A 60,948-nucleotide genomic window follows, 5' to 3' on the forward strand; every position below is an offset into this window, starting at 1 on the left:
AGTTAACTCAATTAATCTATTGACAGTAAGTTCATATGATAAGAAATCTATTTATTTATACACAACGCATGTTATTGCTCTGGTGAAAAAAAGAATACCTTTTCACTGCCTCCTCCCACGTCTTCCGTTCTGATCACTGAATATTTGGCAGTATATTCAGCCAAGTAATGGATGTCTGAGCTACCGGGGAAATTTGTAGCCGTCTCCTTTACAGGGGTTTCTCATTCCAATCAGCAAGTGTCAGCTCAGTTGGCCTTGTAATTAATGACTACTGACTGGCCACTAACGGTCCAATAAGTCTGTCCGATGGGCAGATTGAGGCAGCTGAAGCCTGCAGAAAAAAAAGGGGGGGAGGCTTAAAATGTTGTTCAGGCAAATGACTAAGTGCCAACAATCATTTTTGCATGTATTTAGTCTTTTAATTATTTAGATTTTCAGAAGGGAAAGCAGAGAAAGAAATGGCTCCCTCGATGCTGTACGTCCTCTCCTCCTGCACTCCCACGTCGTGGACATGTAATCCAATTAAATTTTTTGATTTCAAAACAAGCATAACTTATCAGCACATTTGGTAACTTTCCATTGCGAATCAGCGATTGGAACTAACCCAAGTCGAGGGGTTTGGGGGGAAAACAATGGAATAAAACTAGCAAAACAATTATTTCTAAATACCAACCGCGTGAAAGTTCACCTTTGCAAATGCAGTCGGTCTCGTGACTGTTCATGTAAACATACGAGTGGTGATGTAACATTGTGAAAGAGGCCGTAGTACAAGCTTTCTTCCCAGTCTGTGTGGCACGTAGTTCATTATGTCCGTCGGGGTTCTTTTGACTGATTGTTTTGAAGGCAGTGGAGATAACATACCTCTGAGCTTTGGAATAACCCTAGTGACAGTTTTTTTACTCTGTCGCTTCTTTTAGCTACTGTTTGAGTAACACGAGACGTACAACTCAAGTATTTATTTTGTTCTCATTTTCATTGCCCATCTTTTACCATTTCACAATAAATAGCTGCCTTAAAAAAAAAATTCCATTGTAGCCTCTTTGTTCTGCGTTTCCCTGAACTCACGATCTCTGAAGATATTCAGGTTGTTTGTCTGAGTGCGCCCACATTACTGCATGCCCTCAAAACATCAACATGGTTGCTCTTATCTATGAAGGGTGAGGGAAAGTGCAAACAAACATGTCTGTGCGGGTAGCGTGCCCTCTCAAGCATGCGAAAAGCAGCACAATGAGGGTCTGGCTGACTCCCACACCGGCCAACACGGTCTAGATGTAATGACCTGACAATACGAACAACCCCGGGGAGAAGCGAAAACAATTCAAATCAGATTGAAGGATCCTGCCGTCATTATAAAATGTCACAATGCATCTGTGTTCCATGCAACAACCTGCATTATTCAATAGGGACAGTGTGTGCCGTTTGCTGAAGCCCCGATCGTGTTATAATGGTGTTTGCAGCTGAAGTACGGCAACGCAACGAAAGTATTGTCCAACGGTTACACGCAAAACAAGTTAAAATTCTGCCTTGTTTCAATTAAAATGCAAATACACCTTTTTAACTAAATGTATGAAACCATCTCACAGAACACAAAATATACAACGATTGTTATAACCGACAAATAACACAACTAGATGAGACCGGCGGCAGCGACATGTACAGTCAATGGTGGTTTCAGAACAGAGCCTCTGCCTCTTGCTCACCATCAACATCAACGCAGCATATTCATGAGTGTGTGTCTGTTTACCTGTGGTGACAATCTTGTGTGTGTGTGGTCTGCTTCTTTCCTGGTCAAGTAATCAGCCATCTGATTAAAAAAAAAAAAAAAAAAAAAAAAGGTAGACACCATTGTTGTATCATGCGCCTCCAAGTGGCAACACAACCCTTGTTTAAATCATAGAAAACAAAATCATGAGTGGAAGGGAATGACTACTGATGATTATCAGTGTGCGCGAGACACGAACCCGAGGGCTACCAGTCATTTACATCTCCGCCCGGCATACGACAACAATAAGCCTTATTCCAGATGCCTTTGTGCCATTTGTGTTTAGTGCTGGGTTAGGGTGTGTGTGTGTGTGTGTGTGTGTGTGTGTGTGTGTGTGTGTAATAATGCCTACGTGTCGCAGTGCGTGTTCGTCAGAGGTGAGCGGCGTTCGTGGAGGGTGGGGCAGAGCGTCATCTGACTCAAAAGTGTGTCTGACCCTTTTGGAAAGCTAGTTGATTGGGCAGAGTAAAGAGTTGATGGATGCGTATAGTAATGAGGGGGGGGGGGGGGGGGGGGACATTTGTATTTTTTACAGGATACAACACCAGGTGGATTAGGGCCGTCTCAAATCCCATTTTTTGGGGCTTAAAAGCTTCAGCTTAATGTTACAGAAATTGCGTCACCAAAAAAGGTACGGGCCAGCTCACTGTATCCATCTCTCACACACATAATTCACACTTGTGGGTGGGTGGGTGCGCACACACACACACACACACACACACACACACACACACACACACACACACACACACACACTTAATGCTTCAAGTAATGCTTCTAAACTATGTTGTCCTATTTAAAATGTCAGCGTACTAAATTGTGCATCATGGGAGTATTTTTCACCCAATTTTGATGCGTTTATGCTCTATTTAGGCACCATATGATCATCAAGGATGCATGTTAATGCCAGGTGTACTGGAGTTTCAGAATACAAAAGATCTCATTAGTCATTACTCTAAGGAAAAAGGTTGGTGAATCACTTGAATGAATACCTTTTCAGCAAAAAAAAAATACATTGCTACATTGCAGATTAATATAGTGTCCAGTAATGTTTGTTTTGTCATGTTGATAATGAAAAGCAACTTAAAATACAGAAATTAACCTATTTTACTGATGAAATTCTTGGTTTGGCAGTTGCATAGTGTATATGACTTGTATTGACTTTGCAATGGATCAATAAAACTTGGGACTTTTATCTCACTGGTTCTCGATACCCAACCTTGTTAGCAAGTCTAGGCTTGTGTTTCTAAATGCCATTTAATGGGAGGTGAAAAGACAGGACGGGTGGGAAGAGTTTTCCAAAATGGGAGGTTACAGGATTGTAAATGATGTCTTAACGGCAGCTTAGTCACTTCAATTTAGAAAAACCTTATTAGCTATTTCTAAGTTGTGTAGCTTCAAGTTCTTTCCTGCCATCCCATCCCACTGTATTATCAATAGTCCTACCATAAACATATCTTACTACCACACTGGCATACTATTCAAACAATGCAACTATGAAGTGACGTATATGCAAAAACTCGGGATGTTCAAATTACTTTCTTTGCTGCTCTGCAAGGAATACTATATATTCACAATGTTGGGGAGTAAACTAAACGTAAAGGACGCACCAATACTAACGTAACGTGATGTAAACCTCTCATATACACATGCATATACAATATTGCATGTATTGTCGTGGACATATGCAGCAGCTTTAATCTTCAATGCATCAATTAGTTTAGCTGTGAGGTTGTCAGCTGGCAAGTGTGCGATAATGAGTACATCAGTAACGTCATAGCTGTGAATGTCGTAGTGCCGTGTGTAATAAAGTTTATTTGTTGGGTGAATAAAATGCTACTTAAGGCCTGTGAGGAGACCCAAGCCGAGATCCGGTTCTGAGTTCCAGCTGATGATTTCATTAAAAAAGGATGTTCGCACCGAAGTTAGCAGCAACTCTACTGCACTTAAAGTGGGATGACCTTCTCCTCGTGTGACAGTTAATTCCTACCGCGAAGACCGATACGCCGTTTGAATCAGAAAACCACCGCGGTGAATGTTAAAATGTCAGTAACAGCATAATGTTGTATGGATAACTTGTCAGAAAGCGAGGAACATCTGATGAAAGTAAAACATGATTTTAAATTCATTGCCCTAACTTTAATGGTATTATTAAGTACTCATATAGGTACTCGGTATTCACAAGTACTCAAATGTAACTACTAATGTTGTTCTTATGGTATCATATATATATGTATGTTTCTGTTGCACAGCAATAAGTGCCTGTGAAAAGCCTGTAGTTTGTTTCTCCTGGGCGTAGAAACAGAGGATCAAGAGGGCAGGAAGTGATGGGTTGTGACAGCAAGGAGAGGGAGCTTCCCTGCTTTGGGTAACCCGTGGTTACGGCGGTTCTGACATGACCGGACAGAACATTGGAGGTGGAGTAAATTACATAATTAGATCGGCAAGCGCCGGCACATTTCACCAGACTAACTACCTCTTTCGCTTACACCGGCAGGGAAATGTTATCTGCGAATAACGAGTGCTGCTGCCAGGTCAGTTTTTCCTCAAACAAGAATGGACGTGTATAGTTATGGAGATCTAACTTTTAGGCTTTTTTTTTGTTTCTCAAGGTGTCTGTGGTTGGAGTGGCTGAGTTCATGTGTTTGCTATTCGATGCCGAGCAAACAAAACGCCAATGACAGCGTTAATACAAACCAACCAGTGAAGTTACGAGCATGATAACCAAAACAACGAGCTGAAAGACGCTAAAACGCTCAGCTGAGCTCGGGGGAAAACTGTTGAAACTTAAACACAGAAGAACTACATCATTCACAAGACACACACAGTACATACATAATCTCAAATGTATTTTGTCTGACTCAATTCAGTATTCCTCCAGTGATGTTTATACACCATTAAATGAATGCTTAGATGCACGCCGGTCCACATATTAACCCAGTCTGCCCCCCCACTAGCAGCAATATGCACCGCTTCACCCGGGGAAGGGATAATTTTACAGTGAAAAATCAATTTCTTCCACTCAGTCAGCTCTCTCCTCCAAAAGGCACTGGTTTTATAAGAGGGATTTCCTATAATCCACAGATATCTGGATGCCCGCTATCATCCTATATTCCTCTCAGTCCTCCAAGCTCCCATGTCGCTGAATGGATAACAGAAGATACTTCCACTCTATCCTATTTGCCTGATGATAATGAGCTAAACTAATGAATACTAATGCATAGAAAACTCACTTGAATTCCCCTATGCGCGTTGTATTCCTATCTGAATGCGATTTAATTTACAGTTCCTCTATAGAGTAGGAAAATAGAAAGGAGGTATATATCCTGCAAAAAACACAGTACAAGCTCATAAAATATCATACATTGAAATATAATGAGACAAAAGTACAGCATATGGAGTAAATAGTCCTGCAATATTTCAGTCAATGCATCAATACTTAAGGGCCGAAAAAATGAACCAGTGGTCATAAAAGAGTGCTTTAATATTACTACTTCAACAATATCTATAAAATTCAAAGCTTTGAACATTTCTATTGTGCTATTTCTACTTAATGGGTTTGATATGTTCTCTCCTTGCTAAACAGCTAGCCAGCCATTGATGCCAAATGAATCAGAGGTTGAATCAGGACTGCTTGGAACCTCCTTCTTACCTGAGAATGGGCTTGTTTTGCAGCGATGCCCCCAGTAGCTCACAGTAAAGGGTTTTCAGAGAGTTATTGTAATGAAAAGGGTTCATCCTCGCCTTGAATAAAAAGAGCCCCGCTAACATAAGAATAAATGATTACAGTTCTTCAGGAAAAAATGAACAGGGGCTCAGATATTGAAGGAGAGAGCTGACCGTTTATCGTGCCATCTCGAGTGGCTCACCAGACGAGACGCGTCAGGAACTGTCTGAGTTCAGCCGGGGGACATTGATCAATACATCATACGTTCACTCGTATGTTGCAGGAGGAGGAAAGAAAACCTTCAAAAAGTTTACAAGTTGGAAGATGACAAGGCAAACGTCTCCATCAGTCAGAATCGGGTGATACATAGGTGAGAAGAAAGAAAACACACACACACACACACACACACACACACACACACACACACACACACACACACACACGCACACACACGCGCACACACACGCGCACACACACACACACATACACACACACACGCACGCACACACGCACACACACACGCACACACACAAGGCGGCCCTGAAAAGCATTCAGTATACGAGAGTGGCTGAAGAGTCACCACATGGAGCAAAGTAAGACATGAAAAGTAATTACATGTAGGCTTGGGCAGTATCTATTTTTTTGTTCATACTTTGATACCCTCCTAACATGTCACCGTATGTATGTGTGTTAAAAAAATTAACATTTTTTTTAAAAAAGCACCTTTTTATCTATAGATTCTTACTGGAAGCCTGAAAACACTCACGTCGTGATGAGTTTCTTTTTTAATATCCACTCAACCTGTTATGAGGACCGAGAGAGAGAGAGAGAGAAATAAAAAATGGTTTGTTTCTGACAGTTAACTTTGTCCATAATATTTAGGGAGATTGAGCCGTGGGAGGGTCGACCGGCGCGTCACCTCCACGGTGGATCCGAACACATTGGTGGGCTGAACGGAGATGATTTACTGGTGGTGGAGGTGTTGGTGGTGGTGGTGTTGGTGGTGATGTTGGTGGTGGAGGTGTTGGTGTTGGTGTTGGTGGTGGTGGTGCTAGTGGTGGTGTTGGTGGTGTTGGTGGTGGTGGTGCTAGTGGTGGTGTTGGTGTTGGTGGTGTTGGTGGTGTTGGTGTTGGTGGTGGTGCTAGTGGTGTTGTTGGTGGTGCTGGTGGTGCTGGTGGTGTTGCTGGTGGTGTTGGCCGACTGGCAGTTTGATAACTGAATTGCTTACGTAGCTGGAAGAAGTCACCTCAGGATAAAGCTACATGTGGAAATATATATATTCCTGATTCCATATGCCGTGCTCTACAATCCATCACCTCACTACAGCATCTCTCCATCAGTTTTATCAACAAAAAAAAGAAGCTTCTGTATTTTTTAACAGTAAAGAATATCATAAAAGAAGGATTTCTAAACATCATGGTGCACCATAATAACACGACTCCGCCCAAGACTATTGCATGCTTGTTAATCTTAGCCACAGAGTGTGCACATATTGTGACAAACACTGTATTGTGTGTATACGGCATATTTAGGATAGACAGCGCTGTGCACAGCTCGCATCAAGCTGCACTCTTGCCTGCAGCGGTGTGGTTTTGATGACTTTGGGGGTTCAAGGTGCGGAGCTGGAGCGGAGCAGTTAGGAGAACTGTCATCTCGGGGACAAAAGAACTATAAGACTCAAACCAATTCTCTCAGCATGGAGGACAAATCTTCGCCTGTCAGAGAGATGCAGGGAAGAAAACTTCATTCAGCTGACAGCCAGAGTGCTTCTTAATGGCGCTGCTCTGGCTGAAGAGGACCGAATAAAAACACAAGGGCTGCTCTATTGTTCAAGCTTCCCGGTCAGATTGACTTGGAGTGTCTGCTTTTAAAAGACACAGAGCCTCAAACCTGCACCGGTGCACCTAAATAACAATTATCTTCTTGGTTTCATAAGGTTTTAATGATCTGGAACTGTCGCATACCATTCATTGGGAAATATAAAAGATCTTTGATAGGCATGAAAATGCCAATTCAAATAGATTTTTTTAAGATTAATGGATTAATGGATCTGCTATTATCACGTTATTGTTCAAATTAAATATTAACAAACAGTGGCCAGTTAAACATTGTACAGCTTACTCATGTTAGTGTTTTCTTACCAACAATCTGGATTGATGGATTCTTGTCTGGGTTGTAATTTGTCGATCCACTAAACAGCCTGCTGTTCTCATTCATCCTCAACTGACAACATAGAAATGCATCGGAAAAAAAAAACGTACTGATGAAGGTTCTTGACAACCGTGATTGATTTAACCATCGCAGGTAACACTTTGCTACCTTTTGCAGTACACATGGTCCTCGGCATCAATGACACATTTTGTAGTTTCTTTCCTGTAAATCGAGTAATAAACTATTTTTAAAACAGCTACCGTTGGGCTTGGGCGATCATTTCGATCTCATCTCAACGCCTGTCAGGGTCCGTGACTGTGTCTTGCATCACGCTGACAGAATCTGTTCTCGGACAGACAGAAATATAAAAACCTGGCAAAGTTATCAGAGTTCCCACCACCCTCTGGCTCAGGGATGATTTTAATAACACCGATCTGCAAAAAGCATGACTATAAATACCATATATATATATATAGTGGGTAAGACATACACGGAATAGTTTAATAGACAGCGTTTCAATGGTTTGCTCAGCAAAACTAACAGAAAATGTAATTACGATAACATGGAAACAGTTAAAGAGATGTTTGGTTGAAAAGGCCAAGGGACTAAAAGCTTCTCGAACCTGAGGGAAGCTATATTCATAACTTCCGCTTCAAATTTGTGCCCGGTTGATAATCACATAGTCAAACAATAAGAGCTTTAACACCAATTCCTTCCCAGGTGCAAATGTCACATTTTGACAGTGTTTTTTAAACATCTAAAGATTACTTTCCACCACACCTTGTTTACATTGCCATTTGAGCAATAGTGAGGAAAGAGGTCAGGATTGGTTCAAATCATAGTGGGTGGACAACAAAATGTTTTTTTAAATGGCTGGGTTAAATAAAGTATGTGAAAACAAGAGTGTGTCAAGAATATGTCCAAACAGCTGTGAGGGAAAGCCACACACTTCATCAAGTGAAACCACTGACATTTTCATGACGTACCCTAATTTGCAAAGGAAATATGGTCCTATGTCATTTCACCTTAAAACGTCAGACTATCCATCCAAAGAAAACAAAAAGGATAAGACCGAGTCCCAGGGAGGGTGACACGGTGTATGCAAAACTCTATTCCAGGAAAGAATACGTTCATTGAAAGCCAGAACAAGGAAACACTGAAAATGTGAGAAGAAAAAATAATATATATATATATATATATATATATATATATATATATATATATATATATATATATATATATATATATATATATACACGGCCACACTAAATCACCCTCTTCCTGTTAAAACCGCTAATAGCATCTGAGAGACTCGCCCTGTGTGAAACACACACACAACTCTCCACGAAGGAGGAAGGAAACACTACACCCAAAGTGTGATTGGTTATCCATGTATGCAGCAAAGAGCAGCAATGGAATTTCCATTAGCGCACCTAAATTCTCATGAGAATGCACTTCTGATTTCAACAAGTGTAATCTTTCAATACTTTATGCACTGCAAAACAGAAGTTCATGAATTCTATCTAAAACAAGTAATATAGGACCCTGGGAAGACCGAGACACTAGGAATAATTCATCTCTAGGCTCAAGGAATTTCAAGACTAAATAGGAAAATGAATTGCCAACTGTGATATAACCCACATATTCTCATGTCTTCTAAAATACCTCAACTTGTGCAGATGCTTGTACGTTACATCTGTGCACCGCAATATTCTCTATATCCTTCTTGTTGGTACTAATTAGTTAAGTGAAGATATTTCTGTTTGCTTTATTCAAGCATGAAATTGACAATTCCCTAAATTACAATCCCTTTGCAACTGGTTATGCATGACCCAATGTACTGGATGGGTATTGGCAAGAATAACAACCTCCACAAATGGATCAGCCAGACATGCAACAAGAAATACTATTTCTTGGTCACCGTCACCGCTTTAGAGCGGGGTCATTATTTTTTAAAGGACCAGGAACGAGCCGACACGAGACACAAACAGTAAAAAGGATAACGAAATGAACCACGATTTGTAAAAAGCCTCATTTGTGCTTACTCCCTGTGAACCGTGTTGGGAGGGCCTCAATTCCCCCATGTGATCCCGTCCCCCCTGAAGAGTTCTGTTATTTATATCCGTTGTCAGTGCAGAGCGGGGAGCGCCTCGCCGGTTCATAAATCTGGCCGCGCTTAGCAAGCACAACCCCACACCTTACAGGAGGGACCTGGATTACACAGAAGTGTCACATTCATGCCAATCAACCAGGAGTAGGAGGACTCTGCTGGAGGATGTGACACCTAACACAAGTCTAATTTTAGTTGAATGTGTCATTTGAATACACAACTATTTCACAGCTGCCGATTCAATGATCTCAGGTTATCACGCGGAGGCAATGACAACTACTTTTGATTGGGTAAATCTGCAAAATGATTCAACAATGTCTTTTCTTCTTGTATTTGTCTATATGCATTTTTTTTAAATTTTTTTTAAAACACATTTAAAGATTGTGAAGAATTCACAGCACCGTTACGGCCATTTTGATTTATCGCACACCCCGTTTAGCTTTATCTTGCACCAGTGTTGCCCTGTGGGTGGATCTTTGAAGCCCAAACAAGAGCCACAGGGAGGTCTGGTATAAAATAGGCTCAATCCGTCTCCCCCTCTCCACCTCCCACACCGAGCCTTAGCCCTTCACTCAAGCTTCACTCTCTTCTCTCGGGGGAAACATGCATGTCAGAGACAGCAGGTGTGAAGTGAGATTAGAAAGCACAGGAAGGAGGAGGAGGGGAGGGAGGATGATAATGGGAAGGGAAGTGAAGAAAAACACAAGGACAGTGTTTACAGTGGATGTGCCCGTGTCTCACTTTGTATGCAAGCAAGTTGTGTTTAAGTTAATTCTGTATGCTTGTGCAGCAGCTGTGCACATACACTACTAATGGCTTTTGTTTCTCCTCAGAGAATCAGTCAGTCATCGGGCCCATATGATGGACAGCTTGGTGGCTGGCACCAGTAGATGAAGAAAGCTCCCAGGCCGTCCACTCCTCAGAGAAGCAATTATCTCGTAGCCTCAGCTCCACACCATGGGCCTGCATGAGAATGAACCCGAGGCCAGGCCTTGATATCTGGCACTCTCTTTGGAGATGCAGACCACATACACATACACGTGCACATGCACCACACACAGAGTGACGGATGAACACCCGGGCTTCACACATACAAAAAAGGCGTGGAGGTAGACAGACTAGAGGATACTGGTTCCGTTCTCCAAGTTTCTTCAAACTGACCTGCTGGAACTGCTAAATGTGTGAGCAATGCAGCGTGTCAGCACAGGTTTAAAATGGGAAGCCTGGGGCTAGAAGTGAAGCTACAGAAATTGACAGGTGAGGCCTCGTGGCCTGGAGCAAGACCAGGTAAGCATTCCTACAGCCCCCCTTCTCCGAGGGTGAAATAAATGTAAAATACCTGCACCAGGAGTGTCTTATCAGCATTGTCTGCTTGTAAAGCTCCTCAGGCTGTAGCAGCTCAACAAGCCGCTTACCCGATTCCTGGATATGAATAGCAGCATTATCTCCTAGAACCATGTTGTGGAGAACCATATTGCATACACTTTTATCAAATTAAATCAACAATAACATAATCAACTGATGGCATAATGTGGGCTTTGGTCAAATGTAAAAACTTTTTGATTAAAAACAATAACATACAAAAAGTGAGATGAAGCTTGTTTGGCATGAACAACAAGGCACATGTGGCAGACATAAACAAAACACATAACTACAGTCAATATTAGCCTGTTTGCTTATTTGCTTGCCGAGCCCGTCACTTACATTGGTGTTCTGTGTCCGTGCCCAGAACAAACAGGATTTCAAGAGAACGCATCCCAAACAGCTGAAGACGCTTGTACTTCCTGCCCATTTCTCCCCGAGAAACATTTTCACAGCTGCTCTCTCTCTATTTGTTCCAACTGAGAGTGAACAGCAAAGTTCTCCACAGCTGTGACTCTTCCTATCATCTGAATGGGAGCATAAGAGGTTTGGGGGTATCATGGTATCACGATACGGATACTGATATTTAAGCGTTTAATAAATGAGCAACCTAACATCTGCAATTTTGTTTCTCCATAAACACATTATATACTATTTTGTAGTAAGGATCTGTACATTTTTGTTTTGATATATACTGTAACTATCATTGGCATTTCTGTACTGGACTCCAATATGAAGCCAATATCGCCTGATACATATATTAACCTGCATGTATCCATATAGCTCTCGTCTTAGTTTTAGTTAATTAAATTGAAGCCTCTGTTCAACCGACCAAAATACCAAAATGTGAAGTTCTACGGACCAAAACATTGGAACTAAATAAAGTAAGTAAGTGACTAAAAGTTTGCAAAGTTTCGCGGGTTACTTTTTCGATGATAATTGCATTCTCAAATATAATCCAAAAGTACACTACAATAGGTAGTTAATAAACAAAAAGAGCCCCGTCACCAAATTTGCATTCCCTGATTTCCAACGTCGACCTCTTTATTCAGGGTCAACGACTGTGGACACATGACAGTCCTGATTCAAGGAAAACCTTTTTCCCTTAACGCCTGTTTGTCTTGCCACTGAACAAACTTCTCCCCCAGGAAAGCGGGGGGGGAGGAGGAGGAGGAGTAAACACAACCATTTCTATGTTTGTCATGGCGAATTACCAGAGGACACAGCCGTGATTACGCAGGAAAGAATCAGAGATCCGACGGTCCTTGACTTTGCTGATGAACTGACGGTCGGTGAACTTGTTGCACAAAAAAAATATATATACAGATGTGCGTACGCTGCAATTCTCTTGTTGACAGAGCAGCAGCCCGTGTCTTGTTTATGTAGGCTACTCTGTGACTTCCAGGAACCGACTGACAGAATGCACCCACTGTTTCTCAACATCTGTGTTCATCCGTCACAATAAGTGAACGGCTAAATGGAAATCGCAGAGGCAATACTAAGCATTTGGGACCAAAAACTGACCGCAGCAGAATCCCTAACTAATAACGACAACAACAGAATGGTAAGTCTTTCTTTGTCAAACACGGAGGCGCCTCTGGCCAGAATGAGCCCTGAATTCCTTTCTCTTTGTCTTCTTCTTCTTCCTTTTTGTCCAACAACTTTATTGTCGCTGCTGTGTACCGTGTGGACATAGCTGACGGAGAGACGACACTTAGCACACAGGGACACACATAGCAACTCCTGCTTCTCTGTGTGCTCTGCTAATATTTACACTGCCAGGTCGAACACTGACGCTATTGAGTTTGGCCATTCAAAATAATGTTTGACTAGCATTAGGACAACAGTGAGGGAACACTGTCTGGGCAGAAAGGGCCAGCGCCCCTCTGGTAGCAGCACACATAGAAAAGGGGGAAGACTGTGGGTGTGGACTGATGTCATCTTTTCACACTAGTGAGTCAGTGTTTTGTTTTTTTGTTTTGTTGGTTTTTCTTTGTTCCGGCCTTTTGTATATGTGGAGGTGTGTGGACTGACTAATTGTCGGTTAAGGAGCAAGAAACAAAAAAGTTGTGAATATGTAATTATCAGATTTACATCTTACTGCTCTGTATTCACAGTCTGTGAGGAAAGCAGTTCATCAATTTAAAATAAACTCCCAAACGTGTACAGTAGTTAAGCACATTTTCTGAATAGAAAAGTGAGGTTTTGTGGGGAAAAAATGGAATTGGTTAGATTTGGTTTAACATTAGCCTGAGTTTGTGTTAGTTCAGGTGTTTACGGTCTTTAAAAGCCAACAGGCGGAGTTTACCGTCATCCTCATCATTAGAGCCGGTCATAAAAGCTTACAAAACAGGTCAATCAGTGTCTACTGCTGAAGTGTAAAGCCAACTCAGTGTGTCCACATGCTGTATAATGGAAGCCGATATGGAAAAAAAACAACAGACGAGCATTTGAAATGCAGCCGACTTAACATACGGATCAAAGGGTTATATGGCCCTGTGTGTATTTAATATAGATGTGAGAGCTCAGGGGGTGGGGCCGGACAGGTACACAACATCCGTGAGCCTCTTTCATGGTTAGTACTGCCATCTCCTGGTGATGAATATTCAGTATGCATAAGAGTTTAGCAAATGATGTCAAGAATAACATAAATGGTATAATAAAATCAAGACATTGGGAGGGTTAACAAACGTCTTTAGGATTTTGCACAGATTAGGATGTGTGTTGTTGAATATAGTCACTACAAAATGATAAGTACTTCATAAACATTATGTCTGTGTAAGACTATAAACACGTTACTTGAACAAATTAGAGTTTAAAAAAAAAAAAAAGTAAATACTGTACTGGCTTGATAGTGTATCACTTATTTCACCCTTTTTGTCATTCAGAACTTTATAATACTGTAAATCCAAAGATAAGATTGATTTTACAATTTGGCAATAAAGACTATGAACAAACTAGAAAAGGCTGAATAATTAGAAGCATATATATTAAAGGCAAAGTGTTGCAGACACTTTAAACGAATGTAAAAATATTAGTTGCAATTGAAGTAGTGAACCATATTGAAAAGGTTTGAACCGTCTCTGGAATTTAAAAAAAAATAGCTATTGAAAACCTAGTTTAAATGTTGGGTAGTCACGTTGTAATTTGACACGCCAATGACAGTTAAGCTTCTTCACACTCCGCTCTCCTCACAGATGTTATTTAGATGTGGACATTAAAAGCAATTATTTCACTGTAACAATAACGGGCTCCTTTCTGAGGCCTTTTTTTCGGGGTCACCGTCCAGTTGATGGAACCTCAGATTTCCATTTCTTGTCATTGAGGGATTTCGGCTTGTTCAGGTGTGCTCTTTCTTCTCCCGACACTAAGGTTCTCCTGCACCTACTGTTCGGTGGTCCTCTTTCCCCAACAGAGACAGAGTCTGGGTCAAAACAGACTTACCCTGTTGCCTTAAGGTCAGCTTGAATCTGCTTTGGCAGGTGACTCAGGTGCTATCTCTGGTGTTTGAGCAACATTTGATCCCTGGCCACATTCTGAGAACTAAGCCGTGCCAGGGGCCATAAACGACGCAACAACATTCGGTTTTGTGGAAACTAGAACACCGCGTTCCTAGAAGGTTTAAAGGCTTGAACATGTCACAGATCTTTCCATGTTTAGTCCTTTAAACAGTCGCTAATTAGCTGTTTTCGGTATTCAAAAAGTGTTACAACAAAATGTTCCTTATATTGCGAGGTGTCAATAATACGTATGTGATTATTTTAAAGAAATAGGGCAATGTTTAAAATGTGCAAGAATGCACACATATATATATATATACCTCAGTGAACTGTTTCCCACTGCCGTACAGAGTGGTGCGAAATGTTTAATATACTAGGAGGTCTTTCATCAAATATACGTATACTTGCTCAAGCTATTAAATTCCCACCCTAAACTTCCAGGTGTTTGTGAAGGCCCCTGCCAAACACAACCAGCGCAGTAAAAACAATGGGACTGTTAAATATCACTCGTTTGTAATAGCGGAGGCAATTATTCCTCTAGTTTGGCACACAACTCGACAGTGAACATTTGTATTGCTGGTGGAGCCCTTTTTGTTTTTTAAGACTATGACACTGCACCACGTGACCGCCACTGCCAATAAAATGTTAGACAAATATTAGCTTTGGCAGGACATGACAGCCTATCAGAACAGTGAAAGTCCTTGGCCATATTAAATGGTTTATAGATTCAACAACTAAATATAAGGGGGGGGAAAAGACAAAGGGCACAGAAGAGAAAGGGAGGCGCTGGGGAGGGAGGAGTACCCTGTTGATTGTTATAATGTGTTTTAGCAAATAAAGGTGATGCAGAGCAAACATGGATACTGGAGGAGTTACGATGCCAAACCTTGCGTCTGTAAAACAGTCGGGATAGCAGGTTTTATTAACACCGATACGGAGGAGTCGGACCTGCGGAACAATTATTACGACTTGGGTTTCATTTTCATCGCCATCTGTCTGCAGCAAGTTAATTGTTGACGTCTCAAAACGTAGGCATTCTGTGTGTGTACTTAGGGGTTTTCCTGTGAAATGAAAAAAGGGGCATTGCATTCACTACAGGAGCGCTCACCTTCAACTGATAGCCACGCTGGTGGAGCTGATGGCTTGATTACCACATGTCTGATCTTCTGACCACTCGTGTTCATGCCCCTTAGAAAAGGCTTTTTAATGGCTTAATGAATAACAATGCAGCGGATGTGACCTTCTACAATCAAGAAAACAACATTAGTCCACTCACATAAAGCCTGTGATGTCTGACTAATGTAGAAAAAGGTGAAAATGGCTCCTTTCATGTTGCAGCTTATAGATGTATAATAAGAGCTTTGAAACAAAGCATATGATGAGATATATATATATACATATACACACACACACACACACACACACACACACACACACACACACACACACACACACACACACACACACACACACACACACACACACACACACACACACACACACACACACACACACACACACACACACACACACACACACACACACACACACACACACACACACACACACACACACACACACACAGTATATATACTAGGGTTGTCACGATACCAAAATTCTAACTTCGATACCTGCCATAAATATCACGATACCCGATACGATACCAGAATTCAATAGGATACCACAAATATGATACTGGTATATTTATCTATAATAGTAATAAAACATCGCCATGGTTCCCTTTTTACCAGCTTGTTCCTGCCCAGCTTGTTGAACACTTAACACATGGCATTAATATTAGTATTAGCCTACAGCAAGATATTAATGAAAACTACATGGTGGCATCACAGCATTGATTATACACGGCTATATAGGCCTTTCATCTGACCAGATGACGACATAGTTCCTTCCATATGTATGAGCAACCACAGAGATCCACCCTCAGGCTCCACCAGCATGTAGCCATTTTGCATCAATTGTGTTTCATTTAGTACACGTGTGTGCATTGTGACCTCATGATCACATAGGCTGGTCGTCAAAGGCTACAGTGTTAGGCTGTATGTGGGTGAGCTTAAGGTGTGCACCATGTTTATAATCACATGTGCTTACCTGTTCGGGGTGTCTGTCTGAAAGGTGCTTTGCCATGTTGCTCCCTAGTCTGAGTAGCTTTGAAACAATGTCGGCAATGTAGCCAAAGTACTTACAGATTTCACTTCTGGCATCTTTTTTTTTTTACAAAAAGCCGATGACGGTCGGCAAAAGCTCCGGCCGTGTTGTCTCCCCAGTGGAGCGCTGCCTGTTAGTGTGTGAGACACACACACACACACACACACACACACACACACACACACACACACACACACACACACACACACACACACACACACACACACACACACACACACACACACACACACACACACACACACACACACACACACACACACACACACACACACACACACACACACACACACACACACACACACACACACACACACACACACACACACACACACACACACACACACACACACACACACACACACACACACACACACACACACACACACACACACGGGAACAAAAGGTTACTAAAACAAGATTTTCAGACAAGCAGAACTATGAATCATCCACCTTATTTAAGTGTCACAGAGTTGACTGTGTGAGCGGCAGCTGATGTTACAAACACACTTTATTTTTGTTATATTCAAAATGTGCCTCGTATTAGAAGGCAGCACCTGCCATGAAAGCCATGTCAAGAGTTAATAGGGGTTCTTTTGTGATTTCTATAAATCACATTCAATGTGACGCTCTACAAAAAAAAAAAAAAAAAAGACGAAAACTCAGTATGCTATTCTCTTGTAACCGGTATGGGCTGAGTTAAAAAGGAAAGCAATTACGTCTCTTTTGAAAAGCCACTTGGACAGCTCTTGTCGCGGCCTGAGTAGCCCCACTCATACATGACTCATTTCTACTCATTTTCATCCAGCGACTGCAAATGCACCACATTTGACTGCTCCTGCCCGCTTCTGATGCAATTACACTTGGGCTCCTCCACACATGTATATTGTCAACTCAGGCCCTAATAACCACACGCGTCTTCGTGCATTTCAATACGAAGAAAATGACAACGCTCTAATTGGGGGGGGGTTACATTTTCAACATGTAAAACTAAGATCAATGCCTGATCAAAGGAAGTCTCGAGCTCAAAAAGATGCACGCCACGCTTGGCCCATTCGCTCCATGCAGAAGCACAAATGAACCAAAACTATGGTGAAATGAATAAGGGTGTGAACTAGATCGTAAAGATTAATGCAGTCGAAATGTAAGGTCCCAAAGAATAACACCACATCTGACAAAAGCAAGGTTTGAAGAACCTGTGAGGTCGTTAGCTCGTGGCCCCCTGCTCTGCCCTGTGCTCATAATGCCGTCCCGACTTTCAGTCTCGTCACGAAAGCTTAGCCCCCCAAGTATTTGCACAGTTCGGTGATCAAACGCTGAAATCTTTTTCCAGGAAATGCAATGTGCACATGTGCACATGTGCCCTCTTTTCTACCCGTCCTACAGCAAATGACACTGACAGTTAATAAGGGCAAAGGTGCAGACGGCCTTTATTTATGGTTTCCAAGAACAGAGTTAAACATTAATACCATATAGCCATATACACCTAGCTTATTTATTTGGTCAGCTATGGCAGTGCTATGGCAGTGTTATCTGGCCAAATGACTTATGATCCTGCCCACGCTGTAAGATAGGCCAGCCTCGAAGATGGATAAGGGGCTATAACCAACATGACGGTACTTAATAGGGGATGTTAAAACGGGAGACTGGAGAGGAAAGCAAACAGTACAGGAGTCTGCCGTCTGCTCCAACTGGTGTTTGCAGGCTTGAAAAAAAAAAATGAAAAAAAGGGGGATTTACCAACTTAACTGAAACCCTAATAAAAAAGAAAGGAAAAAAGGAAAAGCAAATAAAAGCTATTGATACTGTCCCAGCTGTGTGTGTGTGTGTGTGTGTGTGTGTGTGTGCAAAAGCTGGACTTGTTTCTTCTAAATGTTGGAAAGTCAAAGCTTTCCTGGTATTGTGACCTTGTACATATCAGCTTCACTTTTATTTGCTAAACAACAACAGAGAACACAATTTTCCTTTGTGAAGTTATAAATAAGTGACTTATTCTATGATTACACAGATGCTGGCACATTTTATTAGCCTTTATTACAGACATAAGCCACATCAAATGCTTTGAAATGCAAACACAGAGCACATTAAGTTAAGCTGCTGTTAGTGGCCACAGCTACCCCCTTCTCGAAGATAAGAAAACGGTTCAGATGCCAATGTGGTTTAATGAGGGTTTGCGTGATGTATTGTGATGCCTTAATGTCCGACTATGGGCCTTAAAGTTATGTTTCATTCAACTGTTTAACCTTTAACGAGACCTACCGGGGTTAATTTCAACTTCTGGCAAAGCTTTGGCTTTTACGGTTATAAATAAATAACAAATCCTGATGACTAAGGGAATGTCCAAAATGAGCCACATGAACACAAACATGTTGCACTCACTTTTGTGAGATATTTAGACAATATCTCACGCCATTAATATTTTAGTTTTTTCCTCATCTGAAGAATACTGAGGCTGAATCTGAAAATGGTGGTCATAAATGACAGGGAAAGCACAAAAAGTAGAATCATCAGGACGATTGTCACGTCCAACTCTTCAATGTCTGTCTACCCCACTGATTGGTCAGTAAGGGGTAACAACTTTGGTAGTTTTCATCCTGGACCCTATTTTCCCATATTTCTGTATCCAGAGTCACAAAATGTGCCTTTTTTTGCCACTGACAGACTCAGATTGTTATCGGCGTCTGACAACATTATGGAAAGAACCCTACAGAGAAACACAATAACAACAAACTTTTGAAATCTGAATATCAGACGGCAATAAGTCTCTCGACAGCATGAAACATAGTCGCACACTTAAAGATATTTAATAATTAACCAACGTTTTGATATTACAGTCTTCTTCGGGGGGTAGAGATGTCATCCGTCTCAACGGAGAAATGTCTTTCCCCGAGTCACAAAGTGGAAACGAGCCAAGCCGGGGCCCTCGTTGCCTTTGCTTATGGCGGAGCATTAGCCGTGGGGAGTTCGGGCCGAGAGGAAGCCTCCACATGATGCATTACACGTGGCTCGCAGCCAGTCGCTGCCAGGGAGAGGCGATGTGTAATGCTCGGAGACAGCGGCTTTAAAACAACATCGTGGGCCTGTAAAACATGACGAGGCGCGTCTACGCTCCACACACGGAGGGATGAGGAGAGGACGCGCCGAGCGCAGACAGCCGTGTGCATCGTCCACTCGAGGTGTGAAAACGGCACTCGTGGACACATCGTGACACAAGTGTGTGTGAGGAGCCTCTAAGTGTGGCGTTTTGCAGCTTGAATGCTTTAATGACATATGTCCACACTCTCTCTCCCCCCCCGACACAAAGCAGGAGACAAGCAGCGCCCCCATACATTTTGTTAATTCGGCTTAAGTGCTGTGAAAACATGCTTTATTTAAAATGGTAGAGAAAACTAGGATTTTCAAACAATGTAGTCCATATTTTGGCCAATTCCATGATATTCCGTGTTTTACAGCTGAGAGTTGTTGTTGTTGTTGTTGCCTTTGTGTTTATGTGTGTATTGTCTTGTATGTTAACCAACTCTTTGTAAACTTTTTCATGAAACGTGGTCACGCAGCCCCATTATCACTGCAATAAAAAAAAAAACTAAAATAAAAAAAAAAGGGGGCGTCGACCTTGCAACCAAAAGATGGTGGCCGGCTGCCGGCCCTGGCATCCATTTCTAAAAAAGCTACTTTCGGGCCCTGGAACATTGAGCACAAAAGCCTTTAGTTGTTGTTGCAAAATATCAGAAAAAAAACAAAACAGGAACACTGTAAACTCACCGGGTTGCTTCTTTCCCCCAGAGCATCGTTCCCTGTAGAGAAATACCAGAAGACGAGACATGATGAGAGGTACTACTTAGCACTATTCTGGTATGTTGATGGCTGAGAATGGTGAGGGACCTACAGTAGAAGCTAGTGCTGTGTGCATCGATGCAGATGGCTAATTTGCATTAATAATGCCAGTTAATGTAAAAACCTGGACATGACATGTCTAAATTATTTTGTAGTGTTGCAGCACAATAAAAAAAAAACTCACAACCTAAAAGTATAAAAAAAGGAGACTGGGAGTTTAAACAGGACGATAAAGAGAGAGAGAGCGATACCACGCATTGATTGAGGGCGGATGAATATCAGCCTCAACACACTGTCATCACGCAGATGACATAGACGGTAAAAAGTCAGCCTTTGGAAAACCACACCACTGACAGCTGCAGACGCTGAAGGCTCTGCCAGGAACACGAGGAAAACATCCAACCCACTTTGGCTGAGAGTGTTTATCCCTCAACAATGCCTTCCAATATCTTTTTCTTTTTTTTTTTTTTTGTGGATGCGAAAAACCCGGAGCTTTCATTGTTCTTGGCAGGGACCTTCATGTCCTGGTTGGTGTTGACGAAAAAAAAACACACACAAAAAAAAAAAAAACTGGCTTAACGGCAATCGCTCACAAACGTATAACACGGCCAATGATTGCAACTGTTCGCCGTGTCAGCCGAGACCTTTATTTGGGATTCTAAAGAACAATTCATTTCACTTGCATCTTATCCATTTACACTTTGATATGGTTATAAAAAGGTGACGCAGTGCATTACAATGAGCTATTTTAACAGTTGGTGTGCTTTTGAGCCAGAGAGTCATTACCCAGAGCCAGAGCAGTGGGATGACAAATGAGGCCTCTAAGTGAAACAAAGCCAGATTAGCACATTTCTCTCCTCTGAATAAATACAGAGAGCATCTTTTTGTGTGGATAAAGGATAAGGCCCTGTGTAATCTATTTATAGTATTTGTTGGTTTGTGTTTGCGCTGTGGCAGATGGTGTCGCCCTGCTTGGCGGTAGCATTTCTGAATGGGATTATGTAGAGTGAAATTCAAAAGTTATGGATATGGTATTATGATTGTGCCACGAGCGGATGCATTTTGTTTTTTTGAAAGAATCTTCTATTTTATAATGTTACCAATATGGTAGTGTATCCAAAAAAAATATAAAATCACGGCACATTCTGTAATGTGGGGATTATGGCTACAGTAGAGTTATGCATAAATCCAAGGATGGAGAGTATTGTCTCAGTTTAGCTTCCCCATGTGTTGCTCTTCAGCTCTCGGTCTCCCTGCCAGGAGAAAATACTAAAGAATAATTCAAAAACTAATCTCAGTGACTGAATTAAAAAGTTGCGGAGAGAGTGTTGTGCTGTGTTGCAGTCTTTTTTTTGGGCCGCCTCTACCCGAGAATAGCCCATAATAACCCACTATTTTACAGTCTACAGCCATACTTGCTGCTCTGAGCTGAATGCTCAAGTCAGCATGCCGACATGCTGACGTTCAGCCGTCGATTAGCATCTTAGCATCTTAGCAGGATGTTTTGTTTTGCTTTGCAGGTATTGGTCATGAACCAAAGTGTGGGACTAAATACTAAATGCATTCCAATTCATTCTGAGTGGAAGAATTTCATGACAATCCATCTTATAGTTGCAGAGACATTTCACTCGAAACTAAGATGTAGACCTCATGATAGCGCCACAATTATAGTCAGGGGATCATTAAAGTCATTGATCCCCGTCTAATGTATACGATTATGTGCCAATATGTTGAGACCTTTTCCCGGATAAGTGAAGAAGTTCACCTGGTAATGCCCCTTAGAGGAAAGGTCAGGGGGAAAGTTAAGTCATTAGGACCCGTCCTCTGTACATAATGGATATCTGGTGGTCCATCCATGGAGGCACACCGCTAGCGTAGCTGATCTCCGAGACTTGTAGCGGTTGAGCTAAACATTAAATATCCAGGCTAACAAGAACGTCCTCGTCCGTGTGAAACGACATCGTTCTAATCGCTGGAGCTCATCTCCATACAAATGTCCCCCGATTCCTACACATTAGCTCCAGACAGTTGCAGCCCTGACATATTGAGATGTAGTGCAAGAGCTTCTGCTCTGGGCCCCGGACGATGTGCAGCTAATGCACTTTGCTAATGTATTATTTAGAAAGTGGCCTTGCTAATTGAGTTTTAATGTCAGCGGCCGCTCTCCCACATGTGTTTGACCGAGCACGGGGGGGGGGGGGGGGGGGGGGGGGGGGGGGGTTTAGATGTTGATAAATTACAGCCGGCCACTGGCAGCTCCAAAAGGTCACGGGCAACCCGCCACAACCGTAGCTGTTTTTAATGGAAAGATGCCTGCTTTATGCACACTCAACAGCTTACTTGTGTTTTAAAAACAGACTTACTAAACAAGCTCTCAAGAATTGTTGCTGTCGTCTTGCATATTCATAGCTATGTTTATATAGAATACTGCAATCACTCAAGACATACATGTGCAAAATATGAAAAGCCTATTTAAAAAAAAAAAAAAAAACTGTGCAGTGCCAAGAGGAAACTAATAAATATTTGCAAGAGGAACTGAATCTAAGTTGGAAAATAGTCCACGGTTTGTAAGTTGGAATTTGAATACGCTCCCTGAATAAACAAGGATACATTTGCATTTTAAACAGCAACACATTATGTGCTGCAGCTTTATGGAAATCATTAGTTACACTCTTCCTTGCAATTATTTTTGCAAGTTCACCCCACACGTCGTCCATGATAGGAAGGCAGAGAAAGGCTCTAGTCTTTATGAGAATCACTCACCCAGAGCACGAGATAAAGCAGAGTAATAACTTATTTTAAAAAATCCCAACTGGCTAATTAACATTGTGAACTCAACCAGAAAGCCTGTATTCCTCCGACTAGTTTAATTGCATTGATGTGTGAGCCACAATTTAACGGCTCAAATAGAGAGCGACTTGGGCTCCATTAAATGACAGTATTTTTCTCACCTCAAAGACTGACAGGATTTATTTTTTTCGTGTATGTGTGTGTGTGTGTGTGTGTGTGTGTGTGTGTGTGTGTGTGTCAAAATAAAGTGTAGCTTTACCTGAGCTTATTTGATGATTTAATGGACTTAAATGAGTTTTCCTTCCAAGGTTAATTATGAAGCACTGAATTGAATTTGCCAAAATGTTATAAAAACGTCTTCAGTCCTGCTCTGAGGTGACGTGACTATTGGATTGAACTGAAGAGCAGCCAGAGCTGCGTTGTGTTCTGAAACTTGCCGATGAGTTTGAAGGATCACTGGAGATGAACATATTGCTTGAACAATCAATGCGTGACAAACAGACAAAACTTTTGGTCTTACCACTACAAAAGATCAAATACATTCGGTATAGTTTGTCACTGGAATTGACCATTCGAAGTCTAAATTGGTTGCTAAGCTGCGATTACCTCATCTTGGCACAGCAGGCCAGTCGAGCTATGAATCTTCTTCACATGTCAAAGTGTGTGTGCATAGCGTTCTGAACTCTGCATTTAAAAAGTGTGTTTTAAAAGAGTTTTTTTTTTTTTTTTTTGTCTTTCTAAAACCAGAAACCCAAGAGGAAAAGTTTAGGGGATGGATTAGATTCATCTAATTTTAACGCAAATGCTGCAAAAAGTCTGCTTTTGACTACCTCGGCCTGAACTCAAGGAATCTTGAAGATTATAAAAAGAAATGACCAATAAAAAAGATAATAAACAATCGTACCGGCTGCGTGAACTGTCAATTAGATGGATTAAAAACCAAATAAGCCAAATTAAGCTAAGAAGTACTATCGAGTCCTACAAATGATGCGAAAGCCGCGATGCTTTCGCTATCGAGTCCAACAGCAAGCCTAAAATTAGATTTCAAATCACGCCACTCATCCTCTCCATCCCTTTTACAAATATCTTCTCTTTCAGCCAAACAGATTTCTATCCATCGCTCATTGACAGGCTTCTTTTGTCGTTTTCGTTTCAGAACACCTCGAACGCGGCGAAGCACTGCTCTGAAAGGCCACCGCGGTGCAGAGAACAAGTGATTACATTACGGCGCAGCTCATCAAACACCGCGTGGTCAAAAAGCAGTGCACTTGATATCTCAGACAAGTGAGTTTAATGGCTGCCGGTGCTTGACCTTCTCCACAAGGCCTCTGTGTTAGTCACTCTCCAGCAATTTCAAATTGAAACTACCGGTACTTAATATGTGCGGAAAGAATAAAAAAAAGAAAAGAGAAAGCATGTGTGCGAGAGGACATTCTGTCCCCACCCTTAGGGGCCCCTTTCTTCTATCCCTGGTTTAGTTGACGGACTTGGGGTCGGGTGTCCCAAAAGGGGCGATGGTCTGACGGTGTGTATTTTCACAGTGGGTACAACAAGGGACCACCCCACTTTGTCTGAAGGCTCCATCAACCGTGGCGAGCCTCTGCGCTGAGGTTGTTGGGTTTTTTTTGCTATCAGGGGTACGGGCGTAGCAGGAGATTGGGCTAGTGATGTTCTCAGTGACAGCGCTTCAGAGCAAAGCAGCAGGTGAAAATAATCCATCTTCCAACTCTGTGATTTATGGTTGTAATTCTTCTGGTTCGACACCAGTTGCAGCGGCATCCTTCAAGCAATCTGTGAAGGATAATAGACGTTGGGGGGGGGGGGGGGGGGACCAGATGGATGAAAACGTTTAAAAGGGCATCACTCGTGTTTTGTTATTTTTTGGACGTTGAGCAGGACAATGCAAAGAAAATAAGACACAATGTTTGAGGCTCAATGAGATTGGTAAAAAAAAAAAATCTGATCAGAATGCAGTTTAACCTGACTGAATATCAAACATCACATCATCGGTTCAGGACCATTAAAGTGTAAGCTTCATGCGCTTCTCATCACAGAACCCCCCCCCCCCCCAAAGACCTGCGATTACCCTCACCCTCCTTATGGCCACCCTGACGTTCATAAGTGAATCAATTCACAATCACAATTATGGAGAGTGAACGAGCTCATCCCTCAAGTTCCAGCGATTGCTCCTGAAACATGCAGCAGGTTCTATAAACGGAACAATTAAGATAATTGACTGTACGAGCCCCATTAACAAAGACCGCTTTCAGCTCAGAGCTGCGATTAGATTAATTCTCATAATGGAGAAGCCCTTGTTCCTCCGTTGTTCTCCGTGTGCCCGCTTCAGTCCAGGTGCCAAGTCACGTCCTGTGAACAGTTGTATGTTGGACTGGGATCCCGATGATTTATTGGTCATCAAGAGTGACGCACAGCAGAGTCAATATAAATGTGACATTTTAACTCTGGTGTTGGATTTCTGCTCACGATAATGTATTTTAAAGTTTGATCAAGTAGTCAAGAATAAATCTTTCTACCTGGAACCACAACAACTTTTTAAAAAAAAAATTTTTGAAAAAAGGTGCACCGTGAAGGATTTGTCGGCGTCTAACAGTTCGACCAAGATGGCTGACGCAAAAACCACAAACGTTCCTTTCTAGAAGCAGTGTTTGGGTTTTTTTTTCCCCGTTCTGGGCCACGGTAGACACATGACCTCCCATTTTAAAAGTAGATAAAACAACTATTCTTATTTTAGGTGATTATACAATTACATTAGAGTATCTAATTCCATTGCTGCCATTAGATCCTTCTAAATGAGACACACTATTCCTTGGGAGCAAAATGTGCCAAATGGGGCTGTCAACACCGCTCCCGTGTCTTTAGAGAAGGGAAACGAGCACTATTACCGAAGTGAAGGCCACACTGAGCATGGAGGTGGTCCTGTTTGGCATGGACACAACCGCTTTTAAAAAAAGGTTTCTCTTCTTATGCCACATTGAGAAGGATATTCCAGTTGGGATGGACACAAAACTTATTAAACTTGAGCTCCATTTAGTTTAGTAGCCAAAGAAATACAAGTAAACAAAGAAAAGGTCAAAATTGTATGCTGTACTTTTCACAAACTTAATCAAATGTAGATTTAAAGACTACTCTGGCACAATGACTATTTAATAAGAGCCTGATGTAACAATGCTAATACTGGATTGTGCAGATAATGAACTGTGACAAAAAACAGACTTCTTAAGCCTGTCACTTAACCCTTTGATGCATTTCTACTAACTCCAAACCCTAAACTCAGCTCAGGATGATTCACTTAAAGCACACCTGTATTAACTTCACCCAATACAAAACAGCTGCAACTTTAAAATCAGTCATAAATGTAATAAAGGTGTCACATATTGTAATGCATGTCGGCCATTATGACCCACCAACGGAAAAATCATACTAGGATTTATTATGAGTTAAAAGAATAATTCAAGCGTAACCTCATAAACTGAGTGTGAGAATTTGGCCCAGTTCAAGTCGACTGGCTTTATTGTAATAACCCGATTGCACAACAAGCTTCTAATGACGGGATGAAACAATGCGGTGCATGTGGCGAGTCTGACACACACAGCATGTCTTCCATGTGCATTTTGTGTTTCTAGGGATGCTCATGTTACAAGAAGTCAATCATGGCCCGTGTGTGTGAGAGAGTTCATTATCCCAGTAATACGAACTGTGTGTGTGTTTGTGTGTATTTTACTGGGAGGGGAACTAATTCTGTCGTGCTAGTTCCTATACCTTTCTTTTTGTTCAGCGTGAGAGTGTTAAGTTACAAACACTACACACACTCTCTCTATGGGTCCGTGTGTGTTAGACCACCCATCCGCATGCTCGTCCGACAGCTTTCTATGGCACACATCGCTCTTATGTGGATGGAGCATGGAGGTTAGTTAGGACCGAAGCTTCTGCTATTAATTTTTTGCCTTTTCTTCAGATGTCATTCTACAGAAGACCAGGCTCTCTTTCTGCGGTCAGCGTCTGTCCAATTCATTCAAGGAAGATATGCATTCCTCCGCCGCTACAGCTAGCTGCACTCCAATAGCTCAGGGCCAAGCTGGACAGCTTACACCGCCAGAGGCAAGGCGGCTCATAAAGTGGCTGCAGTTATTGGTTTAGTGAAAATAATGATAAAAAAGACATAAGACACAATACCACAGTAGCGAATTGTGAAACATATTACTTGGCAGATAGACAAGTGTAGTTTTTTTTCTCCCCTTCTGAGGAAACAAGAGTACACAGCTGCTTCAGGTTTGTCCTATTTCTGACCATCTGCAGTAAGAGCCCTTCATGATGTCTGTAACAGAAGACAAACCAAATACCTTCTGAGTCAACACAACCCTGATCCCGCCTGCAGTTGGAAAACAAATAAACATGGGCTCACGCTAGGCAGCCCTGGCAAATCCACTCAGGAATTTCAAATACTCCTGAATTTATTTTCCATGAGGTCTTTGGAGCAATCTTTACAATCAAAGGGAGGTCAATTTTGCTTGGAAAGAGGAAAATATTGGGTAAATATTTTCAGGGGAAACTGGTCATATTTGAAATGGAAAAGCTTTCCTCGCCCCCACTGCCCCACGCTCTCCAAACAAGTACTGTGTACACACGCAAACACACACCTCCGTACTGAACACACACACACACAAAATGGTGTGCTTGAGACACAGATACATACACAAATGGCTTTTCTTCAGACGCTGTCCAGTTCTTTTGGGATGATCAGTGGCACTCCCCTGCCGCCAGACCGACTGACACGCTTGTTTATTTTTCCCATGCCCACTTTAAATTCAAACGTCCCTCCCGCTTCTCCCCACAACAGAAAAGGCCTGTGTGTGCCTGGCCTGTAGGACAAAAAAAAAAAAGGTAGGAAATAGATCAACAAATCATCATTTACATCAGAACAAAAACAAACAAACCCAGGAGGAAGGAGCTGCTAAGGAGGTCCAAGGCTTTTCTTTTTTTGCCCCAGAAAGCCCTCTAATGTGGCTTCAGGCAGCCTGCCAGCCAAATCTAATATGGATTTATATACAAAGAAAGTGCTTAGTTTAACATAATGAATATTTAATCATGCATGGACCCTGTAAAGCAATTTTGCAGAAATAATTGAAAGCAGACTTTGTCTCGAGGCTTGGGGGGAAAAAAAACAACAACAAAAAAAAAAACAGCTAAACTGTTGACCCAAAGGAGCCCAAAAAAATCTCACGCTGGATTAAATGTTTACACTGCTGGCATACACTCTGATAAATGAGGTTAGGAATCTGGAATCAACGGGTGTTAAATCTGCTGATTCTGTCAGGGCGAGAGGACACACAGATGCCCGGCTGAGCACAGAGGAACATGCACTTGTTGGGCCGCTCCGTCCCGCGCTCGGCAGCCGTCTTTTTAGCGCTGCGTTTGTATACTCTTCATTTCAGTGAGAAAGCTTGGTAACGCAAAGCCACCTGCCTAAAACTTGCGTAGGGTTCATTAAGAGAGACTAAACAACAGTCTTGTGTGCTATTTGATGTTTTTCTCTTCATTATGATAATATCTAGGGGTGCTGCTGATGTGAGCAGTGAGGCGCTGACGTGACGGAAGGAGAAGAGCTTCAGAGAGCGCGCATTTCATCAGCGCCTGTACAGACTGGTTTTTAATGAAGCACACAATAAATAAAGCCGATCACTCCGGTCCACCAGACGGGAGAAATGAAAAATGTTCATTCGGAGAGGAAAGTCTATCATATATTACATCGTATGAAATATTGTCCACAAGCATGACTTGTGGCATTCACTCCTTTGTAAATTGTTCACTCTCATAATGGCGTTGACAAAGAACCCGTGACAATAGCACACTGCACAGCCTCGGAAAAATACAAGAAATAGCTAAACCTTTAATTATTTTTAAAGAAAAAAGAGGGGGGGGACGACGACATAAGCGGATTTGAGGGAAAGTGTTCACTTATGCAAAATAAAACAGGTTATCAGGTCTATTTGGTGATTCCCTTGCACCCTTAATAAATCAGCTTAAAAGGTGCGGCCTAACGGCTTCATTCGCCTCACAAACCTCTGCACTGCAATAACATGCGCCAGCGAGCACAGATTAATTTAATAACTCTTTAATATTCTCCAAGAAAAAGAACAGGAGACCTGCGAGTCCGGAGCATATGGGGTGGATGGTGAGGGGGCAAGGGGGGGGGGGGGGGGGGGGGGGGGGCTATCTGTGGAATAGGATATTGCTGCAGCAACAGATTGAATATTACATAATGATGTCATTTATATTCCATTCGAAGTGCTAGCGTCCCAGACTCGGGATTCGAGCAGAGCTGGGGATTTGTCTGTGATCGAGAGTATTGGGGGGGGGGGGGGAGGGGGGGGGGGGTAAAGACGGCAGGAATAAGAACGAAGGTGAACGGAGAATGTTACAGTGCAAAGACAGTCTGTCCCTCTATTCCTGTGTCAATGGTTTCAGTATATACGATATGACCCATCGTTGTGAAATTATACCTCACCTACAAGCATAATTCAAGATAGGAGAAGTTGAGCAAATGGTTTTCTACTTCACTTACTGTCAGCAGTTATCTGTATTTGCTTCCCCCCCACCCCCTCCCACACCCACTCCGAGACTCAAACAGCTACGCAGCATCGCTGGCTAGTCAAAACCATGAATCACCAAATGTAATAAGTTATTACATTTTTTTGGGTGTTGACACCTTGATATTGAGATATATCTCCCTTTGCGACCCCTAGTTGCATTTTTATGTGAGAAATCCTCTTCAGCGTTTCATTTGAGTCATTGTTATGGTCTAACTACAGTATTTTACAAAAGGTCTTAAAAATTGTAACAATTTTATGCAGCAGAATTTAGTATTTTCTCATTTCCTTTCCTGGGCAATCATCATGCAAACCACAATGATAATTCCTCTACCCCTTTAAGTGGTCCAGGACCCCGAGGTTGGCGAGCTAAACAAACCATTAACAACCAAAACAAAATCATCTTGAGACGCTGTGTTGTCACAAAACTGAAACCAGTTCAACATTAACGCGGCATGGTAACAGATCACTGCGAGCGGCCCGACAGGAAAATAATGTCTGCTTCCCATGTTGTGCCTGAAGATGATAAATATCTTATCAGCAAAACAAGGCATATCGAAATAACACGCCTGCCTCGGAAACAAGTGTTGAACACATCAGATGGCAAAGTGGTGCGAGGGGTGGAGGTGAAGCTTGGAGAGAATAAACAGAGCTTGCAGACGCTGTAATGAGAATTTGCTCCATTTGGCAGTAGCCCGAAGCAAAGGTCTCCCATCTGTTTCCTATTGGAAGGGAGAGTCAACAGTTTGGAGGAGGAAGGACGAAAAGGGAAATGCAACAATGGATGGACCACAGTGACATCTTGTGGCGGAGGCTGATAACGCAGCCGAGGGGGTAGGTGGATGCAGACTTCAGTTCATGTTTAAAAGAATCAATTGATGAACCAATTAATTACAGGTACGGAAATCATTTTCATATTCATCATATACGTAAAGTTGCATTTCAGTTTATCTTTGTGCGCGTTTTTAAAAAAAAAAGGGAAATTAACACTTGGATAGAATTGTCATGTATGTTTCGGAGAGGAAGTAGAAGATATGCATGTATGTGAGAAACGGAGAGATCTACTTCCCTAACACTACAAAAGAGATTAAAAAAGGGGGCTGAGAGCACATTTAGCACTGCCTCACAACCTTTATCTTTCTCATTTCCTCATATCTCCCAGGTACATGCTGAGAGGAAAGCAAAAACAAAAAAAATAGATAAAAGAACAACTTTCTGAATGACAGAAGTAGAATGTGTTAAAACATCCTTAAAGGTTTGATGAAATACACGTTAATTGTTTTTAAAATAAAACTTGGAATCTCGTGAAAATTTCAAACCTGCCGTGTTTTTTTTCTATTTTATTTATAGACACAATGGCTTATGGGCTCAAGAGTCTAATATTTTAATGATCTCAGGAGAGAGGATAGTCGGAGCTTTGTCCTTGTGTACGCCCTTTCAAAAGAACATGGGAGTTGGCCGACAGTGACAAAAGATTTGTTTGCATATCAAGTGACGGTCGTTTGTGCAGGAAGATTAAACACTAAGGTCAATGTTGAAACTGTAAAGAATGGAATTACAGTTGTTATTAATGTGTGTGTTGTTGTTTTTTTTACCATTTTCTTTTTATTCAACAATAAGTACCCCAATACAAGTCATCAACAACATCGACAGCCAGAAATAAAAATGAAAAACCTGCTGTCATATCAAGTCTGTGTCAACTGCCATAGAGTCCACTGTGTGTCAGTCTTTCCATAATGTTTATTTCCCCCACTGTGTCCACCCAATGGGTCTGAGTGGGTATATCATCCGTCCCCCATTTTCTTGTTATGGCCTTTTTACCTGCAACCATGAGTATCTTGAATAGATACAAGTCCCCATCATGTACATCATTCTCTGAGTGCATACACAGATACATCAGTTTATGACTCATTTGAAATGTGTATCCCAGAATATCTTGTGTTATCCTATGGACCATTCCCCAAAACCCTATTATTTTGTGACAATTTCAGACTATATATGTGCATGGTTGGCTTCAGATGACCCACAATTTCTCCAACATGACTTTCTTGTTTCAGAATAATTATTTGATATTTTAGGTGTGATAAAGAACCGTATTAGATTTTTTTGTCTTGTGTTTTTCCCACATGTTATCCCATTCATCTTCAGATATTTCCATATCAAATTCTCTTTCCCATTTTTCTTTTATATATACCCTGTTGCGTTTTTGTCATTCATCAATGCCTTATATAGTGTAGTTATAGTCCTAACCCGGTTCCCTTTATATGCATCAATCATTACTTGTACCACCTTGTTCACTTCTAGAGAGAGCTCCTGTTCAATCCGTCTCCCATAATAATCCCGTACCTGTAAATATTTGGAAAATTCCCGCCAATCCAGGTCATATTTTGTTTTCAAGTCTTGAAAACTCCTTAATCCTCCCTTTTTCCACCAGTGTGCACCATGCCGTAATGCCCTTCTCCCCCACCGCGCCCAGCTGGTTTAAAACTGCTATCAAAAAACACCCATTTCAATAAATTTGCGTTCTTCTCCGCTTTATTATGTCTAAGTAATTTGAACCATAATTCCAAGGTCAATTTTGTGATCGAATCCATTTGATTTCTAACCTTCTTAAATGTTTCCTTATCTCCTATTATACTCTGTATCGGACACATTCCAAATGATTTTTCCATTTCTTTCCATTTTGCTTCATAGTCCAGTTTACACCAACTAAGCACATATCTCAGCTGGGCCGCGTGGAAGTATTCTTTCAGGTCCCCCCCCCCAAATGAATCTGGATATCATCCTGTCCCATGCTATGAATTGTGTTTGAGGTATCTCTATTGGTAATGCTTGAAACAAATACAAGAGTCTGGGTAATACATTCATTCTTATTAATTCAATCCAATGTTAGGGTGGTCCATCTATGTATATCTTTTAATAATTCTCGGTTAATCCTATCATAATTTGCCCTATATAGTCCTGATAGATTCCTAGTAACTTCTACCCCTAAATAGTTAATTTTCTTTAGATTCCAATTTAAATTGTATTTTTCCCTGATCTCCTTTGGTGGTGTATAATTGATAGTGAGCATTTGGGTTTTAGTTATATTTATCTTACCTATATCCTGATAGCTGTCCATATGCGTTCAAGAGGTCTAACAATTCAGGATTAATGTGTGTGTTTAAACTGGGTACACACACTCCTGTTTAGTGTGTGTGTGTGTGTGTGTGTGTGTGTGTGTGTATTAAGGGAGTGTGAGAGGCTTTTAGCAAGATCAACAGGCAAAGCAGGTAAACAGGCTCAACGGTGGCCATCACCTGTGGAGGATGTTATAGCTTTACCGAGCACACAAGCCCTGCCTTTGACTTTCAAACTGTGAAGGCAAACTCTCTCGGGGGGGATTTTTTCACAGGCCGCATGAAGAATAATCTCAGCTGCTGCGACACGCACAACAACATTCATGTGTCCGACATAAATTGGCTGCAGTCACACTGTGCTTTTATAAGTCATCTAAAAGATATTTTGATGCGTACCGAAAGTATAAACAATCATTTAGAGAATTTATGGAAAGTTGGAAATAATTTCGCCATATAGCAATACTGAATAAAAGTTGCATACGCTGAAAGGAAGAACATCTTGTATATATCTATGTCCTGGATAAATGATAAACCTCCCACTAAAACAAACGCTTCATTGACTAATTATGGGCCTGTCATCTTTACCTTGTTTATAACCAGAATTACAATTACTATTTCTTCGCTTTTATTTGCATTTGTGCAGACAAATGTTGAGCTGAGCTGTTTTGTTATTGCTGCGCGTCTACATGTTTACTTTTTCTATATTTTACCCTAAAGCACAATCTTTTGCCCACCTTTAACCAAAGAAAACTCTGTTTTATGGACACTGTATGCCCACCGTCCTACTACTTCTGTGTGGTACAACAGAGTAGCACTTTTTTCATTTATCCTTTATTTATCCAGGACAAAAATCTTGAACGCTTATAAAATAATCTACTTTTAATTATAATCTTGCCAGTGAATGTTTCCTTCAAAAACATCATATTTTAGGAGACGAGGCTGCATTTTGTCATTCATTCCTGAAACGCGTCCCATTGGTTAAACCCCATCTCTGCTAAGTGCAGCATTATTTACAGTTGCTACACGTTTGTTTTACTACCACAAATGTGATAAAACTGTGTTGACTTTCACTCAACAAGGTAAGGTCTAAGGCAATAGATATGGACCACTGAGGTGCAACCTGAAAATTAAATAGGAGACAAGGGAACCTAGTACAGCTTCAAACCACCATTGTTTACTCTGAACACTCATGTACACACACACACACACACACACACACACACACACACACACACACACACACACACACACACACACACACGGCTGTACAAACACTGTTTGTTGACTTGGGAGGAGACGCAGGAGGTAGGTGAAAAGAAGGGGGGGGGTTGTTGTGGAAGAGGGCTATCTTATATTGTCAAGACCATGGTGGCCGAGAGTGTAATTTAGAACAACTAAGGGTTAAATCAATACAGTTTGCCATGACACCATTTTTTTTATTATGGTGCAAAATTAGGCCTTTGTTAAAAGAAAATACACATGCGATGGCAACTGATACCGATAGCAAACAAACCTGCTACATCTATAGATGGTCATATCTACGTACACTAAAGCCGACGATAAAGGAAAAATGCCCCGGTCTGAATGTCCCTTATCAGTTCAAAACAATAGAGTGAGCTAACCTCGCCTTTGTGTTCACGTTAGACAAAGCTAAACGCACAATACACAATCACTGACAAGCCAGGATTCAAAGAAAAATCGTTAATTCCCTAGCATTCTGGGTCAAAAATAGCCCTGCATTAAACAACACAAGGGCTGCGTCGGTGTGGGCATGTTGCCACAGGTACCAGAAACACAATCCAGGAATATAATACTGTAACGTACAAAGAAAAGTTATCACAGCAACGATCATTTTTGTCCTGTGTTGCTATGATAGCAAAGTAAACAGCAGATTTATGCCGTACAAGTCACAAAGTAATCTCCCTGGAATGTGCTCTTGCATCCTCGACAGATATCAGACCTTTGTGTCTGCAACCCCACTGAGCCAAAGCAATGTTCTCATCGAAATGAATGAGCGGGCCGTGGATTTTTTTTAGAAGAGATATTGTTGTTCTCCACACGACCAGCATACGAGGCAAATCTGAATGTGACACATTCAATTAGTTTTGCATTAGTTCAAAAATCTCAAAATTGCCTCAGAGGGCTTTTACACATATACCTCACATTGGTTCAGGAAAAACTCCCCCCAAAAAACCCTTTCAACGGGAAGAAAAAGGGAATTATGGCTCCAAAAAGCTTTATTTTGACAACCTAGTACGTAAAAAAAAAGGTATAACACAATTTGCTGAATGCTAAAATATTATTAAAAAAATAAAATCTATATGGTTTAAGGCCACCGTTTCATTCATCTTTAAAACTTAAAACTATTATTTGGTGGACTAGTGCATGTACTATGGCAATGGGAAATAGGGATGTCTGATTGCCTGTGCCCTATAAGCGCCATTATAATGAAGTAATGGGTTGTTCTGACGCCACAGATCTAGAATCAGTTTACAGGTTTAGTGAACTGCGGGTGATTGGATAAAAAAAAATAATAAGCTGTGTTACAAATAATACTTTTTTTCCCAGTGCACACTGCACCTCTTAACGTTACTCACCTTGTGTAACTTTATCAGATGGTGGGCGGGACTCCGGAGGCAGGTGGCTCGGTCTGGGCATGCGTGCGTTTGGGCCTGAAATGAACGGATAATAATCTCATCATGTGATTTTGTTACTGCGGCCTTTAACGTCTCCGCGAGCGGTGGCACTTCCGGTGTGACCGCGTGCTTCTTCTTCCTCAGCTCGAGACTGTTTCAGTCCCAAGCACGTGCACTAAAATGTCCTCCAGCCACTTAACTCGAACTGCGAGAAATGTTAGTTAAGTAGCTAGTTAGTTGGCTTTAAAAACCACCAAAACAATCGTCAGAAACGTGTCATTAATTGTTCTTCTGTACTTCTTTCTCTCTTCCCGACAAGAAAGAAAAAGTAAAGAAATGTATCCACTGGCCGTAGTGACACGAGCGCAGGTGAGGACCATCTGCGACGTAACGAGGGAGGTCACGTGGTTGCCGCGAGGCATTTGGGGCCTCAGTAAATGTAGTTTTCTGTTGCGTTCAAGTGAAACCTTCCCTGACTAAACTAACATAACTATTTTTTTTCTTCACTTTTAGCGCCGTGTCCCAAGTTAAGTGAGTGCACATCGAGTTAAGATGTATTTCTGTGTTTAATGACAATATAAAAAAATTAAAAAAACTTGAAATGGGAATATACAATCGGGTGAAAACTAGCCAACATAACAAACCCAGTAACAACATATACTCAATATCGTTTACGATACACATAATTGATTAATTAATTCTATAATTGATTTTTAATGCACAATGACGTGTGTCCTATTAAATCCCAACTAATGGCTTTCTGTTATTAACTTTCTGTTAGTCAACGTGCAGTTATCTCCACTGGTGTGACAGAAAGTCTACATGTACCAAAATGCTTACCAGGTAACACTCCTATAAACCAAGTTCGTTCTTGTTTTATTATCACGTAATGCATCTTTACTTGCTTTTCCTCCTTTTTAAAAAAAAAACTTGTGTGTGTATAGGCCAACATAACCCACCACACATGGTGTGTCCACAGCATACTTGTGTCACACCGAGAAAAAAAAGAAGAAAAATCACCCTGAAAGTAAAAGCCTCAAACAACAAATACAGCGATTTGGTAATCTCTAACTTTCACGCTCGGCAGTACACAAAAAAGGTGACCCGTTTTAATACAATGTACTAAAGCAAACACAAAGCCTGCGGCGGATAAGAGGAGCCCTGTTTAAGTAGCCATTAGCGAGTGTTTGAGTTAAAGCCATTTAGGAAAGCAGTGCTGTCATGTGTTATTTGCTCCGACACTGCTTAAAGGCCGGCTAGTTAAACGAGCGGGGGAGGAAGGGTCAATATTTTCACAGGCATGCTTGGAAGCAGGAGTTGAGATAGGCCGATGGCCGCTTTCCACAATCCTACCACTTCCAACTGGTGCTCGAACTGGTTGTGCCACGAAACAGGATGGACATCCTGAGGTCAACACAACACAGGAAGTGACCGACTAATATTTGGCCATTTTTTTTATTTTAAGATTTTTAGGCCCCCTCCCTATGAAATTGGCAACCTTCAAACAAAAAAAAAAAAAAAAAGGTGAGCAGGCAGCCTGGATGACTTCCCTTCTAAATAGAGTAAAAACCCACAGCTCATATTTGATCAACCAGTTCCTCTAACCTAATTGCCTCCCCATAGTCAATTTGACAAGTGCACATTGCCCATTACCGCGCACACTTTTTCAGCTTCATTTGCCTGCGAAGTGAAATTTCCATCTTCGGGAGACATTAATGACAGCTCATCATCCAGGCAGAAAATCATTTGGGCGAATCGGTGACCTCATCATCCCGGCTGTTCGGGCCTTCGCTGTGAAACGATGCCAACGACGCAGCGGGGCATCCTGGGAAGGCGTAGCACTGTCCATTAGTGGACGACTGTCAAACTCTGTGTTTTCGGGTCATTTCAGGTCTGCAAAGTAACTTGTAGATTCTTTTTTTTATTTTATTTTTTTATGTTTATTGATAATATCACATCAGCTTCGAGACGATCAAAGCTCAAATCTAAAAAAAAAAAGGTATTTAAAACAGATCCAAATACACTAAATGATTGTTTAGAAAGAAACATGTGCTTCCCAAAGGTATCTACTTCCACCTGCAGTTCACACTATGAACTACGCCTGTTCTGTCCCCTCTGCATGAACAAAATGTGGTTTTGACATATTAAAGCTAATAAATGTACTCCATAGTTATGGCACTGGTCCTTTCGGCAGGCAAATTATTAAGAAAAGCTGCACCAAAAAAAGCCCCATAAATCAACTGTGGAATGGGACGTCTCTGCATCCATTATCGAGGTGTATATGCAAATGACTCGTTTCCATCAGAAAGGTCAGATACAAAAACAGTCACATTCAAATTAGTACAACACGACCAGAATAAGCAGGTAGTAGTCTTACCTGGATGTGTTTTTTTTGACCCGTAGTTTGCTCCCTTTACAAATTACTGACTGGAAGTCCATTTGCAATTTAAAGATTAATTAAAACAGGATTAATTCCCCTGCTGTGATCAAACAGGTGGAGAACCTTTAAATACTAATCAACTTACAGCTGCTTCAACATTAAGATTAACTGTAACAAACTACCACAGCTTGGTAAAAGAATTAAGGATGTCTAAGTCTTTTTTAACACAAAAAAATAAATCATGATGGCGACGCTTGGTGTTTGAATAGATTTAATGCCAGCAAAAAAAGGGAAGTGTGTTACACATCTCACGAGGAGCCGTTTCAATAAACAGAAGTAAAATACTTCATAATATATTGACAGTTAATCCAAAATAGATTTTTTGTAAAAACTTACATACCAGCTCTATTTACAGGTCAGCACATTGTAATTCTAAAAAAAAAACTGCGTTCTGTGCTTCTTTTTTTTTTTTTTTTACTCCGCCATGTGCTGAGTGGAACATCAATAAATGAGTATCCCTTGGAAAAAAAGGCAAGCAATGACGCTATAGATAAAAAAATATAAACATTTTCTATTGCTCAAAAATTCTAATCTTTGGGTAGCAGTGAAAATATTAAGTAAGAAAGCATTACATGTATGATGGGATATTCATATTGGGCTACTTAATATGTCCATAAGAAGTTATCGAGCTAGCATAACAAATAAAAACACACACACACACGCACACAAAATCCAGCAAATTACAATTGACACACTTAATCAAACTAGAACTGCACCCTAATAATTAGTAAAATCAGTCATAATAGAAAAATGCTCAGAAAAAGATGCATAGTTTCACATGGCGGTCCGGTCCCTTCATAGTCCCGAGAGTCAGGCAGAATATTGTGTGTTTAAGAAGAAAAGAAAGTTCCTTCATATAAACTTAAGGCTTCCTGCGTCTGGAAGACAGAAAGAAAAGTACAAACCTCAATAAACCTGATTTTAAAAACACAGATATATTAGTCACCTATTTGTATAATAAAAAAGCAAAACAAAACATATACATACACACAAAAATAATTCCAAGACAGCTGGAACCTTATAAAACATTGTAAATAATGCAATTACTTACTTTTGATACCCAAAGCCTGAACTCGTGCTGGCCATTGGAGCCTAACGGGAGGAAAAAAGTTTAAATAGTTTGACACACGAAATAGGGATATGCACACAAATCAAAATGATCCAATTTGTATAGTAAGTAAGTATTTTTACTTGAACAATAACCAACAAGACCCTAAACATCGATACATGAGGACGTATAAAGTAAATGTGAATGCACTAAATGACCAGAAAGCCCTTCTAATTTAAATAGTTATATTTTCTTCACGTCTGGGTTTATTTAATTAATTCAGCTTACCCTGTTTTCTATGTCCTCCATGTGAGCTGCTCCGTCTCCAGACCCTGAGCCTCTCTTGCGACTGAAACAAAAACAAATAAAACTTGGAACTTCCTTTCTGCTAATTATTCACAAGAGATGTAAACAGAATTTGTTGACATATGGGATAATGGATAGATAAATTAGTGTCTCTAAAACCTCATGAACTTAATGACATTTTACCTGCTCAGTTTGAGCATAGATTTACAAAATACCTACATTATATATTTCAGTTACAAATTGTAGTGGGAGGAGACACAAACAAACTCTTTTCCACTTTCTTTCAGACATTACAAATAAATTAACGGGACTTTTGTGCCTATAAGTGCGTGTCCAACAACGCGTTTTTAATGGTTTGTTCGGACCTGAAATGCCAAATATATATATTTTTTTAAACTAGGCAAGTTAGCGACAATATTAACGTCTGTTTCATGTCACTTTATCATTGTGTCATACTGCACCTTGATGCTGTTGGGCACTCGTGTTTAAGTGTCTCAATGTCTGTGAACTGCACGGCCTGCCCGCCGCCTCTCGTCTTAAAAACATTGCCCTGAGGAAGTTAAACATTTTTTAAAAAAACTCAAAAATGCCCATAGGGGAATACAGGAGAGAGAGAGAAAAAGTAGCCATTGCCCAGTGAAATACAAAACAGGACATCAATGTGAAATCAAACAGAATGTGATAGTCAAAAATCATGCAAGATATAAAATAAATCAGAAGTCTCAAATTAAGCAATTATGTGATTTTTACCTTGATCAATTTAGTCTCGATCTCCCCGTCTGAGGCAAGCTCTTGATGTCTAAGCACATACTTTTGGCATTTGGACAGAGCTTTCTCATTCGGGGTCGACACCTTGATTGCATTGGGTAAGATTGGCTGCATGACAGTGTCTAGGTCCAAATTAGAAGATGGTTTGTGGTCTACCCATTTCTCCCCACCCGCAGAGTGTGAGCGCCTGTGCATCGGATGAACCGGGAGGCCCGTCTGGGGATCCCAGCGTGAGAGAGAAACAAACCAGGAAAGTTATTCACATGTGACGCCAGCAGGGACCATTTCAAGCTTGTTGGGGTTTAGTCGTGACGGTTGATCATTAGAGGGTGTTGGCGCGTGTTGAAAATACATGCACCGCTGGAAGCCCACGAGGGAAATGTCCCACTACGGAGGTTTTAATATTAATTTCTGGGGGCGCAAGTATTATAGCCCTTAACACGTAGACTGAAAATCTCACCTCAAACCATAATCTGGCCTTCCAGCAATACATATTTTCAGAAAGTAACCAAATAGCCCAGTAGAGTGAATAAGAAAGAACATGCAAAGCAGAAACGGAGTGAGCAGTTAAGACGACATGCAAACAAAATACAGATTCTAAAACAATGTTTGTTTAAAAAAATGGCAAATGTGTCAAAGACCAAAGACACTAAATTAATCCGTTTTGGTCCCGACATACTGAGCAGGTCAAACTTGACGATTATGTTGAAATGAAGATTTTTAATTTCTACATAGTCGTGGTTACTCAGACTGAATGCCTGTTTCGTTCCACTTCATGAATTATTGGATTTGCTGAAGAAAATATTGGCGGCAGCTCAGAAGTCTGGAACTCAAAGCAAATCAAAGGCTTCGACTCAGACTTTGACCAAAAGGCTCCACGTGTGCATATATTGTAAGTATCTCCGTATGAAGCTGCATGTTTTAATTTGTCGGTTTGGTCCACATGTGTACAATCAGAACATTTCCAACTGTGGGACATTAAGTCAAAGGTTGGCGCTCATTTGTACACGTGGGAACCCAAAAAAACCCACCAATATGTCTTTCAATCCCGTGAAGACATTAAAGTGAGCACGCGATGGAAACACTTTTTTTTTTTATTTGAGCAATTGTTAAAAAAGTGGGACTCAAGATGTTTGTGCGAGCTGAGCACACTGAAAAGCATCCGTGTCGAGAGCCACATCAAAAACAAACCCCAACACGGAGTGCAAGGAGGCTTTAAGTTTTACGTTTTCCTTCCTTACCCATTTCTGATCCAATTTCTTTGAATATCTAACAAACATGCAACTTTTTGCATGGGTCTTTTAAAAAAAAAAAAAAAAAAAAAAAAGTGCAATCCTGCTACGTGACAGCGAGTGTGTGTTTATTTTCAGTGGCGATACTCCATTTGCCATTTTGAGTGTGGCCACTGAACAAATGTGGTGAAGTAAGAACTATTCCAGAGAGCAGTTAGCCACAAGCAACAGAAAGCGGTACAAACACGATACAACTACTGCAGAGGCTTTAGATGCAGGTCGAGATGATTTACGAGCGTGACATCAGTGTGCCTTATAGTCTGGATAAGAGAAACACCAGCCGACACCCGATGCAGCGCTTCTACTTGATGCATTCCTAAACAAGCAGACATCTACCGAGACCAATACGGGAGCAGTTCTACGCTAAAGGCGAGGCTTGAACTACAGGTTTGAGGACATCTAGGCCCCATTACACACACACTAACCCTTGTGCCTGACTCTAGGTCTAGCCCATAGACGAGAGTCGTAGCGGGGGCCTCGGTCTCGGCGGCCCAGCGCTGGCCTCTCCTGCGACCCACGCTGCTGGTGCCGAGGCATGGGGCGGGAGTCCGGCTCCTGTACTGGGGAGTCCCGGAGTGCCTAGCTCGGCTGCTCGAGTCTACAGGGAATCTGTGCTCCCAATCGGAGATGCAGGAGGATACTGAGGGATAGGCTGACGATGAGGAGGAGGAGGAGGAGGTGTCGGGGTAAGCGTCCTGAACTGCCCTAACATTGGCTGGATTTTGGTGGGAGGGAGTTTGGATGAAGTCCTGAAAAGTGATGGGGGAACGGAGGCCAAGCATTGTGGATGTTAGGGCGCTCCAGATGAACACAAACACAACAACAGGGTGATACAGAAAAGTTGGAAATGCTGTGTTCAGGAAGCAGAGACGTATTTTACAAATCACCACAATAATAATTAGCGCCGTGCAACATTTCCAGATTAAATACAGATTCACAAGCGAATGTGGAAGTGCACGTCGATGGAAGAGGCGGCGCAGCGGAGTAAATAACTCACATGAAGCGGCGATGGCGAGGCGGACCTCATCTGGCCCACGTTGTGATCCCTCTCCCGCGACGGCCTCTCTGGTTTCTCTGGACGCTCGGTAGGAAACACACCGACGCCGCTGCTCTCCGTCACGATGGCCTTGAGCTGCTTCAACTTTTCGTCCTTCACCCACAACTTGTTCTGCATCTCCAGCTGCTTGGCGTTCACTCGCCTCTCCTAATTGGAAGACGGTCTCATCATCTAACCATACACAACAACATTCTCCGCGAGGTATTGTGGCTCACATTTCTTGTTTTTAAATGAACCGTAGTTTTTTTTTTTTTTTAACCAGCCACAAAGTTCTTGCACTGCAGATAGTAAATACATTTTATCTGATGAAGCTTTGAGGCATTTTGTCCTTTCAAAATTGGACTAAAATCTGTCAGAGCAACAGCTTTTAATTTATTTTTTTTGATTAAAAAAAAAAAAGGAATAAATGCTACTTGTATTGGACATTTTTATATAATACATTAGTGGTTGTTAAAATATTTAAATTAATGTATTCTTTATTTTAGAGACAATGAAGGCTCTCTAAATGTTGCTATTGTAGTAGAAAAATAAACATTAAATCTAAATATGCATTAATTTTCTTCACAGTTTTGCATTTGTAAAATAAATACAATTTGTTATCGAATCTGTATTGGCCACAACCCACATATAATAATAATTCATCATTATCTGTCCTAATGTTTTGTTTGTACTTGTTTGAGCAGTGCAGTCACACTAGACTACTAATGTATGACGTAGTACAAACATGCAGCTCCACGGATGTAAATGATTGGCAAGTATGTGCAAGCACTCAATGTACAAACCCCAAAAACAGTGGGGCTACCATTAATAATTCCACTTACACACTCCTTCTCCCACTTGAATTTGGTGTCCGTCACCATGCCCTGCATGCGCTGCTCCATGCGCTTCCTGTCCGTCAGCTCTCTCTGGAGCCGCTGGTCCCGCGTCTCCAGCTCCTGCCGAAGTGAACGCTTGTCCTGCTCATACATGTCGGTTGTCTTCTGCAGGATGTCGACCTGAAGAGGAAGACCAGCAGCGTGAAAACAAAGATGTCAAAAAAAAGTAAATACAAGCCTCTCTTAAAAAAGGAGTTCATTCACATATCCAGTAAGAGAGCTTTCAATGGAGTGACCTTGTATTCCAGAGTCTTGGATTTTTTCTCCAATCGTTCGAGCTCCGTCTTCTGGCTCAGGATGACTTTTTCTTTCTCGCTCAGTTTGCATCGTTGAGCATGAAGGAACGTCTCCTTTGCATTGATCTGACCGTCGAACTGCTGAAACATGGACTTCAGCGTATTTGCTGTGAGAAAAAAACAAATCAATGTAAACTGTTGATTTGATACAATATTGGCCTTGAAAAGTGCCGAGAAAAACCTCCTATTCTAATTCAACAACAAACCAAGAGTAGGAAGTCATCCATCACTGATAACCACAGTTTGAATAAATGCTGCCTTTTAAAAACGACTGATGGTTCATTGCTTTTCTCCAAAATTCATTCTTTGCTACCAAAAAAGAAATAGGTTCTCTAAAAAAACGGATTATTTGTTGGTTAGAAAATGGCGCAGTACCGGTTTGGTCGTACTGCTGTGCCATCATCTGACGGACACGGTGCCTCCTTTCCAGGATCTCAATCAGGCGAGGCAACGACTGATCATCAGCTGGGTCCACCAGCTCGAAGTTCGGCAGGGATGGAAGGCTTTCCATGAGCTGCTTCAGGAGAGCGGGGTCATCTACTGAGAGATAAAGAACACGGCGCGGAAAGGTTCGCATTTGTAGTTTTGTTACATTCATGACATGATAGAATTAGATATGAGAGCAAAGAACAAGCAGTAGAGATTTGAGGGTGATTTACCGGCATTGTTTGGATCTCCTCGCTCATCCAGGCGACTCGACAGCTCATCTTTGAAGGCGCGGTTTCTGTGTCTGCGTCCTGCTGCAAGGCCACAGATTGGCCGGTCAATCGGCCGCGCCACCTCCACCTCCTGGGTCACCTCCGCGAAACGCAATACCAGCTGCAGCACATTGCAACAGAACGTCGTTAGGAATTACAAATACCGGGATAGCGATTTTGCCACAGCATTGTAAGGTTGACTATTGTGCATTCACGCACAATATTTTTGAGAAATAATCATCAGTGATGTGTGGAAACAATGACTATGTAAAAGCAAATAATAGAACAGCCTGGTAAGTTTAGAAAATGACTTTACTGTCATGCAGCCTTTAAAACCAGAAAAACACAACGCTTGTGCCATATTACAATATCCAAAATCTAAGACGATATCAAGTTTCATATTGATATCATATTTATATATCGCTCAACCCTAAAACTATGGATTATACATCTAACCATTTAAATTGCAGTTTGATGGCGAACCAGCCAACAGATCAGTGTTGCAGAGGATAAGATGATTTTTCTTCTAGTAAAAAATATTAACAAAGACAAGATTCTGCAACACAAAAACAATGGCGTACCATAGTTTCGTCATAGTCGTCCGCCTTTGGGTTGACACACACAATCATCCTGACTTTTCCTTCTCCGTCAAAGTAGTTTTTAAACAGATGTGTAACTTTGGAGTCCCGGTAGGGCACCATCTGGAAGAAGATAAAGGCTCTGTGAAAATGCACCGACTGGAAAATTAACAAGCAAGATTACAAATATTGCTGTCCATAGAAATAAAAACGGAACAAATAATAAAGTGAGGATTCCTTGATGAACAGATGATACAATACCAACCTTATTAGTTCCACATATCTGGTTTTCACGCAGGACTTCCATACACGTGCGCAGCGTCATCAAGGACTGGTTAATATTACCTGTAAATGACACATGTTGAGACGTGTTGAAAGCCTGCAGATGCACAGAAAACCCGTCTCTGGCACAGCAAGACGTGAACTCACCCGCTTCACGTAGACGACTTCCCTCGGCTCTGGTTCTGCTGGTGCGCTCGCTGCCAGCCAGGTCCACCAGACACAGCTGGCTCACGTTCACCTGGTTTTTGTCCTGCAAATTTAATAACACGCGATGTTAACGTCAGCAAACATCGGCTGGAATCCTTTGTGTTTGATCTGCTTTGTCAGATAAAAAAAAAAAAATAATTCACTGGCTATCTTTGAATAAACAGTCATCATAGAACAAACCAACACATTACAACATTCAAAATAAAAAAGTAATCTGCACGTCACCTGTAGAATGTGGTCCCCGTCAGCATCGAGTGGTGCCTGAGCCAACTTCACTGTGAACACGCTGTGTGAGCGACTGGATTCACGGTTAAGTTCAGTGTTGGCTATCCTCCTTTTCTTTTGTCCTGGAGAAACAGCAGAGCATTATTAATACAGCGTGTTAACAACAAAAACAACAATAAATAACTACTAAATATAATATAAAGCCACTATAATGAGTAATTATTACCACTCACCCTTCCAAAAGACTTCAAAGGCCTCTTCTGTGGATTTGACCTCAACTTCCGTGCAGCCCGCCACGTACATGTTGTGATTCTGATCTTCACGCAGAATCTTGGATTGAGGTGCTCTGAAAAATAGTTTATGACGAGAATAAATACAACGCAACACACTAAAGTATCGCTTTAGTAAGACAAGCAGCAAAAAGCTAAAATGACCAATACTTTATGTTAGTGTTAAAAGGCGCATGCACACAAGTTTGAGCCATCCAGAAGTTACGCCTCTCCACACGAACAGCAGGGAGCCATTAAAATGACACAAAAGCCAGAAAGCTATGCCATTTACAGGGCGTTGGATTAATGGGATGGAACAACACTGATGACCTAAGTAGTGACAGCAGCTACAGCCAAGTTACGAATAAACTGTCTAGTGTACGTTCACTGGCCACATACATGAACTCATTGTTCCGTACAGGCGTGCCTCCACCGAGCCACCTAACAAAAACATGATTTTTAAAAGTGCATCTTGTAAACATGAAAAAAAACGTGTCTCAAAGAACGTGGTCAGCACATACAGTCAGAATGGTTGTCATGCAGAACTACTAGCTCAACATTTACAGATCACACTTATGAAGGGAGTGCATTTATTTTCTCTGCATTTACTGCAGAGCCACCTCGTAAAATAAACCAAAAATATACCCGATAGAAAATATGCGTTGTACAGACAATCCTTGAGGGGGGGGGGAGAATAAAACAGAGGTTTAATATGCCGTCTCTTACTTTGGTCTGATGGGGTCAAACTGAGCATCTTCGAGGAGATCATAGATATAGTTGTTGTAGATCTCGATGTAGGACACAAAAACACTGTAACAACAGTCTTCATCCACATTCTCAAATTTGCGCGCCTCCTCTGAGCTGATCATATCCGCGAACTCTGGGTCAGCCTTCTGCCTGAAAAACAAACGCATACAAAAAAGCAACATCATTAAACATGTACTTTACATTCAGTTCCCTCAAACTACACAAGTAGTTGTCACACCATAAAAAGCACAGGAAGTAAGACGTGAAATAAAGTTACTCAGTTACCTGGAGGATGGCGTTTTGGGCACAGACTGCTGACTGTCTCGCTTCTGTCTCTCCAGGAGAGCATCAACTTGACCCTGGATCTCCATCCCATTTTTTTCATCTGGTTTAAACACCTGATGAAGATAAAAAAATGTTTTTAAAAACAAACACATAGCCTCCCATTACCATCCTTCCCCCAAAAAGGTACTCTTTTATTGAAGATTCTTACAAATCGTTTGGCCTGAAAGGGGCCGATGGTGTTGAAGAGTATGTCTAGAGAGCGGGGGAGGAGTCCACCTTCACCAGGTGAGCCGGTCATGGTGAAGGTCTTCCCACTTCCAGTAACACCATACGTAAACAGCAGACCTATGAACATGGAATATCACAATTACACAGCCACTTTCACAGAGGATTAGGGCTGATGCTTATTTATTATATATTAAGTTGGTCTGATAAAAAGCACATGTGTGATTGTAAGTTTTGACTGACCACAATTTGAATTTGGTGATTAATAAATTATCAAAATTGTTTTCAACAAATCTTCTGTTGATCATTTAATCCAGATATTTTTCCGCAGATTCAGATTTGATCTTTAATGTCCTATAGAGGACATTTGCTTTCAGTCTCCTGCACAAACACTAACAAAAATAATCATTAACCCTCTGAAAAAGGCTGTTTACAAACAAGGACACATGTCACAGGGATGAACAAATATTTTAGAGATATAAGTTAGGTTTCTTTTTTTTTTTACAAGAAAGGGATACAAAAATCAACGGCTGAGATTCTACACAGTGCAGTTCGTGCCATTTAAAAAAACATTTAATTCACTCACCATTTTTACAATGAATAAGGTCCTCTATCAGAGGCTTAGCAACATCCTCAAACAGCTCTATTTGATTGGTATTGATACCAAATACTTTTTTAAACGAGTACTGTGTCTAGAGGATAAACAGGAAACAAAATGTAGAACATCACGTAATGTACCAGTTAGCAAACAAGAACAGGTGGTCAATTTGCTTTTCATGGCCAAGCAGAGAGGGCAGCAGCACACGTACCTCTTTGAACTCCCCATTGCGGTTGGCTTTAAGTCCATCAGGAGCATGAAGCTGAATAGTGGCGCTGCTGATCATCTCAACACAACATTCCTCATCTTCTGCTCCAAGTGGGCGTATACGACAGTATACCTAAAACGATGAATGAATAGATGAGGCCTACGGGTATGAAGCCATTGCAAGTGGAATAACTACATTCAGATAAACCTAATATGAACTCATCAGCTCATGTTGCCAGTCACACATTCAGTGCACGTAGATCAACCCAGATGTCTCCTGACCTCATTAATTCACAGGTGTTGTCATTGTAAGAAGAGTGAATTAAAGTTTTGAAAGTAACAAAGTAAGCAGTGTTTACTTACTCCAACCGGATCTTTCTCTATGTTGGATGGCTTTTTCTGGCCCGGCCTCCGAGGAGTCTTTGCTTTTCTGAGTGATAAAGAGTTACAGAATCAATGTCAGAGCACACAAACAAAAATGCATGCTGCATTAAATTTAATTAGACACATCACTTCCTAAATAATCCTGATCATTCACCCGAGTAACGTAAGACTCTGTGGACATCTGACCATTACGTAGCTCACACTCTTGAGGCCCAATTCATCCTCAAACTCTTTCACACCCAAATCAGATCAATATTAGTGCATCATCATCATGATAGAGAGAGAAAAAAAGATGTTCCACAAAGTTGGAAACACCCTTTTAAACATTAGGATTCCCTTAAATAGGATCAGAGGACAAAATATATGCTTAGAGCTACACAGGTGTGAACATGTACTTATGTTAATAACCAAAAGTGTCCACATTTTTTTGTCCATATAGCTAATATTATATTCTGTGAGATATTTATTTATTTATTTACTCGTTTCGATAACTATCGTTAAGTTATCTAACGTTAGAGTTAACTAAGCTAACGTTAGCTAAGTCAGCCAAGGGGTCGCGTGCTAACGACGATTCACAGGTGACAATCAAGAACAATACGAACGTAACGCGATATTTGCCACTTTAACGTTAAAATAACCAAAGCTGGAGAACGTGTTGCCCTTTGCACACACACGTAACACACATTGGGGATAGTTGCGCTTCAACGTCAGTTGTAAAGAGATAAGCTAATTAACGTTAGGTTCAACCAGCTCGTTCACTAGAGCGCGAGCTGTGCGAACTTTACGAAGCTTTCCTTCTGAACAACCGCTAAAAGGTTATCATTAAAACGCACCGGGGGACATATAACTAACACAATGCGTAGCTGTAGATTGTAAGCCGTGTATCGTGTTAAATACATAACCAAAATGTGGTAATACTCACGCTGCTCTCTGCATTGTTTGTGTTGTTAATTAAGCTCCTCTCCGCTGAACACAGAGCGCCTCTTTTCGATTTGAAAAATTCTCTTCCGCGTGACTAATATTTCCAACCAATCACGGAGCGGACACGGCTGTCATCACCGGAAGTCCCGCCTCCAGCACCTCTCCCCGTATTTGCTCGATTACACGACTCACTGGATTGACTCGTGTGATGAGGCCGAAACAAAGAAACTACAGTTCATTTGAACATAAAATAACTAAAGATCGTTTAATTTAATAAAAATGAATTTGTTACAATCGCAGAGAAGACTAAATGGATTTTCCTCGACTCTTTTATTCTTTAAAAAACTGTTTTAATAAACTGATATTAAAAGGACACACAGCCAAGTTTGGTTAATATTTTATTTGAAAATAAATAACATTGTACATAAATACTTTCAGTTTTGCGTCAAAGGCACATTGTGATAAGGGACAGAGACGGCAATCATATGAGGGAAATAAACCTCCTCATAAAACATGTTCTCTGTATTAGGCTACAGTACTGACTTTGTTGATTTGCAGGCATCTCAAACTCAAAAGCAAAACATTTTCTTCCCTTTTCATAACGGCCTCATTTGTCTCGGCATGTTTTTCCGTATATATCTGAGTGATGTGCATGACAGTACAATCCAATAGGCTGCACAAGCACACGCACTAAAGGCACAGTGTCTAAATGCAGCACTACAATTAGAAATTGACAGTGAAATTAACATTTTGAGTTTGACATAGTGATTGTTACCTGCAGCTGACAATCTCCTCATACCCCACAAGTGGAAATCAGAGAACCGAACAAAAACATTGTTGTATAAAGATAGTGAGCACCTCCTTACAGTAGAAAACGTGCTACTTTTGTAGCTTTTCATAACAAGTTTCCTTAGAAACATTTAGATTCATTACATATTATAGTAACAAGTAATTTCCATTGTACGTTTGTGCAAAGTACGCCCTTATTTTCAGTTTACCCACACATTTAACAGCAGTCATCAGGCTGAATACCACCTTGAGTTTAGAATTCAAGTGACATGACATCAGCGTTTGTGTTGTTTAAAATGTTTTTATAATCACCCATAATGCCCTTTTTACCCCCACTGTATGTCTTACGACCTTCTCGGATCCTGTGATAAGGAGCCAGAGGTTTAGGAGCACACGCAGGCCCTGCTTGAGGCTTTCTTTGCCCCTTTATCGTGTTTCTTTCCCTCACAGTTTGGAGCGGAGAGGAGAGGTAGACTGAAGAGCGTGAGAATCGTCACGTTGACCACCACGCAGAGCAGCGCCGCACCCACCGAGTTGGAGAAGGTGATGGGCACGGAGTGGGCCAGGAGCCAGGGCCGCCGTGTCACCATGTCCTGTTTCACGGCCTTCATCTGGAAGTGGGTGCCGAGGATGCCGCACACGTGAAACAGTTGATGGCTGTGACCTGCAGGGGGAGCAGTCGAGTCGCGTTTGAGTTCAGAGGGCACAGTGGGGAAACGATGCTGACTGATTTCAACACCCTGACAGGAAGACGTGGAGGTGGTTATGCGTTAGCATTATTTCATAATGATTAACACATCTGTTAATGGGAATCCGGTTTCAGAGAGGTCTAAGAAATGTGACATTTCATTTCAGCATGAATGTGTCATTATGGCCAACCTCTACTCCATTGTTTTGTATTGTTTTTATACTTTTATAAGACAGGTTTCTGCAAGTTTATAACACACAGAGGTACTACTGTTTTGGGCGTGAAAAAACTGTCAACACAACACTGACATAGCATCACCATAAGTTAATATGACGTATTAAAAACATCACGCAAATATGAAGCAACATTTGTTCATATAGCACTAGCTCGGTTTAGGGTTTTCACCTACTCTAAGGGAGTAATATCTGTCTCTTTTAGCCGCTCCACTATGATCACCAGCTAATTGTTAACCGTGTCTGCAATTCGGTGCTGATCAGGTGGTGTGCAGTGTTTTTTTTGCTTCTTTTCTTGCATAAAACAGTGCTGTTTGATAGTGATCAACACTGAGAATGAATCTAAACAGCGAATCCCATTCACAAACCAACATGTAACATGCCGATGAGAGTCAACAGCTACTCCTCGGATGAGTCTCACCTATGTAGTCGAAGCTGCCGGGCGCCAGGCGCTCAGGTAGATGTGTGGCGAACAGGAAGCCTGTGAGGAGAGCCAAGGTGATGTGGGTGATGTGCAGCATGTTGGTATCATTGTCTGTGCAGCCCTCTCCTTCACACATGAACACCTGGAAGTACAACACACACACACACACACACACAGAACAGAGGCAACAGATCACTATGCCATCTCCAATACGACCTCTTTTATCACCTTCAAATTGTTTTAATGAGGCATACAAATATTTATTAAGTATCTCTTACTGGAGCATAACACATGTGGTTCTAGTCTCAATGGAGGGATGTGTCAAATGTTCCTCTTTCACATCATATATAATATCTGACATACATTTACAATGTGCATTAAACTACTGCTTGTTATTATTTAAAATCATATACATCAAATATAACCCTAGCCATGGACATTACAGTAACACAAAGTCATGTATATGAAACAAATGCATGTTTTTTTTCTTCTTTTTCTCCTTACTGTTTCGCAGAAAAGTCCTTCAAGTATGTCCGATATATTGAATGTTATCTGTGACACATCCTTTCAGACGTGTGTTTCGTGTGTGTGTGTGTGTGTGTGTGTGTGTGTATGAAGGGCACACATGTGGTACCTACCCTGTAGAACAAAGGAATGTGGTCGAAAAAGTACGGGTAGGCGAAGGCAACAACGCGGAGATATTTGCCGAACTTTGGATTCTGGTTCTCTGAGAATCTGAAATAAAAAGACACAAAGTGTACAGTAGCTGGAAATGTCAGGATGAGTAGATAATAAAAACAATGTAAATCAAATAACTTGAAATACAAAAGTTACATAACAAATACACTTAAGTATCCTGTGCTGCACATAATTGGTATACTGAACAGAACTGTTTCTTGAGCACTTTGAACACTTAAAGCCAGTGACTCAGGTCGTTACAGAACACGTTCCTCCGGCTCCTCTAACCTGAAACTACAATTAGACAAAATCACTGTTTAGGGCTGGTCCCCATAGTTACGCTTCGGCGACACCCATTGTGCCTCGACAAAGAGAGTCGCTCAAGTCAGTGAACAGTCACACACATTTCTGCAGGAGTAAATCTGCCGCTGCCATCATCTGAGGCGCGATAAACACGGTTCATGATAGAAAGTGTCAACAAATGCGTTGTGTTTCTTTTACCTCTGTACGACGTCGTGATTATAATGCAGAAACGGTAAGCCCAGCCTTAGCAGCGGGGAGAGATGAGTGAAAGAACAATAAATCATTTTTAGACACTCAGGGAAGCTTTTCTCCGTAGTGACAAATGTCCCACAGACGTAAGATTGATCATTTTATTTCACATTTGATGAAAGCATCATGAGCCAACCACATGTGATCACACAGGTATTCAGAGACATATTCGAGAGCAGTCACGTTAAAATGTTGCCATGGACGAAGTGGGAAGCATCTAAGTACATCTACTCAAGTACTCTCTCTACTTAAGGACACTGTTGATGTACCCGTACTTCACTTGAGTATTTTAATTTAGCATAATTTAGCATATGAGCACATAGTAGCCTATCCAGTATATAGCATATTAGCCTGAGGTTATGATGACACACAGATCCTTTCACCTCAACTTGTTAAACACCTGGTTACTCTTTTCTAAAAGACAACACGAGTAGTTATTGACCTCTGTGCAGAATGCACGTCCTCAGCATACCTGGAGTAGCAGGCCATGCCGGTGCAGATGACCGTGTTCAGCACGGCGATGGGGACGTAGCACTGGTGGAAGAGGCCGTTCGCCCACTTGTCCGGGAAAACGTAAGCTGAGTAAACGATTGCTGAGCCTGCAGCAGGACACAGTAAACAAGGCCCGGTTGGACATTTTGAACCCTGTTTGTTTTGTATCAGGAAAAAGTAGGTTCACACTCGGGCGAGCTACTTTGTCCACCCCCACATTTCACAAAGTCTACAGGAGGAAGACAGAATATTTAAAACACTTGTTTTAACCAAACATTAAAGCCAAACAAAGAAGTATGCATTGATTATACATCCCGGTAATAATAATCTGCAATACGTCTGTTTGAGTATCTCTGTCGCTGTCTTTTTTATTATTTTAATGATCTTAAAGTCATAACTTTGTTACGCGTATGTTTACACACACAAAGACAGCATTTGATCTGATTAAATTTGATTTCACTTCATGGTCGGATTTCTCTCAAATTTAAAAAGACGTCCACAGTTTCACCAAACACAAGATTTGAAGACACATTGCTTTGACCTGCCAACATCTGGTTGAGTTACTGACACTAACTTGTTAACCTCTTAACCCGACAGTGGGCAGGCCGGTAATCTGCCTGCCGACGGGTTAGCGTTTAGGGGTGAATGAACAATGTTTTGAATGATTGTTTCCATCAAACTGCTTCAGTATGTGTCCCAGTGCGTAGAGAAAAGCAGTTGGCACATACTTCATTTTAATGCGTATAAAACGTTGTGGGTTTCTTCTTCTTCTCGGGTTTCCAAGGGGTTAATAAGTGAGTTAGTGAAGGAAGTGCTCCGTGCATAAAGCCACTCGTGGACCTGGTTGACCGTGAAGCCCACCGCGCTCACCCAGGCTGTAGAAACTGAGGGCAGCGTAGTCGAAGAAGAAGCAGATGTGGCGCGCCCGCGCCGACATGCTGCTGAAGGTGTGAGCGCAGCTGGACGCCAGCGGGTAAATGCAGCAGGTGGTCAGGAAGATCACCAGAGGCCAGATGAAGGAGTCGTGCCATGCCGTCTGCACCAACACCACCGCCACCACTTCCCACAGGAAGTACCTGTCGGGAGAAGAAGAAAAAAAACCGCTCACATTAACTTGATTGCATTGGATGCAGCGGTACTGCTTTCTTTGTGTGTCTTTAGCAACACGTGTGTCATTTAAAATCAATCAGAGACGGATTATCATATCAAATGCCAAGCAATTGGCCCCATGCATACTACAGAAAAAAAGGGGCGCATGTCGAATGAATATAAATAATCGTAGAAAGCCCCGAAAATGCAGATACTTCCATACATCACACGAAGGCCATTCACAGTCCCACCTGTGAGAGATGTTGGAGCTTTATGATGTATTTTTGTGGAGGAATAGCCTCGACTCAACTGAAATGAAGTGAAGAAATGATAAGATCCTCCCCAGCGGTGTATAGAGAAGCACAGCACTGTTGGTGTGGTCCTATTGTTACTTTATAGGTCTGATAGCATAACCTCATTAACAAGTGAAAGTAGTCTGTGTAACAATAGAAGGTATTTAATCAGAGAAAACAGTGCTGAGTTCATGTTCTAGCAGCTAGAGATAAAAAAAATTATGTTTCTATCTTCAATTACTACATTAATGATTATGCTCCTTTATACGTGATGATTATCTGTCACACTGGAGTCGTATCAGTAGTCGTAGTTGCAGAAATATTTGCACATAGATGAGATAATAAAGGAGTGGTTGTGATTATTTGTTACATCATAATTTCAGCACGTAGCTTCCCATAACGCCTTGTCGTTTCTATCATTCTGTTTGTTTAATGATCGAGCAAACACAATAAAACAAGCGAACAAAAGGAAATCAGGTTATTATATCCTATTTATGTTTTTGGGAACCAACCAAAACAAACTGAAACATTCAAGCAGCTCCGTGCAGTGAAAGTAAACCGGTGAACTATTGAACCACGAGAGACTTCATAATGAAAACCATAAACCAACAAAAATGTATACAACTTCCTGTGTGATAAATACCCTCCTCTAGCGGGCCTGAACAGAATGCCGATATCGTCACGGATAGTACTCTTAACATCTTATTACACATATATCTTATACACACAAACACACACACACACACACACAGACGGGCCTCTGAAACTCCAAAGACACACACTTCGCTTGTCATCCCATGTGCCTCGACGTAGTCCGAACAAAGTACTACATTACTCAATCAAACCATTCATTTGTTGGTAACTCTCATTTGCACAACAGTTCCACACCCGCGTGTTCGTTTCCACGCCTCTCATTAACAAATCATTATTATTTGTGCTTTTCCCCGTCACTGAGCAGTTAACTAATTAAGGCAACTCATAAGCCTCGGGCACAGATCTGCTCATTAGCGGCTTGCCTCGAGGTCTCAAGACACACACACACACACACACACACACACACACACGCACACAGTCTCCCTGGACTGTGCAGTCAAAGCAACATGGCATCTCAGCAGGCAGGAAGTGCAGCGTGTCTCCTGGGTTGGCGGTGACCTCTGTAGTAGCTTTAAAGCGCGAGCTCTAGACTCACACAAACACACATCTACCACACACGACTACGCAATGAAATCATTGCGTCAGTAAAAGTCTGTCGGGCAGCAAAAAATGTCGCTTTAAGCTCCAGAATGAACGTACAGTGTACAATGGGCCGAAAAGGAAATGATCCTCATTCTTTAGCTTCCTGTCTGTCTTTAGCTTTCTTCCTCTCCAGCCCCTCTCTCTCTCTCTGCTCCTACAGGTGTTGCATCTCAAGCCTCTCAATACACTGTGAAATAGAATATGAGACAACTCAAAGTCTTCTTGAGTTCACTCCATTTTAGGGCCAGAGGTTCTCCTGTTTGTTTTCATCAAACCTTCAGTTATTGATTACATCACTTGGTTATTACTCTTTTATTTAGACCTCTTGAACGTTTTAAAGTTGACAACTAGAGTTGAAGTTGATCCAAGTGAGTAGTTATTTAGTCACCAGTTGTTTGACTGCATATCCAGACAAATCCAATTGTTCTCTCAACTCAATGACAACGAGACTTTCGTATTAACTGATGTTTTCACAACGTAAATACATATAGTATAAATGCAGCTGTACTATGAGCGGTCCGTGCAGTAGAAGGCCCTCGAGCAGGGCGGCCCTGCACGAGGTCTCCAAACCTGTTTGTATGCGCATTGTTTCTCAAATAGCTCGAGTCATAAGCAGTTGTGCGTACGACGTAACCGTCCACTCTGTCCTCAACGGCTTCACTAAGTAAAGTCCACTGCTCTCCTGACACCTTGAAGAGCACATGTATGGTGCTTAATATGCACTGGCACGTGTTCAATGACAGATACTGTCGCTCTGGATGTGAGCAGTAAAAATAGAGGGTGTAGCTTTTAGTCGGTAATGTGCCAGAACTGATATCTAATAAATCTAAAGAGGTCAAGAAAATGTCCGTCTGTAAAAACCACAGATTAATATTCTGTCTCGACCTACAAAACCCAACCAGCTGTGCAGGATTCCTTTTCCAACACAAAGAATGATAAACAACAACCGGTATGAACACTATAAAATTGCTCTCTGCTTCGCTGAAGTATAGGAGTTTGGATGAATTACAGAAGATGTGAGCCGTCAACTCACTGACTCACTGCAAACCAGTTGGGTTACAAAAAGAAAAGAAAAGAAGTTGCCTCAAGTGCGTCAAATGCTGGCAGCCTACAACACACAAGACGTTTATGGCTCTTACAATTGCGCCGCATCGCAGCAATAAGACAACATTTCAGAGTGTTTGTTTACCAGGTGGGCAGAAAGTGGGTCCAGATGTTGAGCGTCTCATTGGTCAGCTGGAAGAGGCTCAGGATGCAGTCGGTGGCTGAGCTGCGGGGGTGTCGGTAGCCCGAGTGGATGCTGTCCTCGTGGAAAACCTGGAGAGAGAGAGAGAAACCTCCGGGTTAGTCCTCCGGCCAGTTCGACAGATTTAATAAAACCCGTAATTCTCGTCCTCTGGCGCCAGAAGAAACCAAGCAAAACAAAAGGCACGAGACTGGAATTCTCAGTGGAAACGAGTGTTGTGTGTTTGAGAGGGGTTCCCCGGAGGAGTCCCAAGATGTAATGGTTACAGTTATTAGAGGGGAAAAAATAGCTTTTTTGTTGGTCAAGCTTTTTTTTTTCTCTTCTTCTTAAGGTCCTATAAAAAGTGAGGCTTTCATGTGATGATGTTCAATGTTATCATTGTAAATCAGGTGTAGCTGCTGTATAAATACTGTGAAATTATAAAATTTGAATTCCTGCACAGCCAGTATTCAGAAACTATCTTTAAAACTAACCCGTCAGGTTTCCAGTATACGGTTGTTGTTGTTGTTGTTGTTGCGCAACAGCTGCACAACATATCGACCAGTTCAACAGTTCAACAAGGTAAAACAGGTCCAAGTTTATTTCCTGTTTGCGGTGCATGTGAACAACATCAGCTGACAGGAAGTAAACATGGACCAAAAGCTGTTGCCTGGCAATGCAATTCTGTTGGAAAGCGCAGACAGAGGATGAATACAGGTAGTCGGAAAACAGTAGGAGTAAAATAAAGAGTGCTTTTAAAAATATATATTCTAGTAGAAACCTCAAAATACAAGCCTGGCTTAATATGTCTCCTTTAATTCACCCACTCAACACCTCCTAATTGAGTGCAGCTCAGTCTGAAATGTCCAGTTGAGACGCACAGACAAACACTTACTTTGGGCACTTGATTGATGGTGAAGACTTGCGGTAATTTGACGAGGCCGAGCATGACGGCTGCAAGGTGCTGCTGCTGCTGCTGTCAGGTGGGAGAGCTGAACTGAGGCGGCCCGCTGGGGTGTGCCTCATTCTTTATAAGGTTTGTGTTGCCATGCTGCTCTCAGGGTTTCACCCCTTCACCTCCTCCCTCTTCAAACCCAGCGAGAATATCCAGTGTACCTGCAACTCCTCCTCCTCCTGCTCCTCCTGCTGCTGCTGTCTCTCTGGTGGTGGAGGAGGTCATGTGAACACACAGGTGTATGCTCTCTCTCTCTCTCTCTCTCTCTCTCTCTCTCTCTCTCTCTCTCTCTCTCTCTCTCTCACACACACACTGTTTTGCCATTCATTATTATTCGGTAGAGGCAAGTCTTTCGAGATCTCAATATCCGTGTGAGGAGTCGGCAGTTTCCAAAAAACAAAGCTCTTCTTTTTTTAAATGTTATAATTGCATAATTATTCCTCAAAGAGATGAAGTTTAGCCGGTACGACCGGTTTCAGGTAAGACAATACAAAAGCTTTCCATTAATAGACGTGTAAAGGTCTGCAACAGATTCCTCTGCCAGAAACAAACAGGCTGCTCGCCCCCCCCGATAAGGCCTGACATCATGAATGGAGGGTGTGAGTCGGAGCTCCTCTCCCGGTGTAGCTGACATGTGCCCACAAAGGCCCCACGCCCAGCAGCCGAGCCCAGCCGGAGCTCCCCGGGCCTGTTATCTTGTTGTGGTCTGTTTGACTATATAAGTCATGCTCGCTTAAGTTTAAACATGAAATAAGTTAATGCTTCATCTCGAAGGCTTGATCCTCAGCCGACGAGTCCAAATTATTCGAGTGTGTTTTTCTATGTATACACACACACACACTGCCATTCACAATAGATCAGTGTAATGAAACACAACATGGAGTGCACCTTGGGATCTCATTCAGCTTCCTCTCCCTCAGAGGAGCAGCACACCGCGGCTTCACAGGCGAAAAGACAACAAACAAACAGTCAGTTGGGGTATTAGGATCAGTTCATTAATATGTGAGTCATTAAGGCTTTAAGAGGCAACACTGTCAACAAAGTCAGGTGCGAAAAGGGTGTTGAGCTGAGAGGAAGGTCACAGTGACAACAACGTGTCACCTTCTTACCTTTAACCATAAAGGTGATTTTAATATAAAACATTAAAAAGTGTTTCACTAACTCTCTCTCGGGTTAAAATTCTTGTGATGACACGTGACCACGCCCATCCCGGAGGAGTGGCAGGCGGGCTCAGGAATGGGGGCTGCAGGTGTGTGCTGCGGGGGCGGGGCTGCACGCAGGATGTCTCGTGCGCACCAACAACAGCATCGTAAACAATACAGACTAATACAAACATAACTCGCGTGCTTTGTGGTGGATGAATACAAGGAGGAAATGAGTCTTTGGCAACGCGCATTACAACATGTGAAAGGATTAGATTACAGTCTTGGCTTCACTGTGTACTTACAACGTTTTACCACTAGGGGGAAACAGAAATTAGAACAAGTGCGTTCACATACTTCACTGTTATGTTGCTGTTACTGTTATGTAGTAAATAATAAATATATAATAATGCTCTATGTGAAGCTGTAAAATATACAGCGTGTGGAACATGTAGTGGAGTACAAAGTGCAATATTTGGAGTGGGGGTAGAAGTGTAAAGAAGCAGAAAAGGAAAAATAAAAAATATTGCACTTGAGTAAATGTATTTAGTTGTATTCTACTGTTGGCGTGTGTGTGTGTGTGTGTGTGTGTGTGTGTGTGTGTATTACATCATTTATAATGACATAAACAAAACGAGAACACGGGTACAGTCCTATCCAGAGCTAGTTTACGCTAGTTTGTCTGAATTAATGAGACACACAAGACACGGTTGCTTTTACTACAATCTGCATTAATACAATTCATACAGATTATAAACGGGGTGCAGTACCTGCAGACATGCACTCTCCCATCTCACCACAAGGTGTCACTACCTTCAAACAGAAGCTGTTTGAAGGTAGTCAGGTAGAATTTCAGCCTGAATTGAAGGTCAGTGTCCTCAAACTCTCTCCTTACATAATATAGTTGGCCTTTGTCTTCTTTTGATATTAATTAATGTATCTCTCAGTAACCTTGGACTACAAAGCTAAGTATCAAAGGGAATTCAAGTGCATCGCTGCAGAGACAGAAAGGCCTGCGTGCTTCTCTTATTGACTGTTAATGAGAAGCAGTAATAGTTTCACTTCGGGTCAGAGGTCGAGCCTCCTGGAGCAAGTGCTGCATGTTTGTGTACCATCAGCACAACGATGGAGCGCATTAAGCATTCATCCAGTCGCTGCTGATGCAAACCTTTTTTGTTTTTGTGAATCTTCAGATGGCTGCAAGGTCGTCCGAAAGGCTCACAGCACAGGTATTAAAATTTGATTAAGCGCCGCGAATGTAAATATTTAATTTAAATATTTAATTTAAATAAATGCAGCGGCGGAAAGTAACTACACTCCATTTATTTTTAGCTATTACTTTGCACGTTCAGATTTTAAATACAAAAACATCATATTCATTTGAAGGCGGATATATATATATATATATATATATATATATATATATATATATATATATATATATATATATATATATTAAACTATGTGGCAGCATAAAAAAGCAGTTACAGCCGTTTCACTTAAATCACCTAAATCATTAAAACCTGAACCCTGACAATGACAATAATCCAATAAGGATATAAATGGAGAAAGTATTCAGATATTTTTATTTCAGTAAAAGTAGTAATACTCCAAATATCCACACATTCTCAGTCAATGGCCCAAAGCTTCAAACTATGACGCTTCTCGTAGCCCTTTAGTCGGGGGAGGGCGTGTCAGTTTCCACTTTTTTCAAAATAAAA

At 41.5% G+C, this 60,948-nt stretch overlaps 2 protein-coding genes across 14 annotated transcripts; both read right to left on the reverse strand.

Moving 5' to 3' along the window:
- Positions 1 to 38,357: 38,357 nt before the first annotated feature.
- Positions 38,358 to 49,519, reverse strand: LOC117728627 (kinesin-like protein KIF23). Of its 13 annotated transcripts, none has more exons than XM_034529355.1 (24): positions 49,433 to 49,513; positions 48,490 to 48,556; positions 48,131 to 48,259; positions 47,908 to 48,013; positions 47,305 to 47,441; positions 47,097 to 47,209; positions 46,791 to 46,961; positions 46,464 to 46,505; positions 46,029 to 46,141; positions 45,796 to 45,917; positions 45,511 to 45,613; positions 45,347 to 45,426; positions 45,085 to 45,204; positions 44,465 to 44,624; positions 44,181 to 44,342; positions 43,746 to 43,912; positions 43,456 to 43,629; positions 42,575 to 42,781; positions 42,003 to 42,326; positions 40,268 to 40,501; positions 39,979 to 40,067; positions 39,500 to 39,560; positions 39,215 to 39,255; positions 38,358 to 39,041 (listed from the first exon to the last, which is right to left on the reverse strand). In XM_034529355.1, the coding sequence occupies exons 1-24, from the start codon at positions 49,444 to 49,446 to the stop codon at positions 39,026 to 39,028; spliced, it is 2,952 nt and encodes a 983-aa protein (XP_034385246.1). In that variant the 5' UTR covers positions 49,447 to 49,513; the 3' UTR covers positions 38,358 to 39,025. The 13 variants fall into 13 exon arrangements, with proteins under 13 accessions (XP_034385246.1, XP_034385245.1, XP_034385248.1 ...); XM_034529354.1 differs by having other exon boundaries at positions 44,181 to 44,345; XM_034529357.1 differs by lacking the exon at positions 46,464 to 46,505.
- Positions 49,520 to 49,857: 338 nt separating this feature from the next.
- Positions 49,858 to 58,275, reverse strand: paqr5b (progestin and adipoQ receptor family member Vb). The gene is made up of 8 exons (XM_034529393.1): positions 58,026 to 58,275; positions 57,095 to 57,222; positions 54,158 to 54,363; positions 53,268 to 53,394; positions 52,745 to 52,789; positions 52,204 to 52,300; positions 51,563 to 51,707; positions 49,858 to 50,884 (listed from the first exon to the last, which is right to left on the reverse strand). The coding sequence occupies exons 1-8, from the start codon at positions 58,077 to 58,079 to the stop codon at positions 50,604 to 50,606; spliced, it is 1,083 nt and encodes a 360-aa protein (XP_034385284.1). The 5' UTR covers positions 58,080 to 58,275; the 3' UTR covers positions 49,858 to 50,603.
- Positions 58,276 to 60,948: the final 2,673 nt, after the last annotated feature.

The sequence above is a fragment of the Cyclopterus lumpus genome, chromosome 3 (assembly GCF_009769545.1).
Source record: "Cyclopterus lumpus isolate fCycLum1 chromosome 3, fCycLum1.pri, whole genome shotgun sequence".
NCBI classification, from domain to species: domain Eukaryota; kingdom Metazoa; phylum Chordata; class Actinopteri; order Perciformes; family Cyclopteridae; genus Cyclopterus; species Cyclopterus lumpus.

Bases quoted from the DNA above. Each gene is read 5' to 3' on its own strand.
- LOC117728627 (XM_034529354.1), bottom strand. The intron at 46,962-47,096 runs GTAACTGAGTAA...TTTGTTTTTCAG, and splicing joins CCCAAAACGCCATCCTCCAG to GCAGAAGGCTGACCCAGAGT. The intron at 42,327-42,574 runs GTGAGTTATTTA...ATCACTTTTCAG, and splicing joins CCTCGCCATCGCCGCTTCAT to GACTTCATCCAAACTCCCTC.
- paqr5b (XM_034529393.1), bottom strand. From the start codon at position 58,079: ATGCTCGGCCTCGTCAAATTACCGCAAGTCTTCACCATCAATCAAGTG. The intron at 52,301-52,744 runs GTAAAAGAAACA...TTTTTATTTCAG, and splicing joins AATCACGACGTCGTACAGAG to ATTCTCAGAGAACCAGAATC. The intron at 50,885-51,562 runs GTGAGACTCATC...CTCCCCCTGCAG, and splicing joins CGGCAGCTTCGACTACATAG to GTCACAGCCATCAACTGTTT.